We start from the raw sequence: 72,089 nt of genomic DNA, 5'->3' as shown, positions 1-72,089 counted from the left end.
TAAGCGCTCTAGGATATCAGTCATCCTGTTAATGGCAGTAGCCATTTGATTGCCCTCAATATTTTCCTGGCCCTGGGTCGGTCCAGTTGCCAATCCCTGGTCATTTTCCTGAGGTTGGGCCGGTCTAGTCTCTCGCCTACGGTCTCGACCACGGTCTCGACCCCTTCTTAGCCCTTCCATAACCTAGGCGTGCTCTAGTGCAAGAAATAAATAAATTATGCGATGCAAAGTAGAGAGCATGAACCAATCAAGAAAACATTGGAATTAACAATAACTTACTTTCATTAGCATATCAAGTTCATACAATTAGCAAGTCATGGGGTAGCTACAAAAATATAGCACACAGGTGCCACAGAAGTACTTTTAGTCACAGAAAACTAAAGTAAGAGCAGTGCTTCAAAAATAAGCCACACAGTCATGCAAAATACAATGGCCAAAGCACTTAGCATCACCCCAACTAATTCTAGCTATACTGGTCAAAAGAGTCAAAAGAGTGATCAAATTGCCTAGACCTAGTCCACAGTAGGACTATCAGAAGGAACCTCCTCCTCAGGATTCTCCTCCGGATCCTCCTCCTCAGAGTCGTGAGTTATACCCATCGCCTCATCCATTAACCTAGTAGCATCAGCTACGATATCGGAAGCCCGACTACGGACCTCCTCTCTCAACCTAGTAAACTGAGCCCTAGTGCTCCGGAGCTCCTCATTAACCACAGCAGATGTGGCCACCTCGCCCTCAATCACCTCCTCGAGCTCGGCGACCCTCTCGCCCTGAGCGCCAACCATCTGTCGAGGCTCGTCCACCTCAGCCTGTAAGTCCAAGTTGGCATTCACCAACTGACGACGCTCGTCGTCCAAAGCCAGTACAACGTGGTTTGGGTAAGCAAAAATAACCCTACACGCACATCGGGGATATCTGTTAGATGGGGAATAGCGTACTCGAACTCCCCCAACTAGAGCCTGGTAGTAGATAGGCCTATGAGGCACTATATGGCCATTCGCATGGCCATTCCCGTCAGCTGCCGGAACTCTATTTTCGTTTTTCATCCCTGCAAAATAATAGCACTTTTCGGGTTAGAAATTTAAATCACTATCTAATTCGGATGTCGTTTATGCATGCCTAACCCAATCACTAGTATACCCTAAATACCTCTTAAGGTATAACTTAATTATCCGGTTTCAGATCTTAAGGGTAGAGTATCTAATATGTCTCCCATATAGATCTCTAACCTAGCGCTAACCTAGCGCTCTGATACCAACTGTGACGCCCCACTTCTTCCTAAGGCGAACCAAAGGGTATCCGCGGGACGCCTGCCTAACTCTCGCCAGGACTCAAGTCAAATCATTCAAGCTTATTATCGAACTACACAACAAAAGTAAGTAACTTAAGTACAGTAAATGCGGAAGCGTTCAAGCTTATTAATAGTCATCCATTATCCAACCCGCACGTCGGGTATTCAAAATACATCATGAATCCCAAATATACATTACGCCCCAAAAGTTACATTTCAATTCCAAAAGTACAATCCAAAATCAAGGGCATAACCAAAATATAATAGAAAGTCTAAAACAAAAGTACATCAGGAGGGTTTCTCCATACTTCCCCGAGATTCAATCCTGTTAAGGAAAATAAATCTATATGGTGAGCAAAACACTCGTGAGGCCAAGAACACACATGCAAGCACGTAGTTCAAATAACAATCTCAATTACGAGCTAAACAATAATATATTTCAATAATTGACAATTCACCAAAGGAAATTTATCAGAAACAATTCAAGGATATAGTAACTCTCAGGAGCTAAGTTCCACTCGCTTTGCCGATGTCACTCGTATACCTTCCCCCGATGACACTCCGTCAATTCGGTCGGTATTTCCAATCCGTAGATCACCACTTACTTCTTTCCGTCCACCCAACACCCACTCGGGCCCGCAAGATATGTATGAGGCAATACTCCACGAGTATGGCAAGCAAGACCTCTCAATAGGTCGAGCTTATTTGTCTCATGGCACGCCTTGGTTCCCGACCAAGCCCATGCCGGCTCGAGTCCCAGGTCAGCCTATGAGTTTGGGCGTCCCCCATTTACAATTGTGTGTCGAGGAGATTCACTCCAACGACGTACGCAACCATTGCATTCAATCTCATTCAATATCATTCAATATCATTTATTCAAATGAGAACGAGTGAGATAAAGTACACACTCGTCTCTATTCCTAAAATCAGTAATCATTCATAACAGTTAAGCACGTATTAAGTACTCATACACTTGACACTCACCAAGTATTAAGTGCAAGTAGGGTCAAGGAAAGTTCAAGCGTTCACCGTGGGATCCTCTTGAAGGTCCTCGTGTGCGCCTGAGCAAATAATAGTGAATTATTAACTGGAGAGTAATCTCACATATCTAAATAGTCAAAATGATTCTACCTAAAATTTTAGATAGAAAAAGTTGGTGGTATATGGGTAAATAATGTGAGATATTGGCTCTAATAGTGTAAAGCGTAAAACCATAAGCTCAATGAGAATTTTCACTTGAAATATTGCATGATTTGCTGAAAAGAAGGAAGCATTGTGAGGAAATGGAAGAAGAATTTTCATGTGTATATCCACAACTATCTCATTATTTCCTTAAGGTACATCATTTGGATATAACTAATCAAGCATTGCTTTTACTCATTAGCAATGCTTCATAATTAAGGAATTTATAAAATGAGCACATATAGGATAGTCCCCTAATTTTGTGTGCCTTCATTTTATTTTCTATCCCTCAAATTTCAAATTTCATTTCTCATTTGAACACTTACAAAGGTATCAAATATTGATCATTTATCAAATAAGAAATGAACTTTATATTTGATGAATGGTTATCTAATAATGAGATAAATAGCTCTCACCAATCAAAAAGAATATAAATAATTCACAAAATTTTAGTGTTATAATGAAACTCTTTTGACATCCATAATGGTTGAATAGTCTACTTTACTTATGCAATCTACCTGAAATATTATAGTCAATAAATCTAAAATCTTTAAAGATTTATGATTTATCAACTCTTTATTTCCTTATAGAGACATATCTCAATCTCTTATGCCAAAATTTAAGGAGTTTCCCCAGTGATAAACATACCTGCTGTCAATATAATTATTGTGGTCAAGTGCAGTATATTGCTCAATTCAAAGGATGGTACAGAAAACTTTAGAATTAATAACTTCACTATTTTCAAAATCTACTATTGAATAATGAGGTTATTAATCATACCCAATAGCAATTAATTTGAAAATAGAAATTCTAAAGTAACAAGAAAATAATGTTTTAAAAAATAACAAATTTTCTTAAAATGAGCAATAATACATCACTTATCTTTATGTGAACATTTTTTAGTTTCTATAAAGAAACTTTTGTTCACTTTTTATATAATCGGAAACTTATTATACTGATAGCGTAAATTAACAGCTTTAGCCAATTCACCAAATATATCACAATTTATAACACTCAACAATTGAGATTTTCTTTTGAGTTACTTTCTTTCAAAGTAGAGTATCAAATATCATTCTCTTACAAACAACGTTGGTCTTTATCGTTGTTTGATTTAATGAGAACAAAATTACCTTTCTTTCTATTTCTTCTTTCATGAAGGTTAAGTTTCTCTTATTTCTTAAGCTCTTTATCCTTTCTTAATACACATGGTTAAAACAAGTAATTAATCATATATCTTTATCTGTATTATAAAGGTTTGAATGGTTAAAAAATTCTGCATGAAAGAATCAAGAATGAAATGCTATAGAAATAACTCAATCTCAATTTGATGGGACTTTAATTGATGATATAGCAAAATTCTCAAATCTAAGAAATGAGCTAAAATACACTTCAATATTTAAGTGTCACAAAAGAAAGCCTTCTAATGGTGCTAGTTAAATAATTAGGGTTTGAACCCTAATTTATATGAATATGAGACAAAATAATCAAACTATTAAATTGCTCCCAATTCTCATACTCAACCTCTATATTAGTAAATATATCCACATTATGAGAATGGTTTGTTCATTCTCATAAAAGTGCTAATTTAAAACTTGCACCAAAAACAAAAAAGAATGAATTTAAAAATCAAGCTAATAAGAACCATAAAATCATTGGCACCGAATTAACAATTAAGAACTATATCATAAAAACACTATGAAATTTGTACCTTGATTTTGAATCAACCTTATATCAATTCAAATAGTAAATTCAAACCTTTCTGTGGACAAAGGTTGCAAACATGCATAGAATTTACTTTACTTAATCATAAGACTAGTAATCTAGAACAATGAATTAAAGAAACAATTCGTACCTATGGGCATAGAAATATCTCTTAATTGATTGTCTAATTTACCATCTTATATCAATTAATCTCATGAAAATAACTACCTCCCTATGAGGCCAGATAACTATCTCAATGAATTAATTGCCACTTCATATAGATGTCATTTTTAAATTTCTTTAATCACTCAGCAATATGTGAAAAAGAAATACAAAATTTCTCCAAACACTAATATACTTAAAATGCTGTGGCTACTCCTAAGTATATGGCGTTATAAGAAAAATTATCAAGTAGTCAATATGTTGACTAAAAATTCATAACTTCAATCACCAAACTGTATGTGATGAAAACTTTTCTCATCAAATATTTGGGATGCTGTGACTACTCCCAAATATATAATGTAAAAGTGAAATTCTTAGCATGACATCTTGTTATTTTTTAACAGTCAAAAAAAACTTTATGTTAACTGAATTTCATTGAATTTTCCTTTTCTTTTATAATCACCTAATCTTATGTGATTAAAGTTATTTACACCATATATTTGAGATGTTGTGACTACTCCCAAATATACGATGTAAGAAAAATTCTAACGAAAATTCATAGAAAATAAGTAGTCAATTTGTTGACTAGAAATTCTTGATTTTAATCACTAAACTATATGTGATCAAAATTGTGGTACACCAATGTTTGAGATGCTATGGTTACTCTCAAACATAAAGTGTGCTAGACTTTATAAGGATATCAAAATAGTCAGAAATCTATATTTTGACAAAAGAATTTCATAATTTCCTTTTATTATATTTATTTTTTAACCACCACCCTTTATGTGATTAAAATATTTCATGCATCAAATAATTGAGATGCTAGACACACTTTATAAAGGAAATTCTCTGAAATTTAAATATAATCAACCATACTAATATTGACATTATAATATGAGATAAATGAACATAAACATAATGCACAAAATACTACATAATTTCAAATAACAACAGGAATATGGAGGCAAATTCATATTGAAATCATGCCTTTAGATTTTTATCTCATAATAAGGTAGTAGAAATTCAATAAACTTGCATATCCATTCATATAAAGTCAACCAATTATCTTGCATAGATTAATATGATATTAGTCTTTTGATTGTTTAATATAATAACTCTTTATATGTTTCTCGAATTGTTATATTGTATTGATAATAACAATCAATACATATAACCCTTACAATCATAAATATGTAAGCCCAAGAAACATTTAAATTATTTGCAATCATGCCAGATTATTGGAGAAAATTTGGTGAATTGCATAACCAAATAAGATATCATATGAATGATACATATACATAGGATTAGTCAATAAATCTCAATTATTGAGAAAATGGACCATAGATCCCATGACAAATTAAATCCGATTCATTCAAACTTGATACGAATCTCTAAAACTTTTATCAGATTGCCAATAAATCATGAAATTATAAGCAGAACAACATGGTTAGAGGTTGGCTCTGATACTGTTGACCTTGGTCGATCAATCCTTGGTTTTGATGATTAACAAACCTAAATGTAGATTTGGGCTAATGTTTTTATGTGAGCAATTTGTTAGAAGAAGCAAAAACAGGGCACTCATGTGGGACGTCCGAAAGGAAACTATCGGACGTCCGAAAGGATGAAGAACATCAAGAAGGAAACTCTGTCGGACGCTCGTGAGGAAGCATCGGACGTCCGGAAGGATCGGACGCACGCCTCGGACGCACATCGATTTCATCGGACGTCCTAAAAATTTCACGAAGATTTGATAACTCTCTGGACGACGTTCGGACGCAGGGTTCGGACGTTCGACAGGTGGTTCGGACGTCCGACAGGCCAACGGCTAGTTTTGACAGCATTTAATATTTGACCGTTAGAGAGCCTTTTGAAGCCATTTCTCACCTTCTATAAATACCCCAAAGCACAAGAAGACAAGGAACTTTTGCCAACACAAAATACAAGCTTACAAGTGAGATTTTTGAGTAGAAAGATTCTTTGTTGGTTGTATAAGGGGTTGGGAAAGTTGGGTTGTGAGGTTGCTCAAGTGAAGGTTACTCTCTAGGTGGAGTAAAACCTTGGTGAAGGTGAACCTATCACTTGGAGTGGTAAAACCTTGGTGAAGGTTGCCTCATTTGTTTAAAATAGTTCTTAATTAGGTGAGTGATCTTTCAAGTGTAGGTTGTTGAGGGTTAACTAGAATAGTTGTAAAACTCCTTGGCTCAACCAAAGTGTGTTTGGGGTGAGGAAGGAGTGAGCCTTCACTTGTACATCTTGGTTAGCATCGCCATCTATTGAAGAGGCTATTGGATTGATATTTGGTTTGCATTTCTTATCTTTTCTCTTTAATTAAGTTTTCTTTATTGTGCTTAAATTTGATATATCTTTGTGCATCATTGTGAAATTGTTTGTACTCATTGGGTTGCACCCGGCCTTACAATTGGTATCAGAGCTTGGTCTCTTTTGATCAAGCTTAACCGCTTAGAGTAAAGATCATGGCAACCATAAAAGTTTCTTTTTTAGAAGGGCAATCTATTGATAGACCACCTATGTTTAATGGTTCTTATTTTAGCATGTGGAAACAAAGAATGATGATTTTCTTACAATCCGTTTATATTGAATTATGGTATGTGGTAGAAGATGGTCCTTATGAAGCCAGAATAATTGACTCTATCACTAATTTGAGTAGATTAAAGACTAGACAAGAATTGAATGAAAAAGACAAGAGATACCTTTCTTTGAATGCCAAGGCCATGTGTATATTGTACAATGCATTAGATGTAAATGAATCTAGTAGGATTAAAGGTTGTAAATCAGCTAAAGATATTTGGGATAAATTGTGTTTATTTCATGAAGGTAACCAAGATATTAAAGAACAAAAGAAATCTTTGCTTGTTTCTCAATATGAATTTTTCAAAATGCATCCTCTTGAAAATGTTGATAAGATGTGTAGTAGATTTTGTGACATTATTCAAGATCTTAAATTGCTTGGAAAAGAATATTCTTTGGGTGAGAAAAATAGAAAGATTTTGAATGCCTTGCCAAAAGAATGGAAAAACAAAATAAATGCTATAGAAGAGGCAAAGGATTTAAATTCTATGTCCATTGAATCTCTTGTGGATACCCTAACCTCTTATGAATTAAAGCTGAAATTCAAAGTGCAAGAGGAAGAAAATGCAAGAATGTATAAGAGAGGCATAGCTTTTAAAGCATCTCAAGTGGGGGATAACCCATCCTTCATGGGTAATGAAATCATGGAAGTGGACAATGATATAACTCCTCACATCAAAAGTTTCAAGAAGATCTTCAACAAGAGATGTTCAAGAGGAGATTGCAAAATTACATGGGATGAATGCAATTCAAAAAGAGAAAAAGAAGAGTTGGCACAAATGGCACTAATGGCCTTTGGAGAAGATGAGGTAAATTCTTATCACTCTTCTTGTGATGAAGATAATGAAGATGATGATGTGAAAATTCTTATGATTAAAATGCATAAAAATTTGAGAAAATCTTATGCTAAAAATAAAGATTTGAAAACAAAAATAAATGATTTGTTGGAAGAAAACTCCAAACTTTTTCAAGAAAACAAATGTTTGAGAATGGAAAATGATGATTTAAAAAATCAAAAAAATGTTTTGAAAAGGAAGTTGGAAGAGAAAACAAAGTTTTATGAAAAAATGTTGGAGGAACAGAATTTGTTAAAGAAAAGAATTAATGACTTGAACGAGTTTCTCCAAAATGAAAAACAAAAGTTTTCTCAAACAAAAGAAAGCAAATCTTTTCAAGGCACAAATAAGTTTGCTATGATAAGAAGTAAGAAAATTAGTTGCATTAAATCCACCTATGTGCAAAATACTTCTATCATGTGTCACTTTTGTTGCAAATTTGGACATATGCAAAATGATTGCTATGTAAAGAAAAATATGAGAAAAGGTATGAAATCCATGTGGATTGCTAGATCATGTTGTATTAACTCCCAAGGACCCTATAAAGAAAGGGTACCAAATGAAATTTCTCATATTTAGGTACATCATGAAGATTTGATCCAAGAAGTGCTATATGGTTGTAAGTACAATTGAAAATTTTGATATTCAATATGGTCTTGATTTGAAAAATAAAGGGGGAGTTTGTTTTGGATTTATTGAAATTTCTTTGTATGTTGGCACTTTCTAAGGGGGAGCTTTATTTGAACTTATTTGATAAAAGAAATCTTCATTTTGTTTGTCATCATCAAAAAGGGGGAGATTGTTGACCTTGGTCGATCAATCCTTGTTTTGATGATTAACAAACCTAAATGTAGATTTGGGCTAATGTTTTAATGTGAGCAATTTGTTAGAAGAAGCAAAAACAGGGCACTCATGTGGGACGTCCGAAAGGAAGCTATCGGACGTCCGAAAGGATGAAGAACATCAAGAAGGAAACTCTGTCGGACGCTCGTGAGGAAGCATCGGATGTCCGGAAGGATCGGACGCACGCCTCGGACGCACATCGATTTCATCGGACGTCCTAAAAATTCCACGAAGATTTGATAACTCTCTGGACGACGTTCGGACGCAGGGTTCGGACGTCCGACAGGTGGTGTGGACGATTTTTGACGTTCGACAGAAAGATTCCGTTTGTTTGCACAAGTTTTGTACAAGCTTACAAGTGAGATTTTTGAGTAGAAAGATTCTTTGTTGGTTGTATAAGTTGGGTTGTTGAGGTTGCTCAAGTGAAGGTTACTCTCTAGGTGGAGTAAAACCTTGGTGAAGGTGAACCTATCACTTGAAGTGGTAAAACCTTGGTGAAGGTTGCCTCATTTGTTTAAAATAGTTCTTAATTGGGTGAGTGATCTTTCAAGTGTAGGTTGTTGAGGGTTAACTAGAATAGTTGTAAAACTCCTTGGCTCAACCAAAGTGTGTTTGGGGTGAGGAAGGAGTGAGCCTTCACTTGTACATCTTGGTTAGCATCGCCATCTATTGAAGAGGCTATTGGATTGATATTTGGTTTGCATTTCTTATCTTTTCTCTTTAATTAAGTTTTCTTTATTGTGCTTAAATTTGATATATTTTTGTGCATCATTGTGAAATTGTTTGTACTCATTGGGTTGCACCCGGCCTTACAGATACCACATATTAAAACTAACTATGTACATGTGAATGTACTAGCAGCGGAAATCTAAATATACTTACCTCTAACCATTATTGTCAAGTATAAGTTGATCTCTTCTTGTGTCTTTGACTCCTTCTTATCTATTCTAACAAAACAAAATATGTAGAAGAAGAAAAAGTAGAAGGAGAATTTAGAGTAAGGATCTTCTAACCTATGCCTAATAAAAAAAAGTGTACAATTGATAGAATACCACAGGTTATTTATAAGTTAGGCTGGGGACCCTTACTGGTAAATACAAAAATCCCTACAGTTTGCTTCCATCAAGGAAATCTTGCCAAAATTCATAACTGAAATAATATTTTCTGACTAATTGATTGATTTGATTGATTAGCTGATTGAATAAGACATCAATTAACAATAGATATCAATCAATCATTAACAAATGGAAGACACTAATTAATTATTGACAAAAATGTCAATCAATTAATCAAGATGTCAATCACCAATCCTTATATCATGGGATATGCTAATTAATTATTGACAAAAATGTCAATCAATTAATTATGATATCAATCACTTTAGAATCAATCATGTAGGTCATAATTGCCTCAAAAAGAGACAAGTCTTACATTAAGAAGTAAAACATCTTTTACATTGGTGGGGGAAAATTCACTCTTTTAGTTTAGATTAACTAAGTGTATTTATCTCATAATTCAGGGGAGAGGGTAAAGTGTAATTGACCCTATTCAAAATTTAGCAGTTATAGCCTCTAGATGATTGGCAAGTAGGAGTAAAAACACCATTAAAATTATATACATTGATTTCAGAACTATGGCAATGACAATACAAGAGGATGTTGCATTAAACAAATGCAACCATGTTAAATGTGCTAGCCCGTCAGATTTTTTTTTTCATTTTCTTTAGAAAATCTAAAAGTTAGTTGATTTCTGAAACACCATATGAATATTTTTACAGTTTTTTTTTTTGGTATTTGATCCATAAGCCTCTACAACCTCTTTTTTAAGTATGGCATTCTTATAATCTGTGGCTATATCACCTTTATGGAACTAAGTTCAAAAGCATCATATTTCAATGACAAAGTTTTGTATTTCATCATAAAATGAGAAATTAGAAAATATGAAAGATATCTACCATTTTGAACTACTGGTACTACAATTAGATTATACTTGTAAATTGATTTTACTTTTTATTTTTGTAACATCTTAGTAAGGATAAAAATGGTGAAAAAAAAAAGAAATTTATGGTGTTAAGAAGTAGGACAACTTTTACATTAGTGGGGCAAAATTTTTATTCCTTTTGTTTAGGTTAACTAAGTGCATTTACCCCCTAATCGGGGGATAAATTGTAATTATCCCTATTCAAAATTGAGTGGTTATAGCCTCTAAATGATTGGCAAGTACGAGTGGAAAACCATTAAAATTACATACAACTAATTTTAAAACTGTGACAATGACAATATAAAGCGTTGTCGCATTAAACAAATGCAACCCTTAAATGTGCCAGCCCTTCAAATGTTTTCTTTTTCTCTTTTCATTTTTTAAGAAAATCTAAAAGGTAATTTGAGGATGCTCACCTCGGCCGCCCCGCACGCCCGAGGTGAATCCACCTCGTCCCTCGTCAGATCTCATCCGAATCTTGGGCATATCCTCTGAGCTCGGTCGGATCCCTAATCTACCGTGTAGGTGATCTCGGCACCTCCACCTCAGCTGCACACTGATGATGTCAAGCCACCTGACATCACCCGGGACCAGTGCTTTATCTGAAAAGCACTGGAGGCACTTAATGGCACCTGCACAGTACTCTCCGTCATCCTACCCTGAAGGCTACAGTGTTAGAGTCAGGCCACCTGACAGGGAGCAGAGCCGTAATGGCAGGGCATGGGTCCCACCGGCATAAGACCTCCATCCTGCCCTCCACTCTCACTCTATAAATACCCCTCATGTACTCCTAACAAGTAAGCACACTGTTCATTCTCATATACTACTATTTTTCTCGTTCTCATACTAACTTGATCGTCGGAGTGATACCAGGGGAGAAGCCCCGCCATCCACTTCGAACGTACAACCTCACTTCACTCCACCCGAGGTGAGATAATTGAGTCCACCTCACCACATCCACAAGAGGGCTGATTTCGGCTAGTTCGATCACGCACCAAAAATCACCTCCTCAATTGGCGCCGTCTGTGGGAAAGAGATTACCACTAAAATGAGATCCACGCGCTCCAGAAGTGGAAGAGTCCCCTCGACTGGGGTTGGGCAGACATCGGGAGCCCAGCAAGATCATATCTCTGAAGAACAAGGGTCCCCAAGGACCCAGCCCAACAACGAAGATGCCATCGCCAAGATGGCCGAGTTCGTGGCTGATAATCCTAACATTTTTGAAGAACTGGGGAGGTACTTCAAGAGGCAGGGGAAGGAAAAAGCTGAATCCTCCAAGAGGAGACCGACGAAATCCCCTGAAGTGCCTTCCGGCGAAGACTCCGATGAGGGGCACCTCTCTCGGAGCACTTCCAGGCGCGCCTCTTCTAAGGCGACATCTAAAATCGCTTCCATTTTCCGGGCGTTTTCCCGGGAACTTCTGGGAAAACGAGCTGAGGACCCACCTCGGCGTCCCGGAGGCTTAGCAGTCGAATATCTGAGGGCACCGCCCTTCACGGATGACATCAACGGGGAGAGGGTCCCCCCTAATTTCAAACTTCCCGCCCTACGTTCCTATGATGGCCGAGGTGACCCCGAGGATCACCTTCGCGCCTTCCTCTCTGCATTTCGGCTCTACTGCGTCCCCGACGCAGTAATTTGCCGAGCTTTTGGAGCTTAGAACCGAGGAGCATTTCCTCACTAGATGAGTTGATAGATCGGTTCATTCACCGCTTCGTATCGTCTCGTCCGATTATGAAGACTTCGGTCTACCTCTTGAACCTGCAGCAAGCCCCCGGCGAGTCACTACGCTCCTACGTGCAGAGGTTCAATGAGAAGAACGTGCAGATACCTGATCAGCATGAGCAGGTAACCATAGCTACCTTCACCAATGGGCTGATCGCGGGACTCTTCAATACTGAGATACACCGGGATTACCCCCGCACGCTTCGGGAACTCTGGGATCGAGTAGATCAGGGGATCCGGAGTGAAGATCTAAACCGCATGAAGCGAGAGGCTCAAGCCACTCGTACCGAGCAAGATTCCCGGAGGAAAAAGGATGCCAGCCGGGTCGAACAAGGGCCCAGCGGATCGTCGGGTCAGTTCCGAGACCGCCGAAGTGTCTTCGACCGGATTGTAAAAGGCAGGTCGTCCACCTCGGACGCCGAGCTGACGCCTCTCAATTCCAGCCGGACCCATGTCCTGGCTGTGATGAGGCAGAATCACCTCGGTCGAAACCCTCCTGAAATTCCGGGGAGGAGAGATAAGAGGAACTCAAACCTCTATTGTGCCTACCACCGGGATGTTGGGCACGAGACTGAAGATTGCAATGATCTGAAACGAGAGATCGAGAATTTGATCCGGCAAGGATACCTGAAGCAATTCGTCCGCAAGGATGGAGCTATCAACCGAAGTGCCTCCCACCGGGAGAACCGGGGCCCCCGCCGGGACGACCGGCGGGACACGAACATGCATTGCCGAGGTCCCGAGGATCGTAGGGAGGACAAGCAGCCTCCACGCGACGGATCACCGGGCTACGGCCCCAACATCGCTGGGGTGATCAACACGATCGCGGGAGGACCAACGGGAGGAGACATCCAGAACTCTCGGAAGCGAACCTACCGCCAGGCCGGGATGGAGGTGGCCGAGCCGAGCTCCCGGTTGTCCGAGGTCATCACCTATGGTCCCACTGACCCCGTCCCCGCCGCTTCCAGCAACCACGAAGCCCTCGTGATCGAGGTCCTCACCAACAACTACATAGTCAAAAAGGTCTATGTTGACCCCGGAAGCTCGGTAGACGTCTTGTACTACCGAACCTTCGAGAGTTTGAAACTGACCAGGGAGCAACTCACTCCAGTCAGAACTCCCCTCGTTGGATTTGGGGGACACGTCGTCCACTCGGAGGGCATGGTGACCCTGATGGTAACGATTGGGCGTCATTCACGCTGCCGAACTGTGCCTGTCAGTTTTGCGATGGTCAAAGCAGACTCTCCCTACAACATGCTGATAGGCCGGCCTACGCTCAACGCCTTGAGAGCCGTATACTCCACCTACCACCTGAGCTTTAAGTTCCCAACACCTGAGGGGGTGGCCGAGGTGAGCAGCGACGTGGGCGCCGCCCGGAAATGCTACCTCGCCACCATTCAAGCGGCAGTCACACCCCGGCCCTCGCCGAGGTCAGAAGAAAAGAGGCCCGCGATCCTCTCCATAGACTGCATCGACCCTCAGGAGGCAGGAGAGCCCAACAGACTTGAGCCCGGGGATGAGGTGGAACACGTGGTCTTGGATGAAGCGAAACCTGACCAAGTGGTCCAAGTAGGGGCCGGACTCCCCTCGCCCCTGAAAGAAGAAATGATCTCCCTGATCAAGGACCACCGAGACGTCTTCGCGTGGTCCGCAGATGAAGTGGTCGGAGTGCCACCCGAGCTCATGATTCATCAACTCAACGTTAACCCACAGGCCCGACCTGTGCGGCAGAAACGAAGGCACTTCGGTCCCGAACGTAGCAAGGCCATATCGGATGAGGTCGACAAGCTCCTGCCCGCTAAAATGATTCATGAAGTCCAATACCCCACCTGGCTGTCCAACCCAGTCATGGTCAAAAAGGACACCGGTGGTTGGAGGATGTGTGTGGACTTCACAGACCTCAACAAGGCCTGCCCCAAAGATTGCTATCCTCTGCCAAGGATAGACGCCCTAGTCGATTCGGCGATGGGACATGAGATCCTCTGCTTCCTGGATGCCTTCAAAGGGTATCATCAAATAGGAATGAGTGAGGAGGACCAAGAGAAAACGGCATTCTACACCGACCAAGGTGTCTACTGCTATACCACCATGCCGTTCGGGCTAAAAAACGCCGGGGCGACCTATCAAAGGTTGATCAACCGCCTCTTCAAGGATCAGATCGGCCGAAATGTGGAAGCCTATGTGGACGACATTCTCGTCAAAAGCTTAACCACTTCGGCCTTCCTGTCGGATGTGAGGGAGGTCTTCGGCGTCCTCCGCAACTCGAGGATGAAGTTAAACCCCAAGAAATGCGTCTTTGGCGTCACCTCAGGAAAGTTCCTGGGGTATTTGGTTTCCCACCGGGGAATCAAGGCCAACCCCGACAAGGTCAAGGCCATTCAAGATATGTGCCCACCTCGGAACCTTCGAGAAGTCCAGCGACTGAACGGACGCCTGGCTGCGCTGAACCGCTTCCTATCCCAGTCCGCAGAAAAAGCTTTGCCCTTTTTCAAGGTGCTTAAGAAGGCCGATCAATTTGCCTGGACTGAGGAGTGCCAGGCTGCCTTCGACAAGCTGAAGCAGTACCTGCACCACCTACCCACCCTCGCTTCATCTCGGCCCGAGGAGAAGCTGTACCTCTACCTCTCCGCAGCGGACGAGGCTGTCAGCGCTGTGCTCATCCGGGATGAGGGCACTCAAGTGCCAGTCTACTATGTCAGCCGAGCTCTCCGTGGGCCGGAGACTCGATACACTCAAGTGGAAAAACTTGTGCTAGGACTAGTTCACGCCTCCCGACGGCTGAAACCCTATTTCTTAGCTCATCCCATCTCCGTCAGGACCGACCAGCCCCTCCGACAGATACTGCTGCGGCCCGAGGCCTCCGGGCGCCTCACTAAGTGGGCCGTTGAGTTGGGGAAGTACGACCTGTCGTATGAGCCGCGCACCGCCATAAAAGCTCAAGCCTTAGCCGATTTCTTGAGCTCACCTTCAGTCGAGAATCCACCTCCGTCAAAGTGTCCACCTCCCCACTGTGGACTGTATGTGGACGGATCCTCTAATGGATATGGCAGTGGAGCAGGACTGCTCCTGGAGGGCCCCCAGGGGGAAGTGTGCTCGTATGCCCTCCGCTTTGACTTCCCGGCCACCAACAATGAAGTCGAGTATGAGGCCTTGATCGCAGGACTCCAACTAGCCCGCAGGCTTGGTGCACAGCGGATACACGTCCGCAGCGACTCTCAACTCGTAGTCTACCAAGTCATTGGTGAGTATGAGGCCAAGGACGAAACCATGCAACGGTATCTGTCCAAAGTCCACCAACTCATCGCGTACTTCGAATCTTTCGAAATCCAAAGAATTCCCCACTCCCAGAATAGGCGGGCCGACGCCATATCCCGGTTGGCTTCCACCTCATTTTCTGACCTCAACAAGACAGTCTTAGTGGAAGTCCTGAATGAACCGGGATACATGGAAGAGGTGGCCTGCCCTGTGCATTCTGAGGATACTTGGATGACCCCGTTCATTCTCTTCTTGGGTCAGGGAACCCTTCCCGAAGACCGAGCCGAGGCGAGGAAGATACAACGCAAGGCTGCTCGGTATGCTCTCCGCGATGGGGAACTGTATAAGCGTTCCTACCTCGGCCCGTGGCTGAGGTGTGTCACCCCCGAGACAGGACGCCATGTCCTCCACGAGATCCACGAAGGCCTGTGTGGAGCTCACGTCGGCCACAGAATGCTAGCCAAGAAGGCTTTGCTTCTTGGATATTTCTGGCCCTCTGTTCGACAAGATGCTCAAAATCTTGTTCTCAACTGCCCATCCTGCCAAGCCCACGCCCCTGAGCTTCACCAACCCTCGAACTTCATGGTTCCAATCACCTCACCCTGGCCGTTCGAGTAATGGGGGACAGACATCATCGGTCCTTTCCCTAAAGCGGTCGGGGGCTATACCTTTCTGGTGACCGCTGTGGATTATTTCACTAAGTGGGTTGAAGCCGAGCCTCTACGGACCATCACAGGGCTGGCCATTCAGAAATTCTTTTGGAAATGTATTGTTTGCCGCTTCGGCATACCTCAGATCATCGTCTCGGACAATGGAAGACAGTTTGCCGAGAACCCCTTCAAGGCTTGGTGCCAGAACCTCAGCATCAGACAGCATTTCACTTCGGTAGGCCACCCTCAGGCCAATGGTCAGGTCGAAAACTTCAACCGCACTCTCTTGCATGGCCTCAAGATCCGACTACACCGAGCTGGATCATCTTGGGTGGAGGAACTCTCCAGTGTTCTGTGGTCATATCGGACCACGCCGAGGTCATCTACGCAAGAGACCCTCTTCTCCTTAACCTATAGAGCTGAGGCGGTCATCCCTGCTGAGATCCTTACACCCAGTCCTCGGCTGACAGCCTATGTAGCCGAGGTGAACGAAGAGGAGAGACAGTTGGATCTCGACCTCGTCGACGAGAAAAGGGACATCGCCTCAGCTCGAATCGCTTCCTACAAGAACACTCTGGCCCACTACTACAATGCCCGCGTCAAGCATCGGCGATTCCTGCCAGGAGACTTGGTGCTTAGAAAAAACTCGGTCAGCCGAGCTGAACCACAAGGGAAATTAGGCCCGAAGTGGGAGGGCCCTTACCGAGTTGTGGAATCCAGCCTAAGTGGCTATTGTAAATTAAGTTACCGAGATGGCTCTCTAGTGCCGAGAACTTGGCACGCCGAGAATCTCAGACTGTATCATGCTTGAAAATTTTACTAAGTTATCACTTCAGCTGCTTAGTTATTTTTCATTACCAAGATGCTACGCATTCGTTATTCAAAAATAAGGGGGACAAATAGGGGACGAAGCAAGAAATCAAAGGAGCCGAAGTGAGAAGAAGTAAATCTTTCATTCAAATAAGAAAAGGCATTACAAGAAGTAGTACAAAAGACCGAGATCAGGAGTATTGCTAATAACCTCCCACCTCGAATTTACAAATAAAGCCCTATGATCTAAGTCTCTGTCTCGGCTTCTTCTTGGCCAGTTGCCTTCCCGGTTTCTTCCCCGCCGGGGGGAGCATCTTCTCCTCCTCCTTGCTCTTCGGCACCCACATCGCCGACGTCGCCCCCAGCTTCCTCTCTTCCTTCCTCCTCAAAGACCTCGTCGAGCTCAGCTAGCCATTTGTTGAACTCATCTTGGACTTCGGCCAGGTTCCTCCCGGCTTGGATGCCCTCGGCCATCCGATCACACAACTCCTTGGAGTCCTCGTTATAATTGGCATTGTTCCGCAAGGACTCCAAAGCCTCAGGTGGTAGATGAGCTGCGGCCTCATCAATAGCCGACGTGAAGCCAAGCATGAAGCTCGGCCTTGACAGTTGGCCGAGGTCCCCTATGAAAGTCTCAGACCTCCGGAAGTCTTCCACAGCCGAGGTCCTCGCACTCTCGAGCCTGCTCGTGGGTCTTCTTCGCCTCCTCTGACCTCTTCTGCTCTTCTTCCAGAGCCGACCTCAGGCTGTTGGCTGTGGCCTCGGCCTCTTCCTCCTTAGTCTCGGCTTCTTGGAGGCGTCTTTGAAACTCGGACTTCTCGGAGTCAGACACCACCAGCTTTTTCTTCAACTTCGCAATCTAATCTTGCAGCTTGCCGGTGTCCTGCTCCTCAAGCAACTCACAATACCGATGTGTCATCTCGGCCACAAGGCTGTGTTGGAGGCCGTGGTCACCATAACGCTCTGGAGCATCTCGGCCGGAGTCAGCTTTCTTGTGAAGTCCATGTCCCTCGGCAAAGTGGACTGCATCACCAAGTCTTGTGCAACCCGAGGATGGCTACATCGGTCGTTGACCTTGAGGGACCAGTCCGGACACCAATGCCCGCCGGGGTGAGATTTGTCTTCCCCAGAAAACACTGGGGGGCATTGGTAACGGTTCCAGAGCGAAGACACCGTCACCGCGTTGACCGGAGACTTCAACTGTTTGCCTCGGCCATGTGGAGGTGGAAGTGCCGTGGTCACCCCTAATGGCACCCCTTCTGGCACTGAAGAGGCGGCACTGAAGAGGCGGACCCTGTGGCCGCAGCAGCCGAGCTGCTCTGGGCTACCGTGGTGGGGGTGGTCTTCTCCACCGAGGTCTTAGAAGACTGTCCTTGCGATTTCTTCTTGGGCGGAGGCGCCGATGTCTCGTCCGAACTCTTCCTTTTTGACCTCTTTGCCACCTCGGCACCAGAGCTCGACGTGATGATATCGGACAATTTGGTCACTGCACAGAGAACAAATATTATCATTTGCTATAGCCGAGGTGAAGGAAAAAGCCATGAAAGAAAAATTACAAGGTTTCTTAAGCTTAATGGAAAAGAAGGGAGTCTTGTTGAGAGGAAGTAGAGCTCGGCTAATTCCCCCATCGACCAGCACGGCCTCGGGGTGGTCCCAGCTGAAGATCCGAAATCCAGACGACATCAATTTCTGGAAGGACTCCTCTTCGAGATCCCCTGCGGAGGCGTCGGCCTTCGACTTGAAAGAACTCCACCAAAAACCCCGTGGGAAGTCTACGGCCGAGACGAAGATGAAGTCACGCTTCCAATTTTTTATTGAAGTGGGGGCGCCGATGACTAGATTGGGGATGGTGTTGTTCCGGTTGCAGACGTAGAACCATCCCTTGTCTGTCCCATGTGCCTTGAAGGTATAGCATCGGCGGAATAGGTCCACAGTCGGAGTCACTTCTTGATGTCGGCACAGCATCTCGAAGCCCACGAGAATGCGGACCGCGTTTGGGACGAGCTGAGTAATTCTCATGCCGAAGTGACGAAGTGTGTCCCTGAAGAACCTCGACGTCGGCATCCTCAGCCCGGCCTCTAGCTGCTGGATGTAGACCGCCACAGTCCCCATGGGGGGCTTCTCGGCTGAGTCGTCTGGTCCGGGCGAGGTGATGATGTACCCCGGCCTAAAAGGGTACTTTCTTATCACCTTCTGAGCCCTGTCTTCCCCCACTCGACTTCTGAACTTTGGCATCTTGCCGAAGTCAATTTTGGCCACGTTTTTCGGAGCTGCTTGCTCCAGTACTCCTTCATCATGAGGTATCTGAGGTCCGAGCTCGTTATTGAAGACAACTTCGGAACCAGCTTCGCTCATCTCGGATGACTCTGATACCGAGGCGGCTTCGACGATCTCCACCTCGGCTGAACCCTCCGCAGCACCGGACGTTGATCCCCCAGAGCTGGACGAAGTCGTTTCTTCCGAAGTTTCGGGCACCTCCTCGGCCTGATAGCTCGGTTTCACGGTCTCTTTGTGGGTTTTAGCCGTTTTGACCATGTGTGAATGATGAGATGAAAAGAAAAGTACTTACTGTTGGCTATGGAATCTGACGAAGTGGATGACTTCGGCTGGGATCTCGGCTGGTAGGATTGATCTTGGCAACACTCGTGAATTTTACAAGTCGAAAACTGAGAGATAAAGTGAGGGGCCATGTGGTGAAAAGGACCCCTTATTTATAGGGATTCGGCGAGAATCCGAAGAGGCGGCAAGAATGCGAAAGGACGGCCACGTTCGAATTCAAAACGTAGTGCCTCTCCATCTCTCCTCGAATTCAGAACGTCGTGCCTCCCTCTCTCCTCATTAATGCCCTGTCCTTTCGACTGACACCCTCTGCACGAAACGTCCCACTACTTCACGACGTGACGGTTGCCAGTAACCACGTCCCTTCAACTGACTCGCCCACGTGTCTCGCCCCCGCATCTTCCGGAGCAATTTCTGGACCCCCGACTCTTACGACTTCGGCAGAAGTAAGCCTCGGTACCTCCCTAGCCCGGAGCTCCCGAGGCTTGGGGGGCTTATTGAGGATGCTCACCTCGGCCGCCCCGCACGTCCGAGGTGAATCCAGCTCGTCCCTCGTCAGATCTCATCCGAATCTTGGGCATATCCTCTGAGCTCGGTCGGATCCCTAATCTACCGTGTAGGTGATCTCGGCACCTCCACCTCAGCTGCACACTGATGATGTCAAGCCACCTGACATCACCCGGGACCAGTGCTTTATCTGAAAAGCACTGGAGGCACTTAATGGCACCTGCACAGTACTCTCCGTCATCCTACCCTGAAGGCTACAGTGTCAGAGTCAGGCCACCTGACAGGGAGCAGAGCCGTAATGGCAGGGCATGGGTCCCACCGGCATAAGACCTCCATCCTGCCCTCCACTCTCACTCTATAAATACCCCTCATGTACTCCTAACAAGTAAGCACACTGTTCATTCTCATATACTACTATTTTTCTCGTTCTCATACTAACTTGATCGTCGGAGTGATACCAGGGGAGAAGCCCCGCCATCCACTTCGAACGTACAACCTCACTTCACTCCACCCGAGGTGAGATAATTGAGTCCACCTCACCACATCCACAAGAGGGCTGATTTCGGCTGGTTCGATCACGCACCAAAAATCACCTCCTCATAATTGATTTTTGAAACGTGATATGAATATTTTTACAGTTTTTTTTTTTGGTATTTGTTCCATAAGCCTCAATAGCCTCATTTTTTAGGCATGGCTTTCTTATAATATGTACAGACACTCAATAGCCTTATTCTTTTGACGACAAAGTTTTGTCCTTCATCATAAAATGAGACATTAAATAATATGAAAGATATCTACTATTCCATACTGCTGGTCCTACGACTATATATATACTTGTAAATTGATTTTACCTTTTATTTTTTATAACATCTCAGTAAAGACGAAAATGATAACAAAAAAAGGTAAAATGTACAGACACTCATTATTTTAGAACCAAAAACTCGTTATTTTTTGTCACTCATTATTCTAGCTATAGCATCACATTTTTGTTATGTCAGTGCTTACATATCTTTGATGAACCAAACACTCATTACAGCTAGAAGCCATAATATTTTAGATTGTGTAAGAAAGAAATACGATGAACCTGTGCTTCATTTAGTTCATGAAGATTTACATATAACTAGTTTGAAGTAAAGTTAATTAATGAATACGGAAAAATTTTGCTTAGTATTGTCCTCAAAACCCAACCATTACACTCATTCAACTCTTTGAAATTTTTTTTTTAATTTTCTATTGGTTCTTGTCATAAAACTTGATAAGTTTATAGATTAATGTTATATTTCATTAAAAAGCAAAAAGGAAAAAACTTCATGGATTTTTGTTCGGTTATATTAGACAATGGTAATCACTTGAAACTGAACTAAAATGTATGAATTGTAACATGACATTTTCCATTGCTTATAGTAAAAATTTGATATGTTACAAATTGATAACATCATTTTGAGATTATTTATGCTAACCTGGAATATGTAGGTTGCTTTGCACATGGAACTTGGCTTTTCAACTTATTGGGAAAGCATATTTCTTTGAAAATAAAGAATAATGAAATTTGTAAACAAATGGATCTAGATATATACTTTCAAAGAAAGAAAACTTTTATTTTCATTATTTTTTATTTTTTTGATTTTTTATCATATGTCCACTTTTTATAGGATTGTTCCCATACCTTTTCTATACATTAACATATTGTTTTAATAGAATGGATAGAATTTTTCTTTTTTTTCTTTTACATAGAAACTTTAGGGTGTTTGATTTCTTTCATTTTTAGTGGTTAAGAATTTACCCGTAATGTTTTCTATTTTTAGGCTAACTATAGAGAACACCTTCTACTCTACAAGTTATAATAAAATTTCCTTTCTATATGAATTCAAAGAGTAAAAGACCTAGAGAGCCCTTAAACTATCACCATTATCAAGTTTTGGCCCTTGATCTAAATTTTGTCTTCGACTGACTCCTGAACGCATTAAAAGTGCATAGTTTAAGGATTTCTGGTCATTTTAATTTTAATGTGCTTAAGGAAATTGAAATTTCTATCCTTCTTGGGACTTCTACCTCATGCCCTCTGTTCACGACTAAAAGGGAGAAGAAAAGGGGGAGCGGAAGTGTGGGAGAGGCAAAGGGAAGGGAAAGAAGAGGGAGGAGGGAGTGGAGGTGGGGTGGTGTTATTTTCAATTTTAAAAAAATACTTCAATAAAATTTTAAATTTTAAAAAAACCCCAACAAATAATTATAGTAAAAATTTTTTTATAGACAATGCTGTAGTGTAGTATTTGAAAACCATCCTCCAAAAATATCTAATCCATACGAAGCCTTTTAGTCCTCCCCTACAACAACCATCCACCTACTACCCCCCTTCCACCAGCAATATTGTCTCCCTTCCTTTCTCCTTCCTCTTTCTCTTCCATCTCTTCTCCTTTTTCCATCCCTTCCCTTCCCTTCTCTTCTTTTCCCTACACCCCCTTCCTTTCCTCACAATCAAGAGGGAAGAGGAAGGGGGAGGAGCACGAAGGAGAAAGGAAGGAGAGGAAAGGGAAGAGAGAGGAGAGAGGAGAGGGGAGGGGGAAGGGGCGGTGGTGGGAAAAGAGGAGAGAGGAGTGGAGAGGGGTGGCGGAAGTGGTATATGGAAGAAAACAAGGTGGTAGGACTTGTTTTGTTTTTAATTTTTTTTATTTTGTTTTTAATTTTTTTTATTCTTATTAGGTGTAGTTTTTTTTATTCTTATTTTGTTTGGAGTTTTTTGAGGTGTTTTTGAATTTTTTTTTGGATATGTTACTATAACATTGTATTTTTTTATATTAGTTTTTCAAAAAATGCCTAGTCCAAACAGAGACTAATTAATTTGAGAAAGTGCCACAATTCAGAGAGTATAATAAATATAATGTGTATTTACATGATAATTTAGATATGATTCAGAGAGAAATTTTATATCAGTTCGGAGCAACTACAAGACTTTAGAACTAATGAGAAAGGTCTACGTGGCTATATAAATATCCTATTTGCTAAGTCACATACTAAGTGGGGTTTACTTGACACATTATGCAGGACCAAGTGGAGCGCTTATATTCATATGGAACTCTTCTATTGGTTCGAGAGCAACTACTAGGCATGCCAAATAGTTGCTTTGGATCAACATAAAATTTCTCATGATTTAGATGTATTAACAAGGGCATGGACTCTGCTTAAAAAATCCTACTTTGTTTATGTCAACCAATGATTGTTCTTGCCCTTGACATAGGAATTAATATGTTAATAAATTTGTTAGATTAGCATTTTCTTTCATAACGGATCTTCTGCCCTAATTACTGCTCCACTCTTTGTCTTACGTTTATTATATTGTTATTTCTCCTTCACAAATATCATATTTTAATTTTTTTTATTTCCTTAAGTTCCAATAACTATTAACTGAGTAATATACAAAATTTAACAAACTCAAAAAATTAAAACACATAGAAAAATGAGTTTTTTTAATGATTTTTTTGGTATATTTGGTAATTTTCTATTATATATTACTTTTTTGAGACTACTTTGTGGTGGTTGCCACCGGTGTTTGCGGTGGTGCCGGTGCTTATGGAGGAAACAAGTAGAATCAGTAGTAGTAGTATGAGAAATGAAGTCGAGGAAGCAGTAATGAAAAGAAAATAATAAGTTGCCCCTCAATTTTTTTGAAATTATGTACTTGTCCCAAAAGTTTCCTAAACTAAGTATAAAGTGAATATGTTTCTGTGATTACTTTTCCTACTTTCCCAATTTCATCCTTAACTAGAATAATCTTAGGCTTTAAATTTTGTGCTTTATTTGATATTAATTTGTTAATGATAATGACAAATGATAACTAGTTAAGAGATTTTGGCAAAAAAATAGTTAAGTAAACTCCTTCCATAGAATTTAGCACTGAAAAATTATTTGACACATCTAGAAACTAGGAGTTGATTTGTATTACTCATAGTATTTGGTTTAGAGTTGAATAACCCTTCATCATACAAAGTTATAAAATGACTAAATGCTTGGAAAGTCTTGTATGGAAGGTTAACTTGGAAGTAAATAATAATAATAATAATAAACCAAAAATCCTATGCGTTTATTTGTCCATTGCATATTGTACTTGAAAAAGTGATATTTGACGTTGTAAACCCGAGAAAATTATATATTACAAATATATATATATATATATATTCTCTTGGGAGGTTGTGAACCCAATTATCATTGGGGAGGTTTTGGGCCCATATCATGTATCGGCTCAATGAAGTCCTAAATTATGTCATCAAAGATTAAGCACTAACAGATTTAGCAAAGTTCCTAAGGTTAAAATAGAGCACAGAGACCTGATCCCACTTGCAATTCCAATCTTTTTTTTTTTGTGTCAAAAAATCTATTTTTTCTTCGTACTCCCTTTACTCCGTTTATTTTATGAATTTTTTTTAACTGGTGCCCAATAGATATGCCTAAATTATATATAATTTATCATGTTAATGCACGTAGTCACTATTAATCTGATTGAATTGGATAGTAAAATGAGAAGAATTGTTGGTAGAAGGTCCTCAATTCAATATCTCCAACTCAAAAAAGGTATAAATATAAATAGTCACCAATAATCCACCCTCTATATTACCCTCTGCATTTAGACACTTTTTCGAATTAAGTATACTTTTTTGAAAAAAACTAACACCTAAAATCCTTTTTAATGTCTAACGACTGAACCTTTATTATATTACACTTCTTACTTTGGTATGTCCATAGAAATTTCCCCTCCTAATTATCAATGCATTAATTACATTCTATTTTAGCCCTATAAAGCAATTCACCCAACGAACTTTTGCATTTTTCTCCCACGGAGTCTGCAAATTGCCAAAATTGTAGGACAATACTTGGGGGAGATTCTTACCAAAGAATCCAAATGGGAAGCTTTTTTTAAGTTTGTGCTGCTCGTACTAAAATGCTCGGGGATTAACGTATTTAAGTGTTCGAATCCTATGGAGAGATTCTTACATAACCTTTATCTAAATTAATTTTTTTTTTCGTGAGTAAAATTGTGTAAGAAGAAACCTTTATACTACTAGTATAGGAAAGCTTAATCCTAACCTAAACAGACAGAAAAAAGTACCAAATAGAGCGAAATGAAGACACCTTGTATTATTGAACGTCAAATTCCACTAACAAATACTAGTAAAGTGGTATCACCTTCCGTTTAAGCAAAGTAATCAAAAATTACAAGGCCGTCCTAGCATACAAATGTAGGAAAGTTCTATTGCTATAATAAATACATCCATCTTGCCAATTACCGATGTCACCACAAACAAATGGGAAAATTATACAGCAAAAGGCCTCCCAATTAAGAGTCTTGTGGAGTCTCGAATCTTGTCGGGGTATCAATTCCAGCCATGCAGCAAAGGCCTGATATCAGAATTATGAGCAAAACTATTGCCTGAAACATTACAATGAGCAAATGGGTTAGTTGAAGATCAAACGAGTTTAACAGTTTGTTAGTAGAATGAGAGGACCCAATACATACACAACGATAATTCAAGAAATTGATAAATCCTGAACTGTTAGGCAATCATATCTTTAGATTACATATCAAATGCCAGAGTCTATGGACAGAAAACTTTGACTTACCACTAAGAGGCCCTCCAAAAGTGATGACTTTATTTGACAAACTCCATCACATGTTGAGTTGGTTGATCCTTTGCCTTCAGCTAGAAATCTTCTCAGATCCTGGTGGGAACGATTCTCGATGGAGCCATTAGGATCGGATACATAGAGAACTGTATACTTAGCATTTAAATGCTCCACAGAGCTGATGAGCTGAGATAAAAGTTGAGCTGCAGAAGGGTTCAGTCAGTTTACACCAGCTTTTCAAGGTAAGTGACTATTCTGTTAAACAGAAGTTATATAAACCGAAAGCATAGCCCAAGGTGTTTATAATTATACCCTCAGAAAGTGGATGTTCAGACTCTAGATCAGTCTGGGATCCACCCTGGCAAACCACGATCAGATTCGCCTGTCCCATGGTTCTCTTTTCCATCTTGAAAGCCAGGTAATCCTACTCATGTCACAGGATTAAACAAACCATTACATACTTCCCACAGAAAAAATGAACACCTAAACAAATGATACAAGAATTGCCCATTTCATTTACCCGAACAGCAGGAATATCAGCAAGTTTCTCAAACCTTTCACCCTCCAAAGAGCACGTATTGAGGACAGCAATATCATGCATTCCTAAACCACTGCCACAAGTACCTTCGAACTCTGAAATCAAAGAGCTTTCCAGAGCTTTGTTCTCCTCTGTTGCAGCAACATATGGGAAGGCCATGGAAAAGTTGGAGTTCCCAAAAGAGACCTGGTAGTCAGAATCAAATAATAATTACAAGCAAGATATTAATGTGATTGACTTCATATACAAATAATAATTCCCTATTCCAGCTATTATAAGTACCTTGAGCAAGTCCACAAGCATAGGGTCTGCTTTCTTGGTCATAGAAATATCCACGGATTGTAACTACGCATGAAAGAGTTCGTAAGTGCCAGTTAGAGGAAGAAAAGTAACTTAAAGAGCTTGAGATGCAGGATCAACACTGCCCTAATAAAGGCTCACACAACATTGGTGACTCTCAATGCATCAATTTAAGTCACACTGATGCCAACAATATTCATCTGCCATTATCATCTCATATTGCCCCCATCTCAGACACACTATCCATCACACCCTTATAAGACCATTAAGCAACATATATTACTTGTGAACATATCATTTTCACACTACTCAGGTGAAAAACTATTGTAATTTCTAAAGAGAAACCTCCAGAAATTAATATGTGAATATATTCATCCTAATTGTATACAGAGTATAAATGAAGGTTTTGGAGTTTCTGCAAGAAACGGAAACTGAAAGCACAAAAGCTACATAAGCAAATCTTATGTTCGTTCTAATCACACAAGGAATTTTACCTCTTTTCCAACAAAAAGAAGAGCAAAATCCAAAGGTTGTGGAGTTTCTTTTCCTGAGCACTGATGGAAAAAGAAACATTAGAAGAATTGATAACATGTATGTAAATAGGGTGAAAACTCCGCAAGAGTTGCAGCAAAAGGAGGAAACAAATAAGGAAAAAAAACGGCAGTAAACTAGAGGTACAGTGCAGAAGAGTACCAGTAAACTTGACCAGCCACCTTCAGACATCACAGATTTGGCCAAATCCTTTGCGATGAGGGTTCTGTAATCTACAGCTTCTACATCTCTACTACTATATCTGCATCGTGCAAAATCACTATCAGATTCATACGGATAGGATTATCATGGACTTTTTTAAACCAATCCACACACAGATGACACATAGGGTAAGAGGAAAACACAAATGAGTACTCTAAGCACCATTTGATAAGATCTTTTTGTCGTTTAATCTCTGTAGCACTTATGCTCAATAAACAAAGAACAGCTTCTTATCTATGTAGCATTTGAGGACACAAAACACAGAAAATTTCTTGGCATGTGTATATGCTCTTAATTTCACATAAAATAATCAGTAAAACAGGTGATCTTTTAATAAACGTCGAGAAGTGCTCTTAATTTCACAAAAAGAACAAACGTTGGTATAACAGGTGACTTTTTTAACAAACTTCACGAAGGCAATTTATAAAAGGGGAAAAAACTAACATACAGTTTAGCCAGTCGGAAAATTACCCAAGTAACAATGAGATACCTATTCCAAACTCTCAAGCCCTCCCCTTTACTCTTATGAGGCATAGACTTTCAGTAGAACCTAGAATGGTAGGACTTCATGGTTCATCTTTTCCTTTAAAAACAAGAAATAACAACAAAATGGATGCTGTTTATGCAATAAAGAAATGTGAAAAACATAATTTTTACTCAAGAATCCCCATGACAGTTTCTTGACTAAGCAGGATAACATATCAGAAAGAGAAACATCCAGAAACCTACACCATATCATAGATTGACCCAACAGTAACAGTGGGAGAAGAGAATAGCTATTGATATCCCCAGTTCCAATCAGCTTACAGATTTTACCTCTAGAACTTAAACTATAATGACCAAGTTCAACAAAAAAAGGGAAAAAGCTAACATACAGTTTACCCAGTCACGAAATTACCCAAGTAACCATGAGATACCTATTCCAAACAATCAAGCCATCCCCTTTCCTTTTATAAGGCTTAGACTTTCACATAATTTTTGCTCAAGGATCCCCAGGACTAGGGGTGGCAATTCGGGTCCAATCAGGTTGGCGGGTTGGGTCTTGACCCGACCCGTCAAAAAAATCTGTTGACCCGAACCCGACCCGTCAACCCGTGACGGGTCAGTATATCTAACACGAATCCGAAAATTTTGGGTTGGCGGGTCGACCCGAAATGACCCGTAAATTAATTTTAATTTATTAATTTATCACTGTAAATTCTAATAAAATCAATTTCTCACAAAATTAATTACATCATCAAGTAATAAAAATTTAAATAAATAATTTCAAATCAAATCCAAAATAAATTAAACACCGTAAAAGTGTTTTATTCCAAACCAAATATAAAATAAATTAAAAAGAATTATATTATTTGTCCAAATATAATAATTTTAACTTCATACAAGGTAAATAAATTCATTTAGGATTAAGTAATTAATGCCTTAGAAAAAAAAGAATGATTTAGTTTAGTTAGATAAAATAATTTAATAAATTTGTAAACGGGTCATATCAGGTCACCACGGGTTGACCCGAAATTGACCTGTTTTCTTTTCGGGTTCATCGGGTTTGACCCGAACCCCCAAAACTTCAATCCAAACCCATTAATTTCGTGTTAGATTCGTGTCGTGTTTTCGGGTCGTGTCAGAAATTGCCACCCCTACCCAGGACCAGTTTCTTGACTATACCCATGTAACCATGAGATGCCTATTCCAAACTCTCAAGCCCTCCCCTTTCCTCTTACAAGGCTTAGACTCTCACATAACTTTTACTCAAGGATCCCCAGGACTCAGTTTCTTGACTATGCAGGATAACATATCAAAAAGAGAATGATCCAGAAACCTACACCATATCATAGATCGTCCCAACGGTAACAATGGGAGAGGAGAATAGCTAATACTATCCCTAGTTCCAATCGGCTTACAGATTTTACCTCTAGTACTTAAACTACACTGCCCAACTTTAACAAAATGTTACAGCCAGATCTATTACTAGTTATTGCTAAACCAATGCCCAAATCCAGTAACCTAGAGACAAAGATATCTACATAAGTTTAGGTTAGGTCGGGAATCTTTGCTCTTTTCTTTTGCATTTCCGCTGCCTGCGTTCTTCTTGGTGTCCGTCCGTATCGCAAAGCTGGTCGACGCCAGCTGTAATGGTTGAAAAGGGGGCCCACCAAGACCCTCTAATAACACACACACACATATATATTATATGTATGTATGTACAAACATCGCACAATATCAAATCAACTACCAGATATCTAGGCCAATATGATCTGGACTTCAATTATAGAGGGAGAAAAAGAGCTTATCCAAAAAGGTTAAAATTGAGATATAATATTTAGCTTTCTGAAATATTGTGGGATTTACATTAGCTAAGGATTAGATTCTCCTATTGACTGAGCAAAGGTAGATGTTATCCCCAGACCTCTTCTATCCTAGTTTTCTTTGAGTTTTTCCCATTTCTTCTAAGTAGAAAAAGAAAACCCAATAGGTATATAGGACACCGATATACTTCAATTGTGAAAGCAGCCAACATCTAAACCTTGCACTGATGACCAGAAGGAGAAGAGGAAATTTTTCACTACACTATTCCTTAAATCAATTAGCTGTTACATGTCTCAGATTCACGGTTCCCCAAACATCATACAACATTAGTTCAAGTACATCCCAGTAACTCCTCCATTAAGTTGCAGTTCATCAGCTATCTGAAGTTTGATACTAAATTGAAAATTGCCCAAAAATTTATTCCTCCTCATATATATCCCGCTTCATGACCTGGATCCCCACCCTCAATTTAAAGGGAAGGTATAAAACTTACTCATAGCCTATTATCAACATAAGAACATTTTCTTCATCCTAAGGCCACCAACTACAAATCTCAAGGTTCGTCTTGCAAACGCCAATGAGCTGGAAATAATTACGCTCAAGTGTCGTGGAAACATATCTTCAACAAATATCCTTTCTGCTTTAACAATAAGGGCAAAAACAATGAGGAAATAAGAGCTCTTCACCTTTCTTTAAGATGCTTCATTATGCAATGAGTATGGCTTTTGGGTTCTTTTCTTTTTTCCCTTTTCTAATAAAAGCAGAGTGGCTGACGGTTTTCCACTCTAACCACAGGTTTTGATTCAATAAAAAATGCATTGAAAAAAAAAACTACGACATGAGCAAGAGGCATGTTTGACTATGTAAGAAAGCATTCCCCAAAATCTATAAGCCACTTATTGCCTTCCATTTGTTAAAGGTCAGCATTTGCTTTTGATCCTTTTATAATTGATGAAGATTTCTTCTGCTCTCAGCTCTGGCTACCAAGACAAATCCTTCTTATCCACAATCTAATATTCATCTCTATACCCCTTCGGATACGCATTAGCTTCATATACAATCATCAAAATCCATTACCATCCCCTATCATCCCATAAGATGCTTGCAACTGCCAATGGCCACTACCAACATGATCCAAGGCTCTACTCAGTGATACAAAATTGCTTAGGTGTTCTACTTAGAGCTGTATTTATATTGTCAAGGTTAATGAAATTTTCCCCTCAATCGCTTCAATACGAAGTTCGTGGTCAATGTAAATTCCAAATTGGACAAAAGGATTCCCAAAAATAAAAAATCCAACAAAGCATCTTTAAATATTGACATTTCAAGGATTGAAAGAATATAATATAGAGGAACATTTTCAAAAACCTCTTCACCAGACACATATAACTAAAAGAAAAGCTAAGCTTTACCAAATAGTCAGGAGAAGAGATAAGCCACTAAGCACCATTGGTAAGTGAAGAAACAAAAATCCAACGAAAAGAACCATACCCATCTTGGTGAGGTGACCATAGAAATGCAGGGGCTGTAGAAGGAAATGTGAGGCCTAATGGAAGCTGAGAGGCAACCAACAAAGCCACCACTAATGCCGCCACCATCTTCATTTTCCTTCTAGCAAAGTACCAAATAACACTTATCAGATATCAGTAGAAAGTACAGAAGATATTAATAAAGTTAAACAAACAAACCTTGTGAAGTCACACAAGACAGACAGGATCATCTACATAGCAGTTCAACAGTTCTAGTTTAGGATAATCGCAAAAACTATCAAAGTGTAGCTAAAAATAAAACACTTGTACTAGTTTGGTTTGGTAATCACTAGAGAATAATTCAACAATTGGCTGACTAGCCAACTACTTGGAGCTACAAATAGACATCATGCAAATGCAAATAGTACAGATAGTTTTGAGTATATGGTGCTGTACTTATGTTGTAATCAATAAGAGGCTACTTGTTGCAAATCACAAACCTAACCAGTCCATTTGATGAATTTGGTGTCATAAATGTGTCAATAATTGGTGAACCTATTACGTCCACTGATGTTATTAGAGAAGGAAATTGTACCCTTTTTTTTTTATAAATAGCTTAATTCTAAAATTATCATTCAATATAAAATCATATAGAATTAAGTAAAAAAGATAGACTAACTACTTTATCGCATAAACTGAATCATCACCTTCAGATACATTATACCATATACATGATAGGTAAACAATGCCGTCAGTCTATTATATCTAAACTTTTCTAAGGATGGTTCAATACGCAAAGTATGCAACATCTCTCACCAAAATGTTAAAGACTTTTAGAAAAGAAAAGTAATAAAAATTAGCAAATGTCATTCAAACTCCATATTAGTGGTTAAGTTAATCTTGTGGAACAAAGTTTCCTGTCTCTCTACAGTCTATTGAAACACTTCGAAAACCTTCCCTCATTTTCTCCAGTTTTCCCACAGCTATGCTCATTGGCCTTCACACAACTCCCACCACTCACCATGACAAGAAGTCCTTTAAGCCATAAATGCCAAAATCAACCACCCCCATTAGCATGTCCTTGCCAATTAGACCATGAAAGAACCACAGAAATTAAAATTATCGCTTCAAAATTCATGGCAAAATATCCTCCAAAGCACGACCTATAATCAGAAAAACGACTTCAACTATGCCCACATTCAACAAAGTCACACTAATGGTACATCAAATTAGGAAATATTGGCAACAAATTAATGACCTAAAACACATTCATTTACTACTAAAAAAGAGAGAATGGAAATGATTGAGTACGTTTCGGCGAAACAGATGACAATAAACCATGATCTAGATTGATTTTCATACATATCCTCATGCACAATGAATGATTTCATGTGCCATCAGTACATAGCTTTTCACAATATTAGTAAGAAGGAGCTCAAATTTCAACAGAACACTCGAAATAATCAATCTTCCCCCAAAAATTGACATCAAGTAAACGATAATTACCATCAGATCCAGAGAACCCAATATGTCCTTTCAAACAAAACGACTAGTATTATTTCGTAAGCAAAAATAAACCAGAAAGATGCATACCGATGGGGGGAGTTCCAGTGAGGAGCTCGAAGGATTGCAAGGCGATAATCGAAACTATCCAAAAACCTAGAAAAACAAATCCAATTGGACCTTAAGGTACTGGAATTTTGCGTTTTACCACTACTAGTTAATCAAATTTCAGCTTAAAGTTGCCGATTTTTACCCTTAGTTGAATTCTGCGGTGAAGTATCAGCCGGTCACCGATTCTCCGGCGACGAGTCGGATCTGCCGGACGTGTTAATCAGGAGTAGGGGGACGATGGGTTTCGGAATCCGGGAATCAGAAAGAAATTATGTTACGAGTTATTTATTTATCGCAATAGTTCAAAAAAGGTGAAATACAGTAAAGCCCCCTCAAGTATCTCACTGTCCCACTTTGCTCCCCTTTTCTCTTAACCCGTCAATCTTAAATCGGCTTAAATAAAATGTTACCACTGTACTTAGAGGTTAGTTTCAATTTACACCCTATATTAATGACATTTATATATGTATCACCTCCTAATAACTAATCAAAATGACTTGTCAGGTAACTTCTATGCATGGTTTCAAAACTCAACCCAAATTGCTCGGTTAAATTGTTGATCAAACTTCTTTTCGAGCTAAATTACGCTTCAAACCTGCAATGGTTGAAAAAGCGTTCTAGATTTTGAAAATCAGTTGAATTATTCAGTCAAACTAGTGATCTATTGAACTAAAATGGCATTTAGTACACCAGTCGATTCGTAGTCCGTTTTGTTGATTCTTAAATAAAATTAAGTAGGCTCTGATTGAAGGATGGTCTATGAAGCATTAATACATGTATTATGTATCTTTTTTGTGTTAAATCGTCTAATTTTATTTTTAATTTTAAAACATATCCCTTTGTTGTGAAATTATATTTTTCCCTTTTTTTACATTTCTAAAATTATACTTTAGATCTAAATCATTTATAAATTCAAATTGCTTATGTAATTTCAAGTTTCTTATCCACATATCATTTTTAAATTTAAAATTGATCAAATATGAATCAAAGCACTTCATTATCTTTCTTTCTTTTTTGTTTAAAGGAATTTGATTTTCTAATTTAATTGATTGACCAAATATGTATATATAGAGGTTATTTCATTGGACTATATGATAACTTAAGTAAACTATTAATTAGATATTATGTATTGATGAAGTCATGGGGCAATTATGATTCAATAACTGTCAGTTCAAGATTGAATCAGTGACCCTTGATTCGGTAAATTTTTTGATTTGATGAATAGGGTGGGTTTCAAAACCTTGCTTTTGTGTTTGTAGTCAAACTAGATAATCATTTTCCAATTTACTCTTGTGGTGTTGAATACTTTCCTTTTTTGCAATTTTCTTCTCTCTTTCTTCTTTATCTTTATTTATAATTTCTTTTCAGGCTTAAGCATAAGGTTTTATTTTATAATAAAAAATTTAATTAGTGTAAACAAACATTAAGATACTAAGAAGCATATATTTAGTAAACATGTTTTATGTAATGTATTTTTGGTAAATAATAATTGCGGAAAAAGATAGATATAAAATGACTTCTACCACTCCTTTTGGACATTATGAATGGAAGGTAATGCATTTTGGTTTAAAAATGCTCCATTAGAATTTCAAAATATAATGAATGATATTTTTAACCCCTATAGTTCATTCATAATAGTATATATGGATGATATATTGATATCTTCGGAAACATTAAATCAACACTTCAAAATTTCAAAATTTCAAACAAAAATGAGATTCCTAGGTCATGACATTTATAAAGGCACGATAAAGCCTATTAATAGAGCTCTAGAATTTGCAAATAAATTTTCAGATGAAATTAAAGATAAAACTCAATTACAAAGATTTTTAATATGTTTAAATTATATAGAAGATTTCTTTCCAAAATTAAGAAAAGACTGCTCAATATTATTTGGGAGATTTAAAAAGAATCCATCAGCATGGATGGATGAACATACTACCAAGGTTAGATACTTTAAAGAAAAGATTAAGTTATTACCATATCTAGGTATTCCTCATCCTCATACATTCGTGTTAGTAGAAATAGATGCATTTGAGTTAGGATATGGGGGAATATTAAAGTAAAAATTAGAAGATCATTCAGAGCAATTAGTTAGATATCATTTAGGAACATGGTCTAGACCTCAACAGAATTATTCCACTATTAAGAAAGAAATTTTGTCTATAGTTCTTTGCATTTCTAAATTTCAAGATGATTTATATAATACAAAATTCCTTTTGAGAATTGATTATAAATCAGCAAAGGAAGTTTTACAAAAAGATGTTGAAAATATAGTTTCAAAACAAATATTTGCCAGATGGCATGCCATACTATTATTTGATTTTGAAATGGATTTTATAAAAGGAGAAAACAATTCTTTACCTGATTTTTTAACAAGAGAATTTTAACAGAGTCATGGATCAAATAAATGAGTTTATTCAACGCATAAGAAGGCACCATTATTTCCAAACCAGTGAAAGAAAAGAAGCACTTTATCGATATAAAAAAGTTGTTCACTACATCAAAGAAAATGGAGAGGTCAAAACTATTCCACCCTATGACATTTCAAGTATGATCAAGTATATATGAGACCATCAAGAACAATTCAAACCTTGAAAGAGAGATGTCTTCTAAAAAAAAGAAATATTCAGAGAAATCAGATGAATGAATATTGGCTTAGACAATACGAGAGTGATGCTTCTCCTTACAAAGAATGGATACGACAAGAACTTCAAAAATTGAATACTATTATTTGTTGATACTTTGAAGGAAAATGAGCAAAGGAAGTTCATCAAAGGCTTTATCAGTCAAAGACTATGAAATGAAAACTACTCAAATTTCTAAATTTCTATTTCCAATGCATTCGAAATAGTTTCAGATTTTCCTCTATTATCTTATGTTCAAATCAATCAAACTCCTCCTACATCTTCCAAGAAAAATACTGAAGAAAAAGCCCTAGAAAATTTCACAGATAATTCAAATTCTTATTTCACTAAACCCATTACACAACAGATCACCTTAATCAAATTCAAAGAAATTTCACCTTACACTTCTTTATTAGGTCTTACAAGTAGGATATTTCTAGAAGGATGCCAATGGTGTCCAGATGATCCTTCTAAAACAATCAGATATTATGAATTAATTATATTAGATGCAAACTCTATTGAAATTTGGGCAGTTCCAAAAAAAAAAGGACCCAAGCAAAATTTCTCATTCCAAATGTATCATTAAAATGGTTTGCAGTACAGATGAATGGATTTCTCTTTATTCAAAGAAAAACTTTTCAGTTAAACATGTTCCAAAAGGCTATACATATCAAGATTATGGGATGGCTTGGTATAGAGTCTCTCTTTCATCCCTTCAATCATTCATGTTTTTTTACATTCCATGGCAATTGCAATCGAAAATTTCCAATTTGGTTCTATCATTGGTGGACTTACTTTGGTCCACAAATTGAGATTATACCACCTGAAGCAAAAATGGGATTCCAATTATATTTGAGAAAAGCACAAGGGGAAGATTATGCAAAATTAGTCCTCTTTCATTTAGAATTCAAGGCTCCATGGATATTTGGTAGAGTTACAAAATCACTCAACAACTTTCAACGCCGTACCCAATGTCTTTAATCAGAGAATTCAAAATCAAATAGTGGACATGTTTTACTTTGGATTATTGTTCGCAAGACAATGTTCAAAGATTTCTCCAAATAGTACAAAAAATCCAATGGCAGATAAATTCTGTGTCCAAGGAGATTCAAAAGAAAAAAGAAAAGGAAGGAGAAAAAAAATTCAAGAAGAAGGACTATTAGGATCTACTCATGACTTCTTACTTACAAAAATGATGGAAGATTTAGAAATGCTCAAACAGGCTATGGACTATCTCAAAAATAAACAAGAAAAGCTCAAAGAAGTTACAAAATCCTCAGGATCCAAACAAGATATAAAGATGCAGTAATAATTCAAAAGTTGTCAGTTACGATAAAAGTGACGTGATATAAAGATGCCAGTCAATTCAAAAAGAAGTATCAGTCAAAGGAAGTGTTGATATGAAAATAAAATGCAAATACAAATGATGTCCGCATGAAATGAAATGAAAATGAAATTTCAAATGAAATTATTTTATACTATTATAAATAGATGTTTGTGTATCATCAAAGACAGAGTGACTCTAGTTTTCAGAACTACTAGATAAGCCTCCCTTATACCTTCTATTATAATCATATTAAATAAAGGTTATTTTGAGAATTTTATTCAGTCTCAAGTTTTCTTCAAAATAAATTCAGCAGTTTCGTCTATTTTCAAGTATGCCCTCGTTCCAATCTCGTTTATATACAATAATTATTAATGTCCTGGGCGGTAACATTAGGTGAACAATATACCGACTGCAGAATCTACTAAGAAGTCGACTATCTACTAACTGTACTAATTGTGTTAGCTACAAGAGATTCTAATAAAAAGTCTAGCGGTCAGAAGTCGGAATGCTTATATCGAGCCAGAAAGGAAGCTTTGGGATCGCAATTTCCAAATCCTCTTCTTCAATTATTTAAGTACCAAGATGCCCTCGTATGCTTTCAACTTTCAAGCCCACGCCTTTGTGCTTAGATGCACAATCTTCTATTCTAATGTTTACCAAAAGCTTGAATGGTTTTCGTCTGTGTATGTGTTGGTGTTGCAACGTGCCAATGTCAAGCGATAAAATCAAATCATTTTTTGAGGCTACCTGGTTCTTTTCTACTGAAAAAATCTGAGAAGTGTGAAGGACAAATTTGTCCAAACAAAGCAGAGGGCAAAGCAAGAAACCTATATTTTTAAGGGGGCAAGTTTTGTAATTTATCCTAAAAGTCAAAGATTGGAGTATGGAATTTCCTACTTTCTTTGTATATATTTACCGTTAGAGTAACAATATTGTTGTTTTCAGACCTTTTGATTTCTTATATAGTCATATGAGACATTTTACTTTTTGAATATACTTTAGTCCTTATAGGCTTGCTTAAGCTACTAAAGTCAGTGCAATTTAAATAATCATTTTATTTATTTGGAGAAATACAAACGAATATGGCAATGAAAAATTAAGTTTCTATTGCGACGACCTTTGAAGAAAATGGTTACAATCTCTGTATCGCAACAATGTCAAAAGAATTTTTGAAGAAGTGTTATTCAATTTGATGTGCTTGGTTAAATGAAGAACAGTACAGACATCCACACTGTGAAAAAAGAAAAACAAAATCAGTGAATGGATTAACAACTTTTGTACGTGAATTATTTCTGCTGCATAAAACCATACACAGTACAGAAGCAAAGCCGGCTCATACAATTGTTTTTTGCAAAGCAATTTTTAACTTACTACTGGCGTAAAAAGAAGATCGCAATCTTAAGAGAGCAACAAAATTTAGGACGTCCATCAAAATTCTGTTTATTGTGGGCAACTCTTATGCATCTGAACCACTGCAGAATTTAGCACTCGACGAACACAAGCAATATGAATATGAACTCAATCGTGCTCCAAAACTGAAGAACACACTGCAGAATAGGCAGCATATCTGGATGGATTCAAAAAATTAGTAAATTCTGAAATTTACTTGATCAGTTCATTCATATATGTCCTAGATTGGAGATTTGCTGAGCTACTTAGCTGTGTGCGCTCTCATGATAGCAAAATTATGAATAATAAGCTTCAATGAAAGTTTGCTACTAGAGAAGTGGTAGAATCCCTGGCAGGGCAGCCAAGGGGCGTAGGTGGTGCAAAACTGCCTGCCACAGCTCAGTGCAGAAATGTATTGTGCTACTGTGAACAGCAACACATTCAAGTTTCAACAGCTAACTCGGAAGCACAATTAACCAGGCAGAAAGAACGAAAGAGCAAATTGGAACCTGAATCCAATGTCATTGAAAAATTTACATGTAGTACCTTTTCCCTTGCCAAGTGTCATTTTTATACAGTTTTTCCAATATATATGTTCCAGTGGTTTATCAATCAAAACCCAATGACACCTAGAAATTTTGAAAAGCTTCTGACTGCTCTCATCCATATCTCCCTGTTCCCAAAAATCACAAAGGTGCACCATAATTTTGCATATGTACAACGAATGTGGTTCACCTTGTCCACCTCCAAAACATTATGACAAAGATGATCGTGGCGATCATACCTCCATACTTGATCCATTTATCTACACGGTTACGCCTCTCAATAAGCCTCAACACAGAATTTGAAAGTCCCAATCTATTAAGAACATCCAGTGCTTTTCTTTGAGCTCTCTGCACAAAACTCATCCAATTCCATGTATTAGTATCACACATTATCAGTTAGCAGCAGATCCAAGTAACAATAGGTCCAAGACTACCACAGATAACATTTGCAACCTTGTTTTTTCAGATGAAGCAGGCTTCAAACAATTAATATACAACACTTCAAAGTTGTACATACCAAAAGTCGATATACGACAATTAACACATAAATTGATAGACCAAGTTGAGAAAACTGAAGTGCAAGATGCACTATCAACAAACCATTGAACCGTTCCATTGCCTCAGTATCTACTTCGTTATACTTGGTGTTTTCAATTCAAATTTGTCAACGTTCTATGGATTCCCAAACTGACACAATCTTACCAGAAGTGACTTAATCTTCCCTTCAGCATTACCCATCTCCATATTCTACCTGTTAAAGCTTTACACCAAGGTTTTATTTTGACTTGGGCAATGTAAGTTAAGAGGGGAAAAAATTCTAAAATATTCAAGAAGCAATATGAGGGAAGCAAATTCTTGCAAGTTTGACACAGAAGGCCAAAACAGTGCAGTTCTGTTTCCTTTTACATATATGATGAGGAAGTTGGGAATTTGATATGATGTGGGCATACCAGAAATTTAGGTAATGGTAAAAGGAAAAGCTTGACACTATTTCAGTAAAGAGTAAAGACTGAACCCATAATATCTATAGATTAGGAAATAAATAAAATCAATAGATAAGGTCTGTAAAACGAAACTTCTCTAACACAATTAAAAAGCCTCTATTAGGTTCCTTTTTTGCAAGAAGTGCCTGTGGCAGTGGTACTCCTTTTGAACCAGTCTTGAGCATCTATATGGTATTCTCACAGATGATTAAAGGACCTCCATTAGGTTTGTTTACAAATAAAAAGGCCTTTGAAACATTCTGCAGCTTATAATGATTGACAATTTGTTTTTACTTGTTATTATTTTTAGCAACATCACGTCTGCAGCTGAAAGTCTTATATACTGGCTTTTGTATTGCCATAGGAATGAGGAAGTAAAAAGATAAGATACTGAGGTGTAGAACCCTGCCATTGAACCAGTTAAGGGAATACTGCAGTTCTCTAATTTCCTTGAGGAAAGGTGGATTGGGGTTGTTGAATATGATCTTCTTCTAAAGGAACAAATAAAAATAATTACCAGTACTTGAAAGGTACAGTGGAAATGAGGATTGTAAATGTGCAATAGCGACAGAGGATAGAGAAAATAATTACTAAAAAAATGTGTGACTAACTACTAGGGCATTTGGAAAACATGTCAGATTACAATGATTAGGAATAGCAGTATCAAAAGCTCTGCAGAGAACTGGAACTTGATAGGCTGAAAGTAGGAAAAACTGCAGCAAAATGGAAGAAAGGAGAAGAGCATTTGGCTAGAAACCTTCAGTCACACTTAAGGCTAGATTGCATCATAAAATCTCACCAAATATGTGCAAGGAATTTAATATATCAAGCTCAATATACTACAAAATTCTAGGCACATACACTTGCTCATACTAACTATTTATTAATTCTATCACAAACAATAAAACTCCCAGCTAAGACAAATTCAAATAAACAAAAAATTTCAAATATAAAATTTAGGACAAACAAATAGAAAATTTGATTACCAAAAATAAAGTTTTCTGAAGAAACCGAGACACTTTTTTGCAAAAAAGTAAGACAAAATGTCAGAAGATTATAGACCTTGAAACCTACATCGACATATTTAGACAGGGACTCTTAAACTAATAATATTTCAGTGTCCAAATAGGTTTCATATCTTCTAAGGTATGCCCGAGAAATGCTTGAGTTAAAAAGGAAATGTACATGTTCACAATCCATCTAACTAATCGTTGGCTGCATCAAAATACAACTTGTCCCACTATTTCATTTGCTGCCTAGTTACTGACTGGAGCTTTCAATAACTTAAGTGACAATGATTTATTACATTTTGAGTCTGGCTTAATAGCATCTAAAAGTCCAACATTAACATTTTCCCTCAAAAAACAACTACTTTTGAGATGCCAGTACAAATTTCTCATATGAACATGTTGCTCAGTGTAGACATCTCAAAACTAAATGCAACAGCTGTGGAAATGCATTACCACAAAAAACTATGCACATAAAGACAGATGAATAAATTGCTTTGGTTAAGTACCTTGAGATGATCCCTTTGCTCGCTATACTTTGAAAGGACAGCCACCCCTGTTGCATAAGCGTCTTCTAGCATCCTGGATGAGCTCTTAACTTTCTCCATTGCTTGTGCTTCATCATCATAAATCCTCAACACATGAGATGATTCCCCATTCTACAATAAAATTAAGCTCATTAGACAGGAGATACTTGAATTAAGAGATGCAATCAACATATTTGAGCAGAAGTCAGAGGAAGGTTCCACCATACAGCTCGTCCTAGCAACTCAGCCCTCTCTTTAGCGTCTTGCATTCGTCTTTGATGCCGTTGAAGGTACTTTTCCAGACTCTCTTTCAATGAGTCAGCCTCTTCACCCACTTGTTCAACTTTTCTGCATAATCATGATAATACAAATAAAATAATTACAGACAAGTCACTAATCTTCTATATTGCCAGAACCTAACAGCAATACTGACCCTTCTAACCAGTCAGTACTGGAAAACCTAATGTAACCTATTTGTGATATGCAATTAACATTAAAGTTTTCTCCCCATCACAGTCATAGCAAAAAACATCTAGTATTTGCTAAATTGAGTTCACAATGAGGTAAAATGTGTACCCAGGGTCTGCAAAACCATGCAAAAGAAAGAAAAACTTATTTTTTGGGTGATTAATCACCTGAACAACAAACAAACAAAACACACACAGAAAGGCAAAACAGAATCTGAAGGATATAGATCTTCTCAACAACAAAGTGACTTTTGTTTTCATGCTTGAGTAGCTGTTCTCAAAGGATATCTGCTAGAAAGATGCCAAAGCAAATTACTGAAAAATGCTAAATGACAAACGAAACCAGCCACACCAAATGTTTTCAGAAAAAAAGAGACTTGAAAAGAAAATTCCACATGTAATATGAGAAAACAGTCCCTCTTGAGTCTCTGACAGTACTGATAAACCACAATGACTGCCACCATGTGACGGAAGTAAGAGGACTGCCCCGCACATAGATAAATACTGTGAAAGTGAATGGAAAAACTCCTATCATTGGTAATAGTTGACGTATGAGATCATTATAAAGAAAAGACATAATCCACAATGATTTCCTCAATCTTCAGACCTTTTTTTTTGTCTAAAATGAACCACCACAATGGACACTGACTGCTTTAATGCATGACACCTTTTCCATTTTCTCTTGCATTAATATTTTCTACCGTTCTGAAAAAGTTTTCAGCTGGTGATTAAAAGAAAGGAGATTTTTTTTCCCCAAAAACATGCATAGCCTGATACACAGTAGGGTCAATGTACATAAACACACATAAAGGAGAGAGAGAGAGGTAAAACATATAAAAAATGAAATAACCATTGTGGACTGAGCTACCCTTCAAATTATATCAATTGACCTAAGAATCCTAAGTTCATTCAGTTTTGTAACAAAATGTGCTAAAAAACATTATGGCTATCAACCAATGCTATTGTCAATTGATAAGAATTATCTACTTGTGTCAATATCATATACATCTTTGCAGACACTCAAACATTCATTTCCACAAATCTCATCCAGAGATGGCCATAAACACCTCAAGACTAAGGAGAAGTAAGCAATTTTGTATTGTTGGAGCTTTACAGATATATCATATTGGTTACACTCAGATCGTACTCGTCAGCTGAGATCTTTGAAAAGCGGTGTTTTAGCTAAAACATAGTCAGCCCTAATAAGTGTTTTCAATAGCATTTAAGACAAAACTCTCAATTTCAAAGCAAACTATTTCTCTTTGAGACATCATCAACGGATGTTCTGCAGCTGGAGTATGCTTGCAGGGAGGAGTTTAGCTACTGAGGAGCAAACCCAAATATTTGAATCAATTGTTGTTCACTTGTTGCAGATCAATACACTCCATTAAAACTTCTAGAGGAGATTCCGCATCATCAGAATATGCACATTTTGACATCCCCCTCTAAAGGCATGGGCAAAAATTCCTCGAGAAACAAGGCAAAATTCAACTTAGGCAAATCCAAAAAATCACTTTTCTACAACCTTTTCCAGTACTTTTTTTTTTCCAATATACCAATTTATTTCTCCACGCTAACAACTCGTCCAATTTCTCAATCAAAAGAAAGTAAATTCACAGCCCTAATTCCTTTCAGCTAACCTAGAATATGCATTTCAAACTCCTCTCACTTGGAAATCAAATCACGCATTTCAATCGATTCCCCTATACATCCAATATCGATAAGCAGCACAACTAAAAAGATAAAAATCGAATAATAAACCGCTATGCTTTCTCTAGAATTCAAACCAACCTTTTCCAGAGATCGCGTTGGGGCTTGTTGGAGATGGATCGCCAAAGAAGATCCATCTCCGCGCAGAGAGATCGGATCTGGTTGATATCCTGCTTTACGGCATTCGCAAGCTCCGGCGAAGAGTCCAAAGACGATGAAGGTAAAGAGGATGACGAGTTCTCAAAACGCTCCAGCCTCGCCACGCCCTCCCGGCACTTGAGTACCAAACGCTTCGAGTTCTGGTACAATTCCGATAAAGTTCCACCACCGCCGCCGCCGCCGGCGCCACCTCCGCCCACCATTTCCGCTGCCGTCGCCATTAGCCTTATCCTATTTTCTTCTTTTTCACTGTTTGCCTCCTGCGTGAGTGGAATTTGTTTAGAAATTGCAACTGGAATTGGTTTATTTTTGCTTGTTATTTTCTTCTTTTTATTTTGAACAGACATTTATAGCGTGTATTACTTGGGTCCGGTAAAACGGGTTGGAGGCCCTTAATGCCTGACCAAGCCCAAGGTCCACAAACCTAAACTGTTATTGAGAATGGGCATTGTTAAGGCCGGCTATTAAACCTAAAATCCAACACTTCGTCCAATCCACCCACTATTGACAGGTTGGTTGGCTCAATTGAGTATTGAGTTAAGAGTTGGATTGGTTGAAAGAAAACCAAATATTAATTGGATGGTTTGTATCTTAAAATAAAAAAATTAGTAAAAAAGGAAATCGAAATAATTCCACAGCCTCTCTCCGCAACACCGCTAGGGCGGTTGAGATCCTCAACCCCCTTGTTCAGTCCCTTACTGGGTCTCATCACTCTATTGCTGCCATGTCACTTAATTCACGTGTCTCTTAGACCTCTGACTATATTTTTGACCTCTGAATAGGATTGATATTGCTATTATCAACCATTTTGAGTTATGACTTATATCTTGGAGCTAGAAAAAAAAAGTTATATCAAATTTTAGGAGATGATTTTTAATCAGGCATGTAAATTGCTTTTGATTGAATTCTTGTTTTCTGTTTGTGAAATTGGGGAGCAATTAAGAAAAATGCAGTTTTGGTACCCAAACTTTAACACATGAGCGGTTTTAATTCTTAAATTTTGGACAAAAACAAATCTAGTACCCAATTTTTCAACTATTGAGCACATTTAGTACCCTTGACGTATTTGTCCCAAATTACTACTGAAAAAAATTATGCAATAGTCATATATCCGGCAACTATTGTATAAAAATGGCAAAAAAATGTAAAATTTTCTTCTGACACTAAGTTATCATGTAAAATATCCTTTTGATACTAGGTTAAGGACTAATAATTAAAATATCCTTCTGACACTAAATACTAAGTTTAAGAACTAATAATTTTATCAAAAGGATATTTTACATTTTTTGACAATTTTTTATTAATAGTTGCTAGACATGTGACTATCACGTGACTCTTTCACATACAATTTAGAAAAAAAAACCGTCAAGAGTACTAAATGTGCTCAAAAGTTAAAAGTTTGGATACCAAATTTATTCTCGTCCAAAGTTTGAGGACTAAAAATGCTTATCTATCAAAGTTTGGGTATTAAAACTCCATTTTTCTCCGGAGCAATTTTAGCGCTCCAAAAGTCGCAAGTCCAACTATTCTAAGATGGAAAAGGCATGTGAGTTGAGTTAAGTCAATAGAATGGAATGATGAGTCCCAATAACAGAGCTTAATAAGGGGCTGAGGATCTCAACCACCATTAGGGGCACCACCACATAAACTCAATCTTCGATCAGCCATCAATAGCTAAATCCTGACATGAAAATGCACATGTAATAGCTTGGTGGAAGAATACCAACTCAGCAACGCATAGCTCAGGGTTAGTTAGCGAGTTGTTGGCAAATGGTTACTAATTGTGTTGTATCTATTACAGTGTTAGTGGTAGCAGCAGTAGTATGTGCAGAAGAGAGGACATGGGATTTGTATCTTCCATCTTTCTGAAATCTTCTGTAAATTGAAATCTGTACAGGGGCCGACCACTGGATTAATCCAGTCTCTCCTCATTCTTCCAGCTATCAGGATTGTTGATAAGAGTTTATTTTACGTATTTTTAAGTGCATTTTATTAGTTAATTTTGAGTTGATTATTTAGTTTTATAATTAAAATAAAGAGGTTTTTGGTAAAATTATATATTTTTGGTAAAAGTGGATAATATTGCATTTCTATTGATTTTAATAGTAAAAACTTCATTTTTATGCAGGAATAATGAATCAATCACCAAAGGAGGTCAATTGAGGTGAAAAATAGAGATTTGGTGATGAATTTAAGTGGCAACAAGAAGAATGAAGTGAAAAACGTTCAAGTGAGGAAATGCAATACAAGTCAGTTTTGACACTTTTCAGTATTTTGACCATATCTGGAGCTACACTTATCGGATTGAGGTGATTTTTATACCATTTTAAAGCTAAGAAAGAGACCTACAATTCGTATGAAGACATCGAAATCCATTTCTGCCATCTTCATGGGCAAAACGTTGGAATACAGAAGCTGCACCCTGTGGTCGGAAGTTAAAACAGAGGTTTGAACAGGTGACAGTATTTCGATCATATCTCAGGCTACAAAGCTCCGATTTGGATGATTCTTGAAGCATTGGAAAGCTAACTCAAAGGGCTACAACTTTTGTGTTTTGCACAAAAGCTAGTTCGGCCTTTATGATAGAGAAAATCGCAGATGAAGTAAGGCCAAAGTGAATACGCGAGTACACAAAACGTGACTTGTAACCGCGTTTTGTGTAGGCGCGTTTTATAGCCGAAATTCTGCAATTTGACTCAGCCAATTCTCTTGTGTTCATACCACTTTCCAGCTATAAGATGCAAGGGAATTCGGTGCACATGCTTCAGAAGACAAAAGGGCAAGAAAAGTGGCTTATTTTCAAGTCAAAAATATTGGTTTTTGACTATGCTAACAAAGTGGAGATTTGGGAATCAAAGGATAGAATTTGACTTGGAAAAATGGAGCATTTGAGTGTTTTTTATGCAGAGATATGGGGAGAGATCTGGGGACCATTCGTAGCTTAGCTTCTTACAGAAAAACATATTCTCTCTAGCTAGGTACTTGCAAGGGGCAATTGAGGTTTCATCTTGTAATCATCCAAGTTCAAGACAAAGGAGATTTTTGGAAGGCTTTACCATATCTTGGCTAAGACTTTCTTTATTCCTCTTGTATTTGTAATTCATGATGATTTACATTAATGAAGTTATGAGTGTTTCATCATTCATGAGTAGCTAATTTCCTTTATCTAGGGAGTAGATGAAGCTTATGGCCAAATGATATGAAGTGATTGTGATTTATGCTTGTTATGTCTTGTATTAACTTATCTACTTGTGTATGTTGGATTACTTGTTGTTGCTTGATCACCAATAGTAGGTTTATAGTTGTTTTTACTCATTGAGAAATGGTAAAAATAATGGAATGACACAAGTAGAACTTGTGTTGTATATTCATGAGAATAGAAATACATTCAAGTGGATGAAATCTGCATTTCATGTGTAAATAAGAACAGATTTAGTATTTACCAAGAGATTAGGAAAAACTAATCTGTTTTAACCCATTATTATCATGAGAATGTGAATTTGGTATTTCTGGAAATGAATCCTTGGTTAAACAAGAGCAGTAACAAGTGTTGAATTAATTCATTTTAGATCTTTTGAGTCATAAGTGGAATCTACATCCCTAGATCTTAATATTTAGTGAATTCTACTCCTATTGTGAAATTGCATTTATCTATTTAAGAATTTTTGTAGTTGAATTAAAATCTGAAGTTTCTGCTCAAATTAATTGTAAGTCTAAATAATAGAGTAAATTAGTATCTAATAATTGTTTTAATTGCTCCTCGTGGGATCGACCCGATACACATCTTGTACTACAATTGCGACCTGTATACTTGCAGTCCAACGGGTGTAAAATCGGAATTAAACTTGCATTGATAAAAAAATTCCCGTCAAGTTTTTGGCGCCGTTGCCGGGGAGCGGCAATATTAGAGCCTAATCAACTCTATTAATTTAGACAGATTTATTTTTATTAGTTGAGCTGATTATATTTAATCTTATATTGTAATCAGTTTTTGACAATTGAAATTGCATAATATCTCTTATTTCTGTTTGTAGTGTATGCACCGGGCGTCTCGGGAAGTTACACCTTTCGATCCAGAAATTGAGAGGACACTACGTAGACAAAGGAGGCACACACAACAGCAAGAGGAACAAGAGATTTGGCAACCGATAGAGGACATTTTGATAGAACTACCATTTGAAGAAGAAATGGCGGAAAATGACCAAAATAGGCGAGTTCTACGAGATTATACTCTACCGGGAACACAAGGATCTCAAACAAGCATAGTAAGGCCTACGGTAAATGCTAACAATTTTGAGATTAAACCATCACTTATCCAAATGGTTCAACAATCTCAATTTGGAGGTAATGCAGTAGAAGATCCTAATACACACTTAGCTACATTCTTGGAAATTTGTGATACAATTAAAATGAATGGAGTTAGTGATGATGCTATAAGACTAAGGTTGTTCCCATTTTCATTGAGAGATAAGGCCAAACTTTGGCTACACTCTCATGCTCCTAATACTTTCACTGGATGGGATGAACTATCAAGAGCATTCTTAAATAAGTATTTTCCACCAGGTAAGACTGCTAAGTTTAGAATGGATATCACTGGTTTTAGTCAAATGGAAGGAGAATCATTATATGAAGCATGGGAAAGGTTTAGAGATTTGCTTCGGAAATGTCCACATCATGGACTGCCGGAATGGTTAATCATACAAACCTTCTATAATGGTTTAGTTTTTTCTACTAAAACTATGATCGATGCAGCTGCAGGTGGAGCTTTAATGGGTAAATCACCCCAAGAGGCTCATAATTTGATAGAAGAAATGGCAGCAAATAACTACCAATGGGCCAATGAGAGAGGTAATACAAGACGTCACGCAGGTATGATAGAAATGGACACTCTCAATATGCTGAGTGCTCAAATGAATAATGTGATGAAGTTGCTAAATAGACAAGGTGGAGTTGGTCCAAGTTCATCTAATGCACATGTAGCGTGTTGTTCTATATGTGGAGGTGAACATGATAGTAATGAGTGTGTTGATTCTGAACAGGTACAATTCGTCAATAATTACAATCGTAATGCTCAAAATAACCCCTACTCGAATACTTACAATCCGGGGTGGAGAAATCATCCAAACTTCGGATGGAAGGATCAAGGAAATCAACCAAGGCCAATCAATCCACCGGGATTTCAATCAAGGCAACAACAAGCTGAAACTAAACCTGGTTGGGAGATGGCAGTGGAAAAGCTTGCAAAAGTTACCTCGGACAGATTTGAGCGAGTAGAAGGAAGGTTGGACCAACTCACTACAATGTACAGGAATGTAGAGGTCCAAATTGGTCAAATTGCTAGTTCTTTGAATAATCGAAATCAAGGAGAATTACCTAGCAAAACAGAGGTCAATCCTAAGGAGCATGTGAAAGCCATTACTCTTCGTAGTGGTAGACAATTAGAAGATCCTCCAGTGAAGGAAGTTGAGAAAGATGTGAATGAAAAACAAGAAGAAAAGCAGAGGAACCAAGAGGCGATTGTGGAGGAAAATAGTCGGGAGAATCCAAGAGAAAAGCAACCATCATCTTCCACTACCATTCCAATACCCCCTGCGGTTCCATTTCCACAAAGATTAAAGCAAAATAAGTTTGATAAAGATTTTGAAAAATTTGTTAAACTTTTCAAACAATTGCACATTAACATTCCTTTTGCCGATGCTATTTTGCAGATTCCATCTTATGCTAAATTTCTCAAGGAAATCATGACTAGAAAAAGAAAGTTGGAAGACTGCGAAACAATAGCATTAACGGAGGAATGTAGTGCAATTATTCAAAATAAGCTACCACCGAAGTTGAAGGATCCGGGGAGTTTTTCTATACCTTGCACCATAGGTAACGTTGATTTTTCTAAGGCATTGTGTGATCTTGGTGCTAGTGTATCATTAATACCTTTAACGGTGGCTAGACAATTGGGTTTGCATGAGCTTAAACGCACTAATATTACTTTGCAACTAGCGGATCGGTCTATTAGATATCCATTGGGAGTGTTGGAGAATGTATTGATAAAAGTTCAAAAATTTATCATTCCAGTAGATTTTGTGGTATTAGATATGGAAGAAGATATATCTATGCCAATTATTCTAGGTAGACCATTTCTAGCTACTGCAGGTACTATTATTGATGTCAAAAATGGCAAGCTTAAGTTTCAAGTAGGTGAAGAAGAGGTAGAATTTAATTTGAATGAAATGGAAAAATATCCGTCTTTTACCGATCATGCTTATTCTATTGGCACAATTGATAAACTAACCCAAGAGATGAGTCAAGCCAACTTTGACTTAGATCCTCTTGAGTATTGTTTAATGAGTTTAGGTAAGCAAGAAGATGTTTGTGAAGAAATTGAAGAATTGGCCAAGTACTTGGATTTTCAAGCACCTTATAAAAGGAGTAATTTGTATGAAAGTCTTGGCAAAGGAAAAGGGTTTTCACAATCTTCAGAAATTGAACCTCCAAAGTTAGAGCTCAAGCCACTTCCGACTCATCTAAGGTATGAATTTCTTGGAGAAAATAAAACTTTACCTGTAATTGTTAGTGCTGACCTTGATGATGAACAATGTGCAAAGTTGTTAAGAGTTCTAAGAAGGCATAAGAAGGCAATTGGATGGACAATTTCAGACATTAAAGGTATAAGTCCTTCTATATGCATGCATCGAATTTTATTGGAGGACAATTGCAAACCAGTGGTGGAAACACAAAGAAGACTCAATCCAAACATGAAAGAGGTGGTAAGAAATGAAATTCTTAAATGGCTTGACGCAGGTATAGTTTTTCCTATCTCCGATAGTGTTTGGATTAGTCCAATTCATGTGGTACCAAAGAAAGGTGGAATGACTACAATCGTGGGTAAAAATGATGAATTAATTCCATCTAGACTTGTGGTAGGGTGGAGAGTGTGTATTGATTATCGTAAGTTAAATACGGTAACAAGAAAAGATCATTTTCCCTTACCATTTCTTGATCAATTATTGGAGCGAATAGCTGGATATGAATTTTACTGTTTTCTTGATGGTTTTTCAGGATATAATCAAATAGCTATAGCTCCAGAGGATCAAGAGAAGACCACATTTACATGTCCTTATGGCACTTTTGCCTTTAGAAGAATGCCATTTGGGTTATGCAATGCTCCCGCAACTTTTCAACGATGCATGATGGCGATTTTTTCTGATTATATTGAGAAAATTATGGAGATATTTATGGATGATTTTTCTGTGTATGGTTCATCTTTTGATCAGTGTCTTCATAATTTGGAATTGATTTTGCAGAGATGCGAGGAAACAAATCTTGTACTGAATTGGGAGAAATGTCATTTTATGGTAAAAGAAGGAATTGTCTTAGGACACAAGATTTCCTCCAAGGGAATTGAGGTGGATCAAGCCAAAATAGAAGTCATCGAAAAATTGCCACCCCCAAGCAATGTCAAAGGGATAAGGAGTTTTTTAGGACATGCTGGCTTTTATAGACGTTTTATTAAAGATTTTTCTAAAATAGTAAAGCCATTATGTGATTTATTATGTAAAGATTCTCCTTTTCAATTTGATGACAATTGTTTGGTTGCATTTGAAAGGTTGAAGAAGGAATTGATTTCTGCCCCAATTATAACTTCGCCTGATTGGTCACTACCATTTGAATTGATGTGTGATGCAAGTGATTATGCGGTTGGAGCAGTATTGGGACAAAAGAAAGAAGGACGGTTGCACGTCATTTACTATGCTAGCAAGTTGCTAAATGAAGCACAACTCAATTATGCAACTACAGAAAAAGAGCTACTGGCAGTGATATTTGCTTTGGATAAATTTAGATCTTATCTAGTAGGATCGAAAGTTATTATATATACGGACCATGCGGCTCTTAAATATTTGTTACATAAAAAAGATGCAAAACCAAGACTAATTCGGTGGATTCTTTTATTGCAGGAATTTGATGTGGAGATAAAAGACAAAAAGGGAACAGAGAATCTAGTAGCGGATCATCTATCACGTCTAGAATATATTCCAGTCAAGGATCAAGTTCCTATTCAAGAGAATTTCCCGGATGAGTTTGTCCTAGCAATTATCAATTCTCCATGGTATGCTGATATTGCTAATTTTTTGGTAAGTGGAGAGATTCCAAGGGGATTTAATTACCATCAAAAGAAGAAATTCTTACATGATGTCAAAAGTTACTTTTGGGAGGAACCATTGCTGTATAAACATTGTGCAGATGGTATGGTACGTAGATGTATTCCTGAAAACGAGGTACATAATATTTTATATCATTGTCATAACCTTGAAACAGGTGGACATTTTAGCACATCAAAAACTGTGGCAAAGGTATGGCAATCAGGGTTTTATTGGCCAACTATGTATCGAGATGTTCGGGAATATGTTAAAAGTTGTGATGCATGCCAAAGAACTGGAAATATATCTCGAAAGAATGAAATGCCCCTAACTACCTTCTTAGAAGTTGAATTATTTGATATATGGGGTGTAGACTTTATGGGACCATTTCCAAGCTCTTTTAATAATAGGTACATCTTAGTAGCAGTGGATTATGTTTCTAAATGGGTAGAAGCAATCGCTTCACCTACTAATGACTCTAAGGTTGTACTCCGATTCCTTAAAAAGAATATTTTTTGTAGATTTGGTATACCTAAGGCCATAATAAGTGATGAAGGAAAACATTTTTGTAACAAACAACTGGATTCCTTATTGTTTAAATATGGCTGTAGGCACAAGACATCACTCCCGTACCATCCTCAGGCCAATGGACAAGCAGAGCTAGCTAATCGTGAGATAAAACTCATTTTGGAGAAAACCGTGAATAAATCACGCAAGGATTGGGCTACAAAGCTAGATGACACACTATGGGCTTACCGAACGGCATTTAAGACTCCTTTAGGGATGTCGCCGTATCGTTTAGTCTATGGAAAAGCTTGTCACTTACCTGTAGAGATTGAACATAAAGCTTATTGGGCTATTAAAGCAATTAATATAGATTTTAATCTTGCAGGTGGAAGGAGATTACTTGAGCTGAGTGAATTGGAGGAACACCGGTTACATGCATATGAAAATGCCAAAATTTACAAAGAAAAGATCAAATATTGGCATGACAAGCACATTATTCCTAAACAATTTCAGGTAGGGCAAAAAGTGCTTTTATTCAATTCACGCCTGAGGTTATTTCCAGGAAAATTAAAGTCAAGGTGGTCTGGACCTTTTGAAGTCACTCAAGTATTTCCCTATGGAGCGGTTGAATTGGCAAATTCAAGAAATGAAAGGTTTAAGGTCAATGGACAACGAGTGAAACCCTACTTGGCAGGTGAAATCGTACCCAAAGGACTCATATATCTTTTGGGCGACTCTTCTTCAAATTAAGAAACTGAATGTGTGAGTCGAGCCAACGACTATAAATAAAAGCGCTAATTGGGAGGCAACCCAATGTTTATGTTATATGTGTTAAATTGGTGTGATTTTGTGATTTGAATAAGTGTTTTAGTTAATTTGTTGTTTTTGTGTGATAGGGTTGGCAAATGGAAGCAAGAATGACCATTTGAGGTGAAAAGGGCAAACTTTGATCAAGCAACTCAACCCCTCGATTTGCATTAAAGGTGTTTTTGATTCATTATAAAGGGGTAAAATGCATGTTTTTAATGTTTTACATTTGTTCCAGTCATTAAAATTGGCAAACAAATGATCTATGGTGCATTTTGAGTCATTGGGGTACCTTTTGTAATTTTTCAAAAGTTGAAATTCTGCTAAAAATCGAAGCAGAAAACGCGTTTTCAAAGAAAACGCGACTACAAGTCGCGTTTCTCAGAATCGCGTTTTCAATTCTGCAACTGCAGAAAAGAAAACGCGCCTTCAAAACGCGATCCAAAGTCATGTTTTAATGGAAATCGCGTTTTCAAGCCTGGATCAAGGCTCAAAAACGCGACTTCTGAAACGCGACTCTAAGTCGCGTTTTCAAACACAGTCGCGTTTTAAGTGCTGCAAGATTTGGGAAGAAAACGCGATTTCAGAAACGCGAGTTGAAGGCGCGTTTTGAGTCGCGTTTTGTGTGTCTGAATATAGCCTTCAGAAACGCGATTTCAGCTTCATTTTTTCCTCTCTTTTTAATTTTTCAGGCGCGTTTTTCTTCTTCTCTTCTACCCACCTCACAAATCTTCATTTTTACTTCATAATCTTGCTAGAAATCATCACCCCAACACCTTTTGAGCTTCATACAACCTTTTTAACCGATTAAAATTCAAGAAAAACACTTAAAATCAGGTTTTTGAAGCATTGAAGGTTAGGGTTCTTAAACTCCAATTTCTTCAATTGGAGGTCAATTGGAGGTTGTTTCATAGGGCTTTTTGCATTTTTAGCATCACCAAACATCCTTCTACGTGATTGAGGTAAGTTTCTTCATCAAATCTTTTGATTTTAGAAGTTCATATTTTTTATCCTGAGCTATCTGACATCTTTTAATTTCGAAAATTTGATGAGGTTCATGGCTATTTTTGATTTTATTCATGATTATTATGATTGTTTAAGCATGTTTAAATGTTTAAATGTAGCAATTTATTGGTTTTCAAGTACTTTAAAATTCACAATTGCTATATTTAAATGAAATTGGAAAAAGGAACTAGGATGTTTTTGAGCCATTGGTGATGTTAAATTATGGTTAAAAAGGGTTAGTTGATGATGTTTAAGCATGTGCATTGTGTATAGTGAGTAATTTGGTTGATTTGGTGAGTTAGTTAGTTTAATTTTTGCCTAAACATGAGTATAGCTAAAAGCATATTATTATTGTTAATTCTAAATAGTTATAATCATAATTGCTCCTATTTTCACTAATTGAATTATAATTGATACATATCTTGTGTAATTTGGTGATTTTGGGCAACTTTAGGCAGAAAATATGTCTTGTACGATCATTGAATGATTAGAACTTGAGCAATTGTATTTGAGGTTATTTGGATTAATGCTGAACTTTTGTTGCCAAAAAAATGAGTTGTAGTACATGTTAATAATTGAAATATTTTTTAGGTACTATGCCAAGAGGAAGAAGAGCGGTACTTTCATCCTCTAGTAGTGAGGAGAGGGAGGTTAATGAAGAGATGGAGGTGACTGAAGAGGAGAATTCACCTTCTCCTCCACCAATTAACCGTCGACCTGGTGAGGGCACCTCCCGTGGAGCGGGAAGATCAGTATTTGACAGTGCTAGGTTCAACACTCGCAGGAATCAGGAGTGGCATGAGGCGCGTGCTAATTTGGAGTTTTTGTTTGAGATGCACGTCAGTCCACCAGTTGAGATGATGTACAACATCTCAGAAGCTTTTGCTCAGCTAGGATGGGCTCCGATTCTCACCCTTCCAAACCATTACTACCCAGACCTGGTGCGCGAGTTTTACGCCAACATTGAAAGTAAGGCGCGCCATAGTGGAGAAATAATTGAGTCCTGGGTGCGTGGAAGACGAATCACCTTGTCACGGCAAGATTTGGCTGCTATTTTGGGGTGTATGGATGACGGACGTCCAGTAGACTTGAAGAAGGAGTTTGTTCCCCCGAATAGGAGGTGGGATCCATCATTGGCCATGGCTAGGTTTGGTCTCGAGTACCAACCTTTTCGCTCTACCAGAAAGGAGACTATATTGGCAAATGTATTCGAACCTCGTCATCGGCTTATCATTTACATGATGGCTCACAATGTCATCCCAAAGAAGACGGGGCACACGGAGGTTCGCAAGAGCGATATTTACTTCCTTGATTACATGTTCCACAACCGAACTTCCCCGTATGCTCGAATTTCATTGCCGAACATCATCATCAGCCACATTAGGTCTACGGCGAGGCGTAAGACAACTTCTTTCAAACTTTCATTTCCTCGTCTACTGACTTTAATCTTCCCCCGTTTTGAAGTTCCCTTGGAAGGCATGCGGCGGGAGTATGTTCCACCACGTGCTGAGATGACTATCACTACTCTTCGCCGCCTTGGTATTGGCACGGGAGACATTCCACGCCCTGTTCAGGAGCGGAGACAAAAGGCTAGACATGGTCGCGATGGAGCTGGACCATCTACTGCAGCACCACCTCCTCCTCCGCCACAGACCAACTGGCAGCGGCTTTTCGGTCGCTTGGACGACATCGACCATCATTTAGCCAGAATGGATACTCGCCTGGACCGAATTGAAGATCATTTAGGCACACGCCCACCTCCCATCGATGATGATGAAGATGACGATGAAGAGGATGATTGAGGCTGCCCTTTGGCTGGCTTTTCTTTTGTTTGCTTGTTATTTTTATCTTTTGTTTGAAAAATGTTAACTTACATTCCTTATTTTGAATATTGGAACTTGTGGCAGTAACTAGTAGATCGTTGACTGTGGATGGTTGAGCGGTCGATGACTCATGATTCAAGGCTTCACTGGACTGCAGTCATCTCACTTGGGGAGTCACTTGTTCCTTTCTTTTGTTTCTTTTCTTTTCTTTCCCTACACATTGAGGACAATGTGTATTCTAAGTGTGGGGGAAGAAATGTGTGGTACTTGTGATTTTAGTTGTGTTTGATATAATTCTTGTGCTTAAATGGTGTTTCTTGTGGTTGCTGGCAGGGAGATTTAGTCCACTTTTAAGGGGAGACTCTGTCAAAATTTTTCCAAAACCTTATACATATATATGTTATTAACTATAATAAATAAATAAAATTTTGTCACTTATCCTTTTGAAATAAATATATGCGGTTTTGATACTTCTTTTCTCATGAAATTTGGAAATGATTTTTATGTGATTATAATTTTTACATCTATAGGAAAGTATATCTAGTAAAGTGGAGAAAATTATGCCTACATTTTGTATATTTGATGAAAATTCTTCTTTTTATCTAATTTTATAAGATAAGAAATTAATATGGTTAATAAGTGTCATACTCTTCTCATGATTACTCTTAGAGGGAATTTTATTATATATTGTTAAAAAAAATAAAAATAAAAAAAATGGTTATTCTACTCCAATGATTCTCGTACCGAGTAACCGGGGGTTGGCATCTACAAATGTCGACATTCGCGTAAAAAGGTACTTGAATTAAGAGTATGCAAAGCAACTTGAGTATGTGAAATGTTGAGTAACCGGGGATCTGCATCTAAAAATGTTGATCTTCGCGTCAAAAGGCATTTTTCACAACTTAAGTAATATTTAATCCTTAAAATATATATATATATATATATATATATATAAAAGTAAATTAAATCCCTCTTTAAGAAAAATAAGAAGTTGATCATGAGATTAGTTAGCATCTTTATTGACTATAGGAGTTGCTTGCTTGCGAAATTGGATAAAAATAAGAAGTTGAGTTGAATTGGTAAAATTATGGTATACTTGGCTCTTCTTTGCTTGATATTATGAGTACTTGAACTTAATGGAAAGATCACATAAGGGTTATTTACCTTGATTCAAGGAAATGGAGTTGAAATACTACATATGTTTATTTTAAATTTTTGGATCATTGATGGTTGGAATTTTATATTGCTTGAGGACAAGCAATGATTCAAGTGTGGGGGTATTTGATAAGAGTTTATTTTACGTATTTTTAAGTGCATTTTATTAGTTAATTTTGAGTTGATTATTTAGTTTTATAATTAAAATAAAGAGGTTTTTGGTAAAATTATATATTTTTGGTAAAAGTGGATAATATTGCATTTCTATTGATTTTAATAGTAAAAACTTCATTTTTATGCAGGAATAATGAATCAATCACCAAAGGAGGTCAATTGAGGTGAAAAATAGAGATTTGGTGATGAATTTAAGTGGCAACAAGAAGAATGAAGTGAAAAACGTTCAAGTGAGGAAATGCAATACAAGTCAGTTTTGACACTTTTCAGTATTTTGACCATATCTGGAGCTACACTTATCGGATTGAGGTGATTTTTATACCATTTTAAAGCTAAGAAAGAGACCTACAATTCGTATGAAGACATCGAAATCCATTTCTGCCATCTTCATGGGCAAAACGTTGGAATACAGAAGCTGCACCCTGTGGTCGGAAGTTAAAACAGAGGTTTGAACAGGTGACAGTATTTCGATCATATCTCAGGCTACAAAGCTCCGATTTGGATGATTCTTGAAGCATTGGAAAGCTAACTCAAAGGGCTACAACTTTTGTGTTTTGCACAAAAGCTAGTTCGGCCTTTATGATAGAGAAAATCGCAGATGAAGTAAGGCCAAAGTGAATACGCGAGTACACAAAACGTGACTTGTAACCGCGTTTTGTGTAGGCGCGTTTTATAGCCGAAATTCTGCAATTTGACTCAGCCAATTCTCTTGTGTTCATACCACTTTCCAGCTATAAGATGCAAGGGAATTCGGTGCACATGCTTCAGAAGACAAAAGGGCAAGAAAAGTGGCTTATTTTCAAGTCAAAAATATTGGTTTTTGACTATGCTAACAAAGTGGAGATTTGGGAATCAAAGGATAGAATTTGACTTGGAAAAATGGAGCATTTGAGTGTTTTTTATGCAGAGATATGGGGAGAGATCTGGGGACCATTCGTAGCTTAGCTTCTTACAGAAAAACATATTCTCTCTAGCTAGGTACTTGCAAGGGGCAATTGAGGTTTCATCTTGTAATCATCCAAGTTCAAGACAAAGGAGATTTTTGGAAGGCTTTACCATATCTTGGCTAAGACTTTCTTTATTCCTCTTGTATTTATAATTCATGATGATTTACATTAATGAAGTTATGAGTGTTTCATCATTCATGAGTAGCTAATTTCCTTTATCTAGGGAGTAGATGAAGCTTATGGCCAAATGATATGAAGTGATTGTGATTTATGCTTGTTATGTCTTGTATTAACTTATCTACTTGTGTATGTTGGATTACTTGTTGTTGCTTGATCACCAATAGTAGGTTTATAGTTGTTTTTACTCATTGAGAAATGGTAAAAATAATGGAATGACACAAGTAGAACTTGTGTTGTATATTCATGAGAATAGAAATACATTCAAGTGGATGAAATCTGCATTTCATGTGTAAATAAGAACAGATTTAGTATTTACCAAGAGATTAGGAAAAACTAATCTGTTTTAACCCATTATTATCATGAGAATGTGAATTTGGTATTTCTGGAAATGAATCCTTGGTTAAACAAGAGCAGTAACAAGTGTTGAATTAATTCATTTTAGATCTTTTGAGTCATAAGTGGAATCTACATCCCTAGATCTTAATATTTAGTGAATTCTACTCCTATTGTGAAATTGCATTTATCTATTTAAGAATTTTTGTAGTTGAATTAAAATCTGAAGTTTCTGCTCAAATTAATTGTAAGTCTAAATAATAGAGTAAATTAGTATCTAATAATTGTTTTAATTGCTCCTCGTGGGATCGACCCGATACACATCTTGTACTACAATTGCGACCTGTATACTTGCAGTCCAACGGGTGTAAAATCGGAATTAAACTTGCATTGATAAAAAAATTCCCGTCAATTGTTCACTTCTTCAATCCTCTAGCTGAATTATGTGATAAATCTCCATAGCTGAATTATGAAAAGAACTCAAATACTCATAGCTGAATTATGAAAAGAACTCAAATACTCCCTCCGTCCCATTTTGTTAGTCTTGTTTTCCTTTTTTGTTTGTCCCAAATTGTAGTCCACTTTCCCATTAAGAAATGTAGTAATCTTTCAAATTGTCTAAAATACCCTTATTAAATATCTTGTTATTAATACAGTGTTATTAAATACTAACCCACTACATTGAATATATTGATCTTTTCCAATACATAGATAAATGAAAAGTCTATCTTTATTATTTATTGGCACTATTGGCGGTATTTGAAACAATCAGGGTGCACTATTGGCGATAACTGATATTTATTGGTACCATTAGTTGCAACTGATATTAATTGGCACTCTTCGTGATTAGCATAAGGGTATTTTAGGAAATTATTAATCTAAATTTATGTTTCCAACCAAATTAATTACACTTTCTTAATCTGTGTGAAAAAAAAAACCAAGACTAACAAAACGGGACGGAGGGAGTACTTTTTTTGGGCGGATTGAATTTTTAAGTTGGGCACAATAACCAACGTGTTCTTTTTGCCGTGCCTCAAACTCTTAGCAGTAACATGTTTTTGGCACAATCGCACTCCGTGTATCCCTGCAGTCATCTCAATGCTAGCTAGTTTGCTACCTCGAAGATTTTCTTTACCTACCTAGAACTGCAAACGAGTCTGTCGCGCCCCACTTTTTGAATGATGTGTGTGGTGTGAGATGTGAGTGTGTGTATGAAATGTGAACGTGTGAAAATGAAAACGATGAAAGGCCATGGGACTTAGGAATGCGACGATTTGGCCAAGTGAAGTTCAAAAAGGGTTTTTTTTAAATAAAAATGGAGTCGCCACTTGGTATAGAGTTAGGGTGTACCAAGTTACCCAAAAATGATTTTTGTTTTTTGAATGAAAAAAATAAATAAACCCTTTTAGAGAACCTTTGGGTCTACGTAACCAAAACAGGGATCGGGAGTCACATTTGACGAAGGGGAAGGCAAGGATAAAATCCAAGGCACCCCTTCGACCTAGCCAAGGCTAGTTGCGTGATTTAGCCCTACCTTTCCTAACTTTCTACCCAAGGTATGTATCGCATGTTGGATTTGACTAGATGAATGCAAAAAGAAAGGAAAAATGCAAACCTAAATTCTAAAATGTCTCTTGTAAGGTTTTTGGTCCCAACCACATGAATTGTGGCGGCCAATAAAGGAAAACCTTATAGAGGTCGATTAATGCAAATGATGGCTAAAGTACAAGTGTGCAAGTGTATAAAAGGTGCACGTGTGAAATTGTATGAAAAATCCAAGTGTTTGTGTGCAAGTGTATGAAATATAGTGATAAGTGCGTATAGGTGTAATTAAGTGCAATTTTGTGAAGTAGAAATCAAAATGAACAATAAGGAAAGGAAAAGTGATGAGGAAATGTGAATTGAAACAAAATGAGTAAGTGATAAATGAGAATGAATGATCCTAAAGGAATGCATCAGGTCGGGTATGGGAATGACTCCTAACTTTTCGACTTCGATTTTCCCTTTGATTAGAAAGCAAAACTAGCGTGCCAAGGCTATCGAGTAGCCACACTTGCTCGTTTCCCTTATCAGAGGGGGACTCGTCAAGCAAATGTCCCTATAACTAGCATGAGATGCAAAACCTAAAATGAAAGGGAAAGGGTTAGAGGAGCATGCCAAATGATAAAACTAAGAAAAAATGCATGAAATGAGGTGACACATGCAAGTATGGACTCACGGGAGAAATCCCTAAGGGTCTAGCGTTGGACTAGCCCATTCTATAAATTCCTTCTAGCGTTGGACTAGTGGAAACGTTCATTCATCCATTACATTCATTCATAGCTATGGAAAGCGAGTAGACATGTCCAACACTTATAAACACGTAGCACATAACACTTAGCATGTTCGACTAGATACAAGAGCCTAATAAAGCAATTTAAACATGTAGCAACAAAAGCAAGCAACCAAGGGGAAGGGGAAATGGACCAGATGCTCTCCGAGCCCTATCTATTACAAGCCAAGAGGTGTACACATACCCCATAATGAATAACTTAAATAAAAAGCAAAAGGAAAGGGGAAGGGGAAATGGACCAAATTGCTCGCCAAGCCCTATCTATTACAAGCCAAGAGGTGTACACATACCCCATAATGAATAACTTAAATAAAAGTAAAGTAAATGTAATAAATGCAAGGAATTAAAGAAGGGCAAAGGAAAGCGAAGTAGACATGCATATTCACATAGCACGTAGGGTCAAATGAAGTGCAAATAAAAGGGTAGAGTGTACCTCTCTTGAAGCGAAATGAAGAGAATATTAGCTTCAAAACAATAAAAGGGTCAAGGCACCAATTTATTTGGCAAATAATCACAAATGATAAAAATAAGCATGAATTTGAATCAATTAAATCATGTCAGCAACCCACATGTAAGAAGTTAAGAGAAGAAAGGACCTAATTGCAAAGATTGACAAAACTTTGGGGCCAAAATTAAAGAAAAACAAAGTTCAAGGACTCATCTGCAATTAAAGTAAGGACCCAATTGAAAGCATTGAAAGTTTGTAGGGCCATAGTAAAGTTAAAGAAAAATCCGGGGACTGATTTGCAAATTCGTTTTCTGATTTCTTAATGGACCAAACCATTGGGCCATTTTCCTTATTTGCTTGGGCCAAAACCTTCCAGGCCCAATCGGAAATCCAAAACAAAAAGGGAATGGGTCATCTTCACCTTTCTTGGGCCAAGATCACTTGGCCCAATCGAAAGTCCAAGGAAAAACAAGGGGGCTAGTATATTATTTTGGCCCAAAAATCAGCCAACCGCATAGATGGGCCTTGACCCTCTAGCCCAAACCAAAACCCCAAAATCATGAACTAAAACCCACTTTCTTAGACCCAAACAACAAAAAAACTCTTAACCCACATCGCTTGTTTTGTTGAACCCAACATGATAAAATCAAATAGAATTCTTAAACCTCAATTGCAACCTACAAACAAGAATTAATCTATCCAAACAAATCACATAAAATATGCAAACAGAGGATTAAACTTCAAAAAGGGTGAAATTAGTTCAAATTCCAGATTTTTGGGTCACAGCGGAATTAGGCAGAAAATGAAGGTTTCAATTGCAATTATTTCCAACAATCAACGAAACTCACAACACTCCCTCTCACAACATCAATTCGGATTCAAGCATGAGAATAAAAATGTTCATGCATTTCATTCGGGCAACCAGAAAATGTGTCAAGCATGAGAAACCATCTTCAAGTAAAATGTTCATTCGGGCATTTGAATAAACAGCAAACGGGCACGAAAAAACAGCATCAATTCTTAGCTCAATTGGGGTCAAAATCAACTCCAAGATTATCAGCAAAAATAGGAAATCTAGTCCAAGCAAACACCGACAGCATGCATACCCAACAAGAAAAACTGCCATTTGATTTTTATTCGGGCATTTTATCGAACACTAGGCGAGCATGAAGAACTTCGGTAAATTTCTGCTCCATTGACTCAAGAACCCGCCCCAAAATTTCATCAGCAACCAAAAAGTACAGCCCAATTGACCCATAGCGCATTTACAATCAAACAAAAACAAACGGACAAGCAATCGAGAAAGCCGTAAAAACCAGCTCACAGAAACACGCTTGGGGTTGGGAATTTCCAGAATTTGCACTTGAAAGTAAGACTTACAGCGGCGTCCTTGGCGAGGATTTTTCAGGCGGTAATGGCAAATTGCAGCGGTGGCGGTGGGCAATTTCGGTGGTGGCAGCGGCAGTTCCGGCTCTCCCTCCGCCGTTTTCTTTCGCTCTGTTTTGCTTCTCCGCCGCAAGTCTTCCATTTCCTCTCTAATTGGCACCCTCTGTTTCTTTCTTTCTTCTTCTTGCTCAACCTCTTCATCCGCCCCTGATTTTCTTTTGTTTTCCATGTTCTTTAGCCGTAGCTCCCTTTTCCCAATTTTCTTTTTTTCTCTTCGGCCTTCCCTCTGCAAAACCAGCAGCCCATCCCTTTTGTTTTTCCATTTCCTCTGTTTCTTCCTTTTCCAGATTTCCGATGTTTTCCTTACTCTCTAGCCGAGACCTCTCTATTTTCCTCTATCTTTTTTTTTAGCCTCAAACCCAAGCTCCCTGTTTTTGTTCTCCCCTGTTTTTCCAATGTTTTTTTTCGCTGAAGCCTTTCTCCTCTGGTTCCATCTTTTTGTTTTGCCGTCCTCCTCTTTTGCTTTGTTCTCTTTGCTTTTTACCACCCCCTTAGCCAAAGCCCCCCTGCTTTTCTTAGCTCCTCAGCCGTCAACTCTTGCTCCCCGTTTCTGTTCTGCCAAGCCCCCTTCTCGATTCCTCTGTTTCTTGCCTTTCTTTGGTTCCCGGCTCCCCCCTTCAGCCGCTGCCTCTTGCTTGCATTTCTTCTGTTTTTTTTCTGATTTTTGCTTGCCCCCCAATTCCTTGCCTTCTTTCCTCCCCCCTAAGCCCTCTGTTTTTTCCGTTCTTAGCCGTGGCTCCATTCTCTAAATCCCCCCTCCCTGTTTGCGGCTCCTCTCTTTTTAAGGCATCTCCCCTAAAGAAAAATTAAATCTAAGATGAAAGGCCAAGATCTCACCCACCAAAATAGGCTTATGTGCAAAAACAAAAATAAAATAAGATAAAGTAAAACCCTAACATCGAAACAAATTAAATTGAAAATTAAATGATTAAAGTTTAATTAAATGATAAAATGACCTAAAAAAAATAAAAATAAAAATAAAAATAAAAATGAAATTAATCAAAATAGAAATAATAACAAACGAAACTCCTTAAAAATTTGGTGTCTACAGTTTGCCCCTCTTTGTCAGAGTTTTGGAAAAACTTGAGACAAAGAAGTAGACACCAAATGCTTACCTGTGCCATGCGGTTGCCCCTATTCGGAGGACTGACCTAAACAAGGAATTTTAAACATGGGACTGGCCTGAACAGAAATGTAAACGGGATATACCCGGACCCGAAATTTAAACGGGACTGACCCGAACAGAAATTTAAACGGGACTGACCCGAACAGGATTTAAACGGGACTGACCCGAACAGAAATTTAAACGGGACTGACCCGAACGGGACTGACCCGAACAGAAATTTAAACGGGACTGACCCGAACAGAAATTTAAACGGGACTGACCCGAACAGAAAATAAACGGGACTGACCCGAACAGAAAATAAACGGGACTGACCCGAACAGGAATTTAAACGGGACTGACCCGAACAAGAATTTAAATCATGGGACTGGCCCGAATAAAATTAAAAATCATGGGACTGGCCCGAATAAAATGAAAATCATGGGACTGGCCCGAATAAAATGAAAATCATGGTGCACACTAGTGGGACTGACCTACGGCTAGTGGAGAGGCAAAAGGAAATGCTCACTAGTGGGACTGACCCACGTTCCAGTGGCGGTGTAAATAAAATGTTTATTGGCGGGACTAACCCATGTTCCAGTATCGATGTAAATGAAATACCTTGACAATCGGACAGTGGGATTAAACACGAGCCTGCCGTAGATAGAAGTGGTCAGTGGGATAAAACCCGAGCCTGCCGAAGATAAAAGCGGTCAGTGGGATAAAACCCGAGCCTGCCATGATAATCGGCCAGTGGGATAATACCCGATCCTGCCGAGGTTGGCGGGATAAAACCCGGTCCCAACGAATATGAACGGTCAGCGGGATAAAACCCGGTCCTGCCGAGGTGATTGAATAAAACACACACGTTAGTGAGATAAACTCGATGCTAACGGTGGTAGAGTAAAAAAATGCACGCGTTAGTGAGATAGACTCGATGCTAACGACGGTAGAATGAAAATGCGCGCGTTAGTGAGATAGACTCGATGCTAACGACGGTAGAATTGGCAATGCACGCGTTAGTGAGATAGACTCGATGCTAACGGTGGTGGAATGAAAACGCACACGTTAGTGAGATAAACTCGATGCTAACGGTGGTGAAATAGAAACACGCACGTTAGTGAGATAGACTCGATGCTAACGGTGGTGAAATAGAAACGCACACATTAGTGAGATAGACTCGATGCTAACGGTGGTTGGAGTAAAACACGCACGTTAGTGAGATAGACTCGATGCTAACGGCGGTTGAAGTGAAAAACAATCCCAACATGACTTTTGTGAAGTTGGCGGCATAAAATCCAGGCCCAACATGATAAAGTGACGTTGGCGGCACCAAGTCCAGGCCCAACTTGATCTTTGAAATGTTGGCGGCACGAAATCCAGACCCAACGTGGTGATGTGAAGTTGGCGGCACCAAGTCCAGGCCCAACATGATAAAGTGAAGTTGGCGGCACAAGGTCCAGGCCCAACGAGATAAAGTGATGTTCAGTGGGATAAGACCCAATCCTGCCATCCAATTGGTCAAGAAATTAGATTTGATTTGTCAAGATACAAGAAATTAAATTTGATTTTCCAAGAAAGAATTTTGAACTTGATTTTTGATTTTTGAATTTTTCTGATTTTTCGAGAGAGTCTTTTTCCCAAAAATAATTTGCCCCAGTGTAGGGCCCTTTTCCCTTCTTTCTTTCCTTTCTTCGGCATCGGCCTTCCACATCGCCAGATGCTTTTCGTCGACTTCAACTGTGAATACCTGCACAGGGGCTTACATGCACTCAAATTTTCAAGAAAAAGGCAGCGTGATTGATTTGAAAGTCTTGCTTGAGTCTTTGACGAAATCCTCAAATGGACTATAAAAAATTTGCCCCAGTGTGGGCTTATTTTGTGAAATCTTGCGAATAAAAATTTTGCCCCAGTATGGGCCCATTTGATTGCAAACAATTGGTTTGGATGCCTCTCCATTTATTTGAACAAAGTAAGAAACTGTGTTTTCTGTATAATGTGAAGCAAATTAAACGTCTTGCTTAAAACTACACAGAAAATTTCATGATGAATTTCTCAAAATAATGCCCAATTACAAAAGATTTCTTCCTCACTTTAGCATCGATGCTTTGGGTAATGGGCGTTATTTCTGATTTGGAAATGGGAGGTCAAGATTTGTCTTATTCATGTGCACAGATGGTATGTAATCCCTTCAATACCATATCTTAGTGAAAGCAAAGAGTTTGTCACCCTCATGTCTTAAGAAAACTTAGTCAACGTATAAGCTTCATGGGCTTGCAAAATTTCGGGTAGAAATGATAGCTAAACATGTGAAATCTGGTTATACCCTTATGATCATGAGTGATCGATGAATTTTTATGAGCATAATCCTCACTTTGGATTGTCACGAAGGAATAAGTCAACGATGGACTTTATTAGCTTGTAATTTGGCTTGAAAACGATAGTTAAAAGATAAATCTTTCAAGGACATTGCATCAAAGATCGCATTTTTCCCAAAATTGCCCCTATTTTGAACTCAAAGATCTCAGAATTTGTTGGTATTCTCCTCATTATTCAACAGGGACTTCAACGCCGAACTTTCTGCATTTTCTTGCATTTACTTTTCTTGCTTTGCTTTTTGCCTTTTCTTTTTCTGGTGGGTTTTCACATGATGAGTAGCGTCAATCCCATACCTAGGCAATTCAGAAATACAGCTAAAATTTTCGGCATCAGAAATTTTCTTGACAAGGCCATTGCAAAGAACAGAAGTCAGGACTTTCGGCTTTGTAATGGGGTTAGGTGGGGTGCTTAGAAAAGTTTAAGGCTTGAAGGCAGATTTCAAGAGTGGTTTGAAGAATCTGAGATCGCATTGTTGTTCCAATCCTATTTTAGGGTAAAATCAGAATTTGCCTCAGTTTATGCTCAATTGAGGCCTTCTTTCATTTTCTTTCTCCTTTTGATTTTTCGGCCTTTTGCCATTTTTGAACTTTTCAAAAAATTGCCCCAGTTTATTTGTGAACTGAGGTTCTCTTTTCTTCCTTTGTTTTTGATTTTGTTGCTTTTCACTTTTTCACTTTTTTCACTTTTCCTTTTTCAACTCAAACTTGCCCCAGTGTGGGGTTTGCGATTCTCAGGGGTTGCCAAATGAAGTATTTTATTCTGAAGGCTCAAAAGGGATAACTAGGGATAGAATGCTTGATTGGAAAAGAAGATGGCCTGACTTGTATTCCGTTCCTTACAATAACCCTGAAAGGAAACTTTCATTAATGCGAAATTTCTGGCATGTATCTGAATTAACTGACTGAGGAAGACCCTTGTTCATCCATATTTGTGAAACATAGGCGATCCACGCGGACAAAACTCTTCCTTTTCTTTTTTTCAAAATTGGAACCCAAGTGGAATCAAATTTCTTCAATTTATGGTTTTCTTTCCCCTTTTCCTTTTCCTTTTTCAAAATTTCCCTCAATCTCCTTCCCCAATGTGGGGTGCGATCATATGTGCACTCGAAAAGAACCACCAATTTTTGGCTCAAATAGGGATGCAAGGGGTGATCAGTGTTTAGGTTGTAGAAACGACGGCCAAAGTATCATTCTTATACCTCATGACAACCAAAGTAACGAAATGGTTATTGAAAATCCATTCCTCTTTTGATATTTGAAAATTTTTCAATGAAGGGTAATGATCACTAAGGCACTTATTTGAAACGAAATTATTCTTTCAAGGCTCAAATGGGGAAGCAAATGATAAAATGTGTATAGGTAGTGAAAAAAGAATGCTCGAAGTATCATTCCAAATTTTCAAAATAAACAAGAATGATGCACATTTTGCTTTCACTTAGATGTGATTGAATCGGATTAGACACCGCGGACATTTTCAAGCAAAAGTTGCCTCAATTTGCAATTTATCAATCAATGTGACTGATTTTATTTTGGGGTTAAGTGAAGGAGAAAAGGTATCTCATTGGGCCTTTTGAGTGACCTCTTTAGCACTCTTGTTGGATGACTCGGATCAACAATCTGGTGTACATAAGGACTTTTGAAAGCAGTCACTTGTGAATTTCCAGGCTGGAGGTTGAGAAAATCTCGATTTGGTCTTATTTCTCAAAATTCATCACAAAATCTCCAATGAATAAGAATAAAGAAAGAAATGTACATAAATTTACACAAAACAATAATTGTCCAAAACTTTATTGCTGAAAAAGTTTGAAACAAAAATTTCTCGTTCAATTACGATACAAATGAGGAGGGAAACTTCTAAAGAACTCCACATATACACTTTTCGTCTCCTTTTCTTTTGAAACAAAAATATATTAACAAATCAAATAAACAAAATTTTCCTTTGAACAACAATTACAAAATCTCTCAAAGGCTTTAGCGTAGAGCTTCCAGATAGATCATTTATGTTTTCATTGTAGGAGCTGCCCAAGAATCACACAATACTTGCAATTTTGACACTTTATTAGATCAGAAGTGTCATCAGATATAGAAAAATATTTTTCCTTTATTGGAGTATTTTACGAATGCAGGGGAGGGGGGAAAACAAAAGAAAAATACCCTGAATTAGTAAGCAAGAATATAAAATCGATATGCATGTCTTATGGGGGAACCCTTTTTGTGCCAAGGGTAGGCCTAGCATGAAAATGCAATCCTCCAGAGCAGGCACTATACAATACCTGATGGATCCAATCAGCTTATGGAGTGAAAAAATAATTTGAAAGATTTGGCCCATTGGAATGAGAAGAGACGTTTGTCAAAATGAGGATCTCGTCCGAAGGGATTGAGCACTTTTGATCGATACAAGAACCTGAAAAAACGCACGGGTTTGACCTTGACGAACTTTCTTTCGAAGAGATTGGAATTCGTTTTGACAACTTTTCACAGTGAAGCACGGGTCGAAACTCCAACTGATCAAATGGCTAGATGCAATGGATGTTTTTCTCAAAATCGACTAGGTTTTCCATTTTGAAATTCGACATTGAAACCCTAATTGGTCAAATGAAATTGACAATTTATTAAAAATCGACCGGATTACCCTAAAAAGGGAAACATGTCAAATGAATTGAATGAAATTTAATTTATCCAAAATTAATCAGATCACCTTAAAAAGGGTACATTGATCAAATAGATTAAACGAAACTTGATTTATTTAAAATTGGCTCGGTTGCCCTAAAAATAGGTAAATTGACCAAATGAATGAAATTGAATTAGTGATTTATTCAAAAATCGGCCGAATGACCCTAAAAAGGGTAAATTGGTCGAATGAATTGACGATTTATTCAAAAATCGGCCGAGTGACCCTAAAAAGGGTAAATTGGTCAAATGAATTGGTGATTTATTGAAAATCGACCAAGTGACCCTAAAAAGGGTAAATTGGTCAAATGAATTGGTGATTTATTGAAAATCGACCAGGTGACCCTATGAATTGATGATCTATTGAATGAATTGGCAAAATGGATTGGTTGAATTGTCCGGCCATTAGTTATTTCAAAATTATTGAGGTGCATTAGTCTATAACCTTCTAAAAATCAAATTTTGGCCTCAATTTATTTATCGTCTCAATAGGAGGAATCATTTGTGAATTTCTTCAAATTAATGTCCTTCACGCAAGGGATTTTTACCGATTTTTGATAATGGCCAAAAAGTGATTATTAGATGCTCATATTCCAAAGATCACTCTATGAAAATGATCGGATCCTACCTTACCTTGTGCACTACCCCTTTGGATGGTACAAAAATGTAAACGTGCAAGTCTCACTGGATTAAGTATCCGAGACACAAGGTGGTTTATTCCTAAACACGGGATTCCCTATGTGGCATTCCCTTTCTATGGTTTATGCATGATGCCATTTATCAAAGCGAATAAATATGTGACAAACATGGCCTAAAGGACATAAATAATGCATCGGGGAAAAAGGTCTAAAATGAAATGTATTTATTGAAAATTAAGTGTAATAACTGAAATTTAAACATGTGAGTTATCTAGTGGGTGAGTCACTAAAAGAGTGCCAAAGAGGCCTCTTATTGCTAAGGCACATGAATGCAAGCCAAGAAAACAAAAGAATGGTTAGTGCAATTGATAGTACACATAACGCATTGGGAGCAATTAAGAAAAGAAATACAATAAAAGCCAATAAAAGGGGTGGAACCCCTTCTCTCGTGCCTAATTGTACTTAAAAGAGGGTGAGGTTGACTCTAACCTAGGAAAATTCTAACATGGATGCATGAGGCTGGGGTTCACTAATGCGATTAGACTCGATAAGGCTTAAAAGGTTCCCAAGCCTTCAGACCTAAGGGAATGGGTCATCAATCCCAAGACCCTCGGTCGGTGGCTCGAGCGGTCCCCTAGGTATTGCTATGGGCGCAAAGCACACCATCCACATACCCAGAGAAATCATTCCTAGTCCTACAAGGCGGTGTGGGAAAGAGCCCACGAAAAATAAAATAAAATGGGATAAAAGCAAGTAAACGTGCACGTATGAAGTGTTCCCTATTTTGAGGGAAGGGGTTAAGAACCAACGCGAGGCTCTAAAGGTGACACACACCCTCCCCAAATGCAATGCAAAGCGCGAGATAAACAAGTAAACATACATCCAATCAACCAATCACACATACGTGAGTGAGGGAATAGTTGGATACGCGCGTGAGGCAAAGGGTCCTAAAAAGGGAAAATGCAACCCTAATATCCACATGCTATACATAAAAAGGGTAGAAAAAGGAAAAGAATGGCTAAATCAAATGCTCGGACCCACTTAGGAAGTCCCCAGTGGAGTCGCCAACTGTCGCGCCCCACTTTTTGATGGAGATGTGTGTGGTGTGAGATGTGAGTGTGTGTATGAAATGTGAACGTGTGAAAATGAAAACGATGAAAGGCCATGGGACTTAGGAATGCGACGATTTGGCCAAGTGAAGTTCAAAAAGGGTTTTTTTTAATAAAAATGGAGTCGCCACTTGGTATAGAGTTAGGGTGTACCAAGTCACCCAAAAATGATTTTTGTTTTTTGAATGAAAAAAATAAATAAACCCTTTTAGAGAACCTTTGGGTCTACGTAACCAAAACAGGGATCGGGAGTCACATTTGACGAAGGGGAAGGCAAGGATAAAATCCAAGGCACCCCTTCGACCTAGCCAAGGCTAGTTGCGTGATTTAGCCCTACCTTTCCTAACTTTCTACCCAAGGTATGTATCGCATGTTGGATTTGACTAGATGAATGCAAAAAGAAAGGAAAAATGCAAACCTAAATTCTAAAATGTCTCTTGTAAGGTTTTTGGTCCCAACCACATGAATTGTGGCGGCCAATAAAGGAAAACCTTATAGAGGTCGATTAATGCAAATGATGGCTAAAGTACAAGTGTGCAAGTGTATAAAAGGTGCACGTGTGAAATTGTATGAAAAATCCAAGTGTTTGTGTGCAAGTGTATGAAATATAGTGATAAGTGCGTATAGGTGTAATTAAGTGCAATTTTGTGAAATAGAAATCAAAATGAACAATAAGGAAAGGAAAAGTGATGAGGAAATGTGAATTGAAAAAAAATGAGTAAGTGATAAATGAGAATGAATGATCCTAAAGGAATGCATCAGGTCGGGTATGGGAATGACTCCTAACTTTTCGACTTCGATTTTCCCTTTGATTAGAAAGCAAAATTAGCGTGCCAAGGCTATCGAGTAGCCACACTTGCTCGTTTCCCTTATCAGAGGGGGACTCGTCAAGCAAATGTCCCTATAACTAGCATGAGATGCAAAACCTAAAATGAAAGGGAAAGGGTTAGAGGAGCATGCCAAATGATAAAACTAAGAAAAAATGCATGAAATGAGGTGACACATGCAAGTATGGACTCACGGGAGAAATCCCTAAGGGTCTAGCGTTGGACTAGCCCATTCTATAAATTCCTTCTAGCGTTGGACTAGTGGAAACGTTCATTCATCCATTACATTCATTCATAGCTATGGAAAGCGAGTAGACATGTCCAACACTTATAAACACGTAGCACATAACACTTAGCATGCTCGACTAGATACAAGAGCCTAATAAAGCAATTTAAATATGTAGCAACAAAAGCAAGCAACCAAGGGGAAGGGGAAATGGACCAGATGCTCTCCGAGCCCTATCTATTACAAGCCAAGAGGTGTACACATACCCCATAATGAATAACTTAAATAAAAAGCAAAAGGAAAGGGGAAGGGGAAATGGACCAAATTGCTCGCCAAGCCCTATCTATTACAAGCCAAGAGGTGTACACATACCCCATAATGAATAACTTAAATAAAAGTAAAGTAAATGTAATAAATGCAAG

General features: G+C 38.2%; 3 protein-coding genes and 1 non-coding gene across 7 annotated transcripts; 1 reads left to right on the top strand and 3 right to left on the bottom strand.

Annotated features, from left to right (window-relative positions):
* The first annotated feature begins 12,318 nt into the window (after positions 1 to 12,318).
* Positions 12,319 to 17,025, top strand: LOC113766273. The gene is made up of 2 exons (XM_027310482.1): positions 12,319 to 16,149; positions 16,267 to 17,025. Exons 1-2 carry the CDS (start codon positions 12,319 to 12,321, stop codon positions 17,023 to 17,025), a joined length of 4,590 nt encoding a protein of 1,529 aa, XP_027166283.1.
* Positions 17,026 to 25,195: 8,170 nt separating this feature from the next.
* Positions 25,196 to 32,964, bottom strand: LOC113764757. 4 transcript variants are annotated; one of them, XM_027308735.1, is made up of 11 exons: positions 32,830 to 32,964; positions 32,667 to 32,732; positions 31,293 to 31,324; positions 31,096 to 31,215; positions 27,238 to 27,337; positions 27,039 to 27,098; positions 26,527 to 26,589; positions 26,227 to 26,430; positions 26,019 to 26,130; positions 25,704 to 25,909; positions 25,196 to 25,512 (listed from the first exon to the last, which is right to left on the bottom strand). In XM_027308735.1, exons 3-11 carry the CDS (start codon positions 31,322 to 31,324, stop codon positions 25,420 to 25,422), a joined length of 990 nt encoding a protein of 329 aa, XP_027164536.1. In that variant the 5' UTR covers positions 32,667 to 32,732; positions 32,830 to 32,964; the 3' UTR covers positions 25,196 to 25,419. The 4 variants fall into 4 exon arrangements, with proteins under 4 accessions (XP_027164536.1, XP_027164538.1, XP_027164539.1 ...); XM_027308737.1 differs by having other exon boundaries at positions 31,096 to 31,212; XM_027308738.1 differs by lacking the exon at positions 31,293 to 31,324.
* A 5,566-nt stretch (positions 32,965 to 38,530) lies between these two features.
* On the bottom strand, positions 38,531 to 43,725 carry LOC113764603 (membrin-11-like). Its single transcript, XM_027308554.1, has 4 exons — positions 43,351 to 43,725; positions 41,320 to 41,440; positions 41,075 to 41,224; positions 38,531 to 38,923 (listed from the first exon to the last, which is right to left on the bottom strand). The coding sequence occupies exons 1-4, from the start codon at positions 43,647 to 43,649 to the stop codon at positions 38,762 to 38,764; spliced, it is 732 nt and encodes a 243-aa protein (XP_027164355.1). The 5' UTR covers positions 43,650 to 43,725; the 3' UTR covers positions 38,531 to 38,761.
* Positions 43,726 to 48,002: 4,277 nt separating this feature from the next.
* LOC113767276 lies at positions 48,003 to 48,109 on the bottom strand. The gene has a single exon (XR_003467989.1). It is a non-coding gene; the product is annotated as a small nucleolar RNA R71 (small nucleolar RNA).
* Between the last annotated feature and the right edge of the window lie 23,980 nt (positions 48,110 to 72,089).

This window comes from Coffea eugenioides, chromosome 3, assembly GCF_003713205.1.
Source record: "Coffea eugenioides isolate CCC68of chromosome 3, Ceug_1.0, whole genome shotgun sequence".
Lineage (NCBI taxonomy): Eukaryota > Viridiplantae > Streptophyta > Magnoliopsida > Gentianales > Rubiaceae > Coffea > Coffea eugenioides.
This window is presented reverse-complemented; position numbering and strand designations above follow the sequence as displayed.

Coding starts and splice junctions, on each gene's coding strand:
- LOC113766273 (XM_027310482.1), top strand. CDS start 12,319: ATGAAGACTTCGGTCTACCTCTTGAACCTGCAGCAAGCCCCCGGCGAG. Junction 16,150..16,266: donor ACCAACCCTCGAACTTCATG/GTTCCAATCACC, acceptor TATTTCACTAAG/TGGGTTGAAGCCGAGCCTCT.
- LOC113764757 (XM_027308735.1), bottom strand. CDS start 31,324: ATGATCCTGTCTGTCTTGTGTGACTTCACAAG. Junction 27,099..27,237: donor GTGGCTGGTCAAGTTTACTG/GTACTCTTCTGC, acceptor TTTTTCCATCAG/TGCTCAGGAAAAGAAACTCC. Junction 26,590..27,038: donor TTCTTTTTGTTGGAAAAGAG/GTAAAATTCCTT, acceptor TTTCATGCGTAG/TTACAATCCGTGGATATTTC.
- LOC113764603 (XM_027308554.1), bottom strand. CDS start 43,649: ATGGCGACGGCAGCGGAAATGGTGGGCGGAGGTGGCGCCGGCGGCGGC. Junction 41,225..41,319: donor CTGAGTTGCTAGGACGAGCT/GTATGGTGGAAC, acceptor ATTTTATTGTAG/AATGGGGAATCATCTCATGT. Junction 38,924..41,074: donor AGCAAAGGGATCATCTCAAG/GTACTTAACCAA, acceptor AGTTTTGTGCAG/AGAGCTCAAAGAAAAGCACT.